Source organism: Silene latifolia, chromosome 2 (genome assembly GCF_048544455.1).
Source record: "Silene latifolia isolate original U9 population chromosome 2, ASM4854445v1, whole genome shotgun sequence".
Lineage (NCBI taxonomy): Eukaryota > Viridiplantae > Streptophyta > Magnoliopsida > Caryophyllales > Caryophyllaceae > Silene > Silene latifolia.
The window spans coordinates 2,013,175-2,085,263 of NC_133527.1; the positions used below are offsets into that span (position 1 = coordinate 2,013,175).

Sequence of the window (72,089 nt, forward strand, 5' to 3'; positions counted from 1 at the left end):
TATGGAGGTGTTACAATATTGCCCAACCGACGAGACGGTCAATGGATTGCTTTCTCATCTAAGATCTTCTCTTTCGCTCTACTACACCATAACTAAATCGTCTTCCAAGAGACGAACCACTTGGCTGCCGCGTCTGAGAGTTTTCCCTTAAAAGGGACATCTTTTATTGAGTTAGCCAGCAAAAAAATGAGCAATTGAATCATTTTGATCAATTGTTAAGTTGGTTTTTTCCATTACTTTTGTTTTGTTTTGAGCAATTGAATCCTTTTGATCAATTGAATCCTTTTGATAGGAATGAAGTTGTTGTAAAGGGGAAAAAACAGAGATAATGTAAGGAAATTGAGATGGCGCCACCCGGTGACACTCAAATTGGGCGCCACCGGGGGTATTAAAGTAATTAGTTAGGTATTTTCACCTCACTCCCCTAAAATTTGAATATCAAACTAATTAGTAGAGAAAGGGTAGATTAGGAATATAAAGTTTCATAACTAACTATAATTAATAGCAAAAAATAATATCAATAAGATTGTCTTCCTAGAACTTTGCCATTTTTTGAGGAGTAACCACGTTACCACTTACAAGTTACAACAAACAAGATTGTTCTTTGTTAATTGTTTGTTTACACAATTCGTTGCCATACTATATTAACATACTATATTTAACTGTTAAATCACTTAAATGATATACTCCGTAGATTGTATATTGATAAGGTGATAAGGACCTTAGTGTAGGCAGCAGCCATACATGGTTAGGCTAATTGCTGATGGCGGACGAAGATGGGTCGATTGGTGGACAAATATTGGTTCTTGGCGCCGGAGATGTGGGTTGATTGGTGGCCAGAAATGCAGCGTACCCGAAGAGGTCATGTCATGGCGCCTTGATTCTACTTTGACTCGTCTCTTTGGGTGACGTAAAACAAAGTCGATAAAAAACATGATACAACGATGAAGAAACATAATTACTGATCAAGATAGTTTAGTGTCAATTAAGTTAATTAAATAAATTGTTTTAATGTAAAATATTGTTGATAAAACTTAGTTTAATTAAGAGTATAATTATATTAAATGAATATTTATTAAATGTAAAATTACATATTTACCCTTAGAATTTGGAGTAAAAATAAAAACTAAAATATTTTTATTGTCTTTTTCTTTTTCTTTAATTATGGTGGCGCCGAGATTCGGTACCACCCGATGGCGCCCTATCACCATCCATAATGTAATGGTGTAAAAATTAGGTCTAAGGTATATGTGTAATCTTTTCTAAATGACGTAATAAGTGATGTAATAGCGTAATAAGTGATGTAATGGATTGTTTAAAACCTAAGTAGGCGCTAAATACAAATTTTGGCCAAATTTTTTCCCACGCTACGCTGCCTTGTTGTTTATGCAAGTGGGTTCCCTTGTTTAAGGGAATCATTAGCTTTATCTTAAAGATAATTGTTGATAGATAAATCATCTCAACAAAAATTCTAAGGCGATGATTGAAGTTTAACCATTATATTTATTCCTATTGTGTCCCTTCACTCGAATAGTAGTTAGTGTATAGGCTCCCCCAAATCATGTGCTGAAATTCCACTTTGTGAGTTATTGGGGTTGCCAGGATTCGAACCCGTGACCTTTGGCGACGCTGGCTCTGAATACCATGACAAATGAACTATCTCAACCAAAAATCCTAAGGCGATAGTTGAAGTCTAACTATTATATTTATTCTTATTATTGTCCTTCTCAAATTTTTTTCATTTCAGCTTATTTTCCATCTTTGCATCTACTTTTACCATCTTTTCTTAAAAACCCTATTTTTTAACATGTTACCTTTGATCTGGTTTGGAGATAGTAGATATCTATGAAAACCAAATATATGGTTACACCGTATTGAATCCGTATTATCAAACTTGTGATTAAAAAAGGCGTATTGGATTGGATATACTCTATATTCAACTTTACTCACCTTACCAAATACTCCCTCTTATCCACACCAAGGCCCTGTTCTTTTGGACTGAAACTTATCTGATCTGAACTGAACTGAACTTATAGGATCTGAATTGAACTGAACTTAACTTATAGGATCTGAACTGAACTTATTGGATCTGAACTGAACTGAACTTATAGGATCTCGAATCGAATCAACTTATAGTATCTCGAATCGAATCGGTTTGAACTTATAGGATCTCGATCAACTTAAATTAAGTGGGGTATAGGATCTCGAATCAACTTATAGGATCTCGAATCGAATCGAATCGAACTTATAGGATCTCGAATCGAACTTATAAGATCTCGAATCGAACTTATAGGATCTCGAATCGAATCAACTTATAGAATCGAATCGAACTTATAGGATCCGAATCGAATCGAATCGAACTTATAGGATCTGAAATGAACTTATATTAAGTGACTTTAAGTCCAAAAGAACAGGACCCAAATGTAACATAAGGAAAAAATGGAGTATTTAAGAAAATGTGAAAAAGTTAAGGGTAAATAGGGAAAAAATAGGTGGGTTATGCAATGGTATGTTTAATTATGGGATGATATGTGGGGTATGTAATGACATTTTGTGTAAATATAAAATGAGTTTAAGGACGGTTTGGTAATGTTGTGGATCAAATAAGGTATGTTACCTTTGATATGGATCATTCATTTTAAATAAGTATTACCTTTAGGCTCCGTTTGGCAAGACATTTCAGGTACCTGATTTGGTCAAATTAGCTTATTTGACCAAAATTTCAGGTACCTTATTTTTTTGTAAGCGTTTGGCAAGTAGCTTATTTAACCAAATAAGCTACTTGAAATGAAATGCTACCTAGAGTAGCATTTGAGATTTAAGGTACCTGATTTGGTTTGATTTTCCGTTTTTACCCTTTAAATCTATACTATTAAATAATTTGATGGGGCATATTCTGCACCGCTGACCAAGTCAACACACTGAGCAAGGTCAAAGATATCCACAGCAAGTCAACGACTTAGATAGCCTAGCCGATGCATCCCATCGGCTCACCACACTGGGTCTCGGCATGACAACCTCGCCACCGGGACACACATCCGCGTACTCATATCCAAGACCCCTCGGCGGCGAGTCAACATTGTCCGCCGGCCTGCCATAGGTCCCTCGGCCGAGGGGTAGATCAGTCTTTCCACCTGCTAAGCCACTTGGCCACTTGGCCACTACGTGACAAAAGGTGAAAGTCTATAAATACTCCTCAACCTTCATTGAGGAAAGGATCTCACAATTATAACCTAAATACACTATTCATCTGGTAATATCTCCCTTATCTCTCTACAATACGCATCTAGCCAAGTAACACAGCTTAATCCTTTAAGTTTACGACTTGAGCGTCGGAGTGAGTACGCTTGGCACACAAACCCAAGCCCTCGCCTTCGTTCATTGTTGCAGGAGAGGCCGAGTGGGACGATAGAAGCAAGAAGGATTCACCTCAAGACATCATACTACAAGCCACGGGTGGTAACTAATCACTGCTCTGGAATTATACCCGAACAATTGGCGCCGTCCGTGGGGAAAGACACTAGAAGCTAGTCACATTCATTCCCAAACAAAAAAAAAAAACAAAAAACCCACCCAAAAAGCTAAGAAAATGTCGAAACAAAGAGGTGTTCGTAATCGACGAGCCCCTCCACCCGGATGATACCTTCAACAATTAGAGTCGAGCGCCCTCCACCGGCGGAGTAATCCAACCGGAGTTCGGGATGCCGATAATACCAGATACGCCGCCGACCAACCCAGTCACCATCATGGGACATGTGGTTGACATAGCAAAAAACCGAAAATGGTCCTGGACCTAATTAGCAATGCGTCTGCTCACACCGTCACACCGACAAGAGCGGCGGAAACCACCCAGAGACCAGGGCCCAAAACGTGACTCCGAGAAATCTGAACGGAGCACTAGGAGAAGTTGACCCGGTCAAGACGCCGGGGGAGCCCAAAGTGGGCGCGGTGGACCTAAGTCCTTCCCGCACTCGCGAGAAGGACAGCGTCCCCCGCCACACGAACGAGGCATACCCCAAAGGAGCTGAGAAGTCCGACTCAGCAGAGTTGGAGAAGGAGTCATAGTCGAAGAAGGAGCCCCTCCCGCTACGAGGGAGAAGCCGGGATAGGGATGCGAGGAGCCGATCGCCACGTGTCATTCAACCCGTGGTCGCAACCCCTCAACGCCTACGTCCTAGAAGTCCTGCCAAACAAGCTAAAACGCCACCCCTATCATACAAGGGGGATAGCGATCCACCACCACGCCGAGGCTTTCGAGTCTTACATGTCGGTATGGGAGCAGCCCGACGAGGTCCGGTGCCGAATTTTCCCAACAACTCGCATGGGATGGCTCGGAGCCGGTACAAAAGGGCTTCCCGATGGCTCGGTGTACTACTACGCCGACCTAAAGGGCGCTTTCCTAACCCAAGACTCTGCAATAAGAGAAGGGCCGTAGAGACCTCCGACCTCCTAACTATCGACAGAGGGGGCGAGTCTCTCCGGCTACGTGAAGAGGTTTGATGGAAAGGTCCAAGCAGATTCGAGAAATTAATCCCGAGCCGGCGGCCTTCGCGGCGATGAAGGGCCTCCCGAGGGGAGCCTTAAAGAACGAGCTCATCAAGAGCGGAGGCCTAGGCCGGGGACGCCGCCAGAAGCCGGCCGACCAGGCCATCAAGGTAGAAGACTATCACAAGACCTGGGTAGATCCCAGCTGCCGAGCACTCGAAAAGAGGAGTCACCGGCAGACGGCCCAGAAAGAACGCCGCGACAACAACGGTTCGCGGTCCGACGGAAAACGCCGTGAGAATAACAGATCACGGTCGGACAGATCCGACCGGAGGCAAGACTCGGTGGGCGCCGGGTGGAATTGGGAACGTACCACCGAGGCGGTATAGTGAAAAAACCCCTCGTCGTATCGGTCGCCGAGGTCTTCGCCCTGAGCAAAAACGAGGGCCAGAAGTGGGAGAGACCCCCAAGCCAAAAAGTGACGGTGACACGAGCCAAGATCTTGTGAGTACCACGGCCACACCGCCATTTAACCAACGATCGCCGCCATCCAAGAATGCCATAGAGGAACCGATCCGGAAGGAAGCCTCGGCAAGTACGTCGCAAAAGGCCGAAGACCGACGCCGGCGCTTCGATAAAAAGTCCGTTTTCGAACGGATAGGAGTGATTCACGTTGTCATCGGGGGCAACGAGAACGGAGGGTTCGCTCATGGGCACAAACGACACCTGAACGAGCTATATCAGGCCATCAACTTTGTGCCCAACTCAGGGATCCCCTCCGCAAGCATCCCCGACATGACTATTGGAAGAAAGGACTACGAAGGGGTCATCGCCCCTCACAAATGACCCGCTCGTAGTCAATTTAGACATATCCAACCACCTGGTCAAGAGGTGCCTGATTGACACAGGCGCATACACGAACATCATGTTTAGAGAATGCTTCCTCGGCCTCGGCCTGAAGATCAAAGACTTAAGCCCCTGCACCAACCCGCTATACAGCTTTTCTGGGGCCGGCCTGTACCATCAAGGGTCAATTAGGCTCCCGGTGAGATTCGGCGAAAAGACGTCAGCCAAGAACGTCCTAGCCGAGTTTGTGGTCATCGACGGCTCGTCCGCGTACAACGTCCTCATAGGCCGGGTCACCCTAAGCGAGGCCGACGCAGTGATGTCCATCCGGGCCCTAACACTGATGTACGTCTCGGACCGGGGGGAAGCGCATAAGCTCGTCTCCAAAGACGAGAAGGATGAGGTGATCAACGTCCGTATAGCTGCCCGAGGGTGCAACATGCGATCCCTCAAAGAGGCGAGAAAGTCCGAAAAGGGAAGAGTCCGTCCTTGCAGCAGAGGACGACCAAATGGATACAACTAGGGGCTGACTGAGGAAGTGCGCCTGTAATGAGCCGGTAGGGCATCGGTAATCTCGTAAGAATTTATGTAGCCGCGGAGGTGTCCAAATATCTGTGGACACCCCAACGCATGTTTTCACCTAATGAGAAACCATCAAGCCTTCGATCAAAGCGAAATTTTCCCATCAGTTATCTATCAAGATACCGACGCCGGCTCACACTGTCATACCGACAAGAGCGGCAAATCGTTGCGAAGACATTAGCGCCGTCGCAGTCACCCCAAGTAGTAGACGCCACGGCAGCCACCCCAAGAGGTAGACTCCGTCGCAGTCACTCCAAGTGGTAGACGCCACGTAACACGCTATCAAGATACCGACGCCGCTCACACTCGTCATACCGACAAGAGCGGCAATGTTGCGAAGACATTAGCGCCGTCGCAGTCACCCCAAGTAGTAGACGCCACGGCAGTCACCCCAAGAGGTAGACTCCGTCGCAGTCACTCCAAGTGGTAGACGCCACGTAACACGCTATCAAGATACCGACGCGCTCACACTCATACCGACAAGAGCGGCAGTCGTTGAAGACATTAGCGCTGTCGCAGTCACCCCAAGTAGTAGACGCCACGGCAGTCACCCCAAGAGGTAGACCCCGTCGCAGCTACTCCAAGTGGTAGACGCCACGTAACACGCTATTAAGAACCAACGCCGCTTCCCGGCCAATCCAACAAGAGCCATCGCACATTACACTCGCAAAAACATTCAAAGTGTCGTGGAAGCGTTGAAACACAGTTGAGATACGTATTAAAACGGCCCGGCAAAGCCGAGGCGAAACAAGAAAGGCGCTCAATTAAGAATACAGGAAGACAACTCTGATAGAGATGAGATGAAGACCACGGCCAGGCCGCAGGCGAAAGAAACGAATTATTTATTAGAAGATAAGTTACAAGATTTACAAGTGAGAAGAATACAGACGACGGTCGTCCCCGCGGGGATAATCCGAGACGCAACCTACTAAAAGTTGTACAAAAAGCAAAGGCTACGATTATACCAAGAGATAGCGGGAAGGAAGAGTGAGTAATTGGCCCACGACAAATGAAATCGATCACCAGTAAACTTGTTCTCATCAAGCAGCACATGTTAGTGAGGAGCTGAAACAGATCTGCTGTGAACTTGCTCTCTTAGGCTCGCTCGCCGCCGCATCGCATCGGCGGCGCATCTTCCCCATGAGGGCAACCCAAAGCCTCTCTAGCTAGCGGCCTCGGCCTTGGCCTCGGCATCCTCACCGCCCTCATCCTTTCGGCCTCCTCCTTAGCCACTCTAGCCCTCTCAGCAAGAGCCCTTTCTCCGCGGCCGCCTCCCTCTCCATCTTCGCCTTCGCCGCCTCTTTGGCCGCCTCCACCGCGGCTTTCTCCTTAGCCGCGACTCGTCATCAAGCGAAGACGTCGAACTGTCCCACGGGAAGGAGCCATCAAGAGGGAAAAGCTCCCGATAACTTCCCCGGCAAAGATCTTGGCCAAGTCCCGGAACTCGGCGCACGATTTGGGGAGCATGACGGTTTGGAGCATATCGACGTCCGCCTCCTTTTGCTTGATGATGGCCTCTTTGCCACGAATCGGCTCGGCTGGGCCTTAAACATGCCCCCGTATTGATCCTTCTGCTGGAGACAGAGGTCGGACGCTTCGAGCAAGGCTACATTCCTCCAAAGACTTCGCGCCTTCGGTTGCCGCAGCCTCGGCCTTAGCTCTCTCAACAAGGACCTCCTTTTCGGCGTCCTCCCGGAGCTTTCGCTCGGCCAAGAGCGCCTTCTCGATCTCCCGAGCTTCGCTCATTATGGAGACTCGCTTCGCCGACGCAGCCCACCGCTTAGTGGCATTACACTCGAAAACAGCTCGAGCAATGACCCTCTCCTGCTCCTTGAGGCGAGCCCCGGTAGCCACGTTCCACCTCGCCAGCTCCCTAATCAGCTTTGTGCCTTCCTCTATAAGCTGGGAGACGGAAGCCTTCTGGGGGGGAGGAACGGCAGTGGTACTTTGGCCACCACTGCAAGGGGCCGGAAGAAGGAAACCTTCGGGATGAAGAAGTGACGGTGGCGCCCGATCGCGAGCCTCGCGAGAGAAGCCCACCGCCCGCCGCCCCCAACGTGAGCGATGGCCGATCGCGCGGCGATCTGCAAAAATTCAATTAAAGCATCAGTATCAACTGACTTATCAGGAACACCTAATGGCACGGCTAAGTTTAAACCACAGGATAGACGGATACCATGTCTGGCCTTCTTGGCCGGAGAAGGCACTTCCTTGCCAGCCAGCAGGTCCGTCCTTTTCCTCCTACGAGATAAGGGGAGATCCCTCTGCATCGAGTCCCCCTCATCGAAATATCAACAATCTCCACCTTCTTAGGGGAGAGGACGGGAGTTGAAACCGGTTTCGACGCCGTCTTCCGCGTCCGACGCACTACGCCGCTAATCACCCGGGCCTGCGCCTCCTCCTTGCTCAAGCCCTTCAGCCGCTGTTCCATGAGGTCATTCGGCGACGTCCTGCGATCATGGGCCAGAGCCTTGGGATGCAAGTTAGCAACGGTTTTGTCTTTATGCAGCCCCATTCTCCGAAGAAGATCCTCAGATAGGTCCGGTCCGAAGTGGTCTGCAAAAGAAACAAAGAATCAAGAAGAGGAAATAAATCGAAGCCCGAGAAAACAGGAGCATTGAGAGCGGTGACGGGCCTCACACCGACCCCACTCACCCCGCGCCGGGGCCGGTATGAGGCCGACGTAGCAAAGTGGCTCATCCCGGAGAATGATCTCGCGTCGGGGGAATCCATCTTTTCGGCACCCCACTCTTGTCCACCTCGAAGAGCCTCATCGCCAACCTCTCATCCTCCTTCAGATGGACCCTGCTGGCATCCATTTTCAGATGTTTCCGGGTGACCCATCTGTCATGCTCCGCCCTAGTCTCACACCGCAAGTTAACCTGGTGCCGGAAGGAGCGGGCGTGGATAGTCGTCCGGTACCTTAACGTACACCCACCGACCCCCGCCAGTCCTTGCTAGAAGAGAGCTTGTCAACAGAGACGTAACCTTGCTCCGTTTGCACGCTGTACCACCCGACACGGCCAGAGATTGATGGTTTCAGATAATGAAGTCGACGGAATAAATTCACCGTCGAGCCTCTCCCTTGAAGAGACAAAGCCGATTTAAACCGATTATGGTTCTCATGGCCAACGGGTGCAATTGGGCAACGGCAACGTTCATAGCCTTAATTATGGCCATAACATACCCATTCGGAGAAACCGGAGACCATACTCCAAATGCCGCATGTACACACCGGTGTGGCCTGGCGGAGGACAACAGACGGATCCGACCCTCCCCAGGGATGACAATTTCGTATCCACTACCGAAGAAAAAATGGCCCTCGAAAAGTTTCTCACCGTAACAAACTCGGCAAGCTTATGGGACCAAACACGGTCAAGGCGAACCTTACAGGGCATCACCGTGATCCATGACGTCTCGCCTCTCATTAGGACGAGGCCTTTCCTCCTCCTCACCAAAATCATCACCAAAATCACCGCAAGAATCTTCATCCTCCCATTCCTCCGAATCCGAGGATCAACCTCCGGAGAAGGAGACCTAGGACCCTCCGACACGCCCACTAGGTCCAAAGATCGGCGAGAAGACATGTTCACAACAAATTACTAGCAAAGAAAAGAAAAATTCGTTTGTTTACCTTCAAAGGAAAAAGTGCTAGCCGGATCAAAAACTCAAGATTGGAAGAAAAAAGAAGCCCTTCGATTTAGCAAGACGAAAATTTTGAAGAAAATTTGAGAAAATGAAATTAGTGACCAAAATCACGGAAAAAGCGCCTATTTATAGGAAAAAGCCCATAATAAAGGGGCCAATCGAGCACACCCCATGAAGCAACGGCCAATCAACGAGCAAACACGTGTCGAGCATGCAACCACGGAATGTCAATCGTCGCAATGCTTAAACGTCAATCAATGCAACAGTGACCAAGCGTCTTCAACACGCCCGTTCACATCCCTTCAACTATTCATCTTCCTCAACAAATTCCTAGGTATCCGGTCTCCGCCGGCCACCGATCAACCAAGCTAGGAAGCACGTGGCCGGGGCAATCAAAATCAACCGCACTCTCGGCCTTGGTCACGGCCACCGTCATATTCTTTTCCACATCGAGTGCCCTTTACGCATCCATGTGGAGGGGGGATATGGTATACGGCACGGCCTAGCAAGAGCCACGCCGATGCACAAGAAGAAGCCGATGCTGAGAAAATTTCTAGAAATTACTTGTGCGAAATACATGCTCAACGTACATCGGAGCCCATACCACGGCATAGACTATCTGGGGGGCAAATTGATGGGGCATATTCTGCACCGCACCGACCAAGTCAACACACCGAGCAAGGTCAAAGATATCCACAAAGAAGTCAACGACTTAGATAGCCTAGCCGATGCATCCCATCGGCCGCACACGGTCTCGGCATGACAACCTGCCCGCAATGACACACATCCGCGTACTCATATCCAAGACCCCTCGGCGGCGAGTCAACATTGTCCGCCGGCCGCCATAGGTCCCTCGGCCGAGGGGTAGATCGCCTCTTTCCACCGCTAAGCCACTTGGCCACTTGGCCACTACGTGACAAAAGGTGAAAGTCTATAAATACTCCTCAACCTTCATTGAGGAAAGGATCTCACAATTATAACCTAAATACACTATTCATCCGTAATATCTCCCTTATCTCTCTACAATACGCATCTAGCCAAGTAACACAAACTTAATCCTTTAAGTTTACCGACTTGAGCGTCGGAGTGAGTACGCTTGGCACACAGCCAAGCCCTCAGTTCGTTCATTGTTGCAGGAGAGGCCGAGTGGGACGATAGAAGCAAGAAGGATTCACCTCAAGACATCATACTACAAGCCACGGGTGGTAACTAATCACTGCTCTGGAATTATACCCGGAACATAATTATCATATCCTTTTACGTCATTTCATCAAAATCAGTTACCTTTTCAGTTAATTTGCCAAACATTTTCTTATATAATCAGCTACCTTATCAGTTTCTAATTTTCAGCTACCTTATCGATTCATTTTCGTGTTTCGATTAGCTTTTCGGTTTTCAAATACCTTTTCAGTGTTTCAAATTACCTTTTTCGTAGTTTTACCAAACAGAGCATTAATGTGAATGGGAGGGAGTATAGTCTTAAACAAAAATGATATGCTTATTTTAGAAAATGTATTTTAAATCACTTACCATAATTAAGATAATGTAACATGCAGTCCTCATGTGTACAATGTTCCTGGGAAAGTTGTGGATCAAGTGATGCTTGCCTGGGGCCGGCGGCTTTCAACTATTTTCTATCACAAATTCTCATTATAGACTGATATTATTCGTCTATAATTATAGATGAATATTGTTCCTCTCACAAATGAAAGTGGATAGTGCATGTGAGTGGGAAATGGACATCCCACTTGCACTACCACTGTAATTTGTGAAAGTGACACTATCCGTCTATAATGAGACGGACTGATTTTCCATAACAGTCTAATTTGTTGATATATACAATAAAGTTTAGGCAATTTGTAAATAAGTTTTTCTTAAAATAGATATTTCCCGGGTTAAATACATACAATTTGCATAGATAAAGACAAGTCTTTTATTATTATGTAGACATGTTTTTGTCTTAATTGTAAAAGTGGTAGTTATTTGGCCCGTTTGAAACTTAAAATAGATAATAACCATCTTAAATAAGAATTTGTGTTTGTTGATATACTCTGCCATATTAAAAAAAAGGTGTAACTGTCATTTGTGTAAAGTTTTCATTCCCCCGTGTATATCCATTTAAAGCAAAAGATGGGTTAAATATGTTTAAAATAGTGACATTTTTGGGTCTCACCATGCAATTTATTGCTTGTCTTATGCTTAAGTGAATGAATATTTGACAAGTCTATAACTATAAACGAATATCTATCATTTATAATGAGAATTTGTGATTGTGGAAATAGTAGAAAGTTATTGTGTCAATTCAATTAGGATCCTCTCCAAGTTATCATTTCATATTTTCATCTCTCTATTTTATCTCATAAACCCATTTAATAATTTTTTCTCTTTTATACTCTATTAACCATTTATTTATATGTATAAATTTCCGACCGTTTGATGTTGACATAATACAATTTGGACTCTTGAAAGAAAATGGACTTCTATGTCTTTTTAGGAAATGGAGATTATATTATAATGTGAGAGGAAATTGACCCTTAAAAGGAAATGGAAAGGATCCAAACTGTTCACAAATTCTCACTTTAGACGGATATTATCCGTCTAAAGCTGTAGACGGATAGTGCCCCTCTTGATGTAAAACTACTCGAATTTTGATTTTTTATTTTTGAATAATAAAATACGCCGCGGAAATAAAGTGTTTTTGGTGTTTTTTTGTATGATAGATGCACGAAAAAAATAAAAGAGATATGAATTAGTTGTGAAAATATCGCAAAACCCCTCAACTAAAACTAGGATATGACGTGAACAACTCTCCTCCCTCGCAAGGAACTCAAAACTGAACACGAATGGTGGCTCTCACCTCGCAAGGATCGAATCACACTAAAATCTCAACCTCGCAAGGAAGAAATAAAGAACTTATAACTCGCAAACAATAAGCATACAACAAGAAACTCTTTTATTAATTCTCAAACTCTCATTAAAATTGACATACGAGTTCTCTATTTATACTACTAATATTACCTTAAATAACTAGGAAATAATATAACAACTACCTTAACTGGGATTAAGAAAGTAACAAACTTTTCTAAATTTATTAGGAAATTCTCCTATACTTATTAGATAAATAATAACAAACTGACTGGAATTAGGAAATTAATTATAAGACTCGATTTAGGGAAGTAAACTTGAGAACAGTTCCAACCAAGTTTCCATCTTAGTTCGCCAAAATAGCACCACCCGTGTACAATCTGGACAACTCTACTTAAAACGATCATATCTCCTTCGTTCCTTAACCAAATAAAGCGCTTGACCACTTGTTGGTAATTTCATTTAGATCAAGAATCATACCATAATTAGCAATATTTTTGGAGATATTTAGTTTCTTAATCAAGTGAACGAATCTGAAATGTAAAGAGTGACTTGAACTTGCGTTTTGAACATATACCCATGTCCCTCTTGTATCACCTCTCACAAAATGAGAGCGAATAGTTGCAAGTGGGTGGGAAATGAATACCCTCTCTTGCCCGCATACTTGTATTTTGGAGAGGACCACTATCCGTATATTATTTTAGACGGATAGTGTCCGTCTACAATAAGATGGATTGCAAACTCTTATTGTGTGAATTCAGGTTAGAAGGAAGTTAAAAAAAGGAATTGAGAAAAACTGATATTTTTCATAAAAGGAAATGATGAAGGTGTCTTAAAGTCTTTTCTCTTGAACGAGAAATCTCATAATGAAATTAAGCTAATCTAAAGTAAACAATAATAATAGATTGAATTGAAATAAATTAAGATCAGATGAAATATAACTAAGTGTAGAGTTTAAATCGATTTAAACTAACCGAAGTGAAAAAAAATGCATGGCTTTACATTCTAGTATGACTTACGAATATCAATAGGTCTTGGTATAGACGGGTGGGGCGAACAGACGGGTAAAGACCTCTAATAAAATGGGTAGGGGGACAAGGTGGGGCACCCCTCATATGCTTTACACTTTATGGCAAATGGGTATTTTGTGAGGGGAAATGGTATCCGTCTATACGTATAGACGGATAGTGTCTGTCTATAATGAGAATTTGTGTACGAATATATACAACATAAACATATAATAAAACATAATAAAACAAGTAACACAATTACACAAATTCTCATTATAGACAAATAGTGTCTCTCTCACAAATGAAGATGAGTAATGTAAGTGGGTGAGAAATGGATATCCCCAATTATCCTCCCACTTTAATTTTGTGAAAGGGTCACTTTTATAGTTATAAATGGATAGTGATCGTTTATAATAAGACGGACTGAACAAGTAAATATAACATTTGTCTCTAGTCCTAATGAATACAATTGACGAGATAGCTACAACAACTAACCTAATGCTGAACTACGAAAAATGAGATAATAGCGCCAAGTTTCTACAAGGTCTCGATTGGGCACACAATAGCACAAGGTTCATCACTGTTGATATAATAAAGCAAAATGTCTAGATAATAACAAACTTAATTTGCGATCGGTTAAGTACTACTCGTATTATTGGAATTTGGATAATCTCCATTACTTTCTCTTCATTACCTCTCTAATACACTTTTATTCTAATATATTTTCTCTTTCCATTCATTTAAATATTATTTTTATGAAATAATTACAACTATTAGATAGTCCCAAGATTTAATCTGGACCGTTTAAAATAATGGAGATGCATTTCTTTTTAGATAATGGAGAGAATCCGGACCGTTATTATTGTGGGTAGATAAGTTTATGACGGGTTAAGTATTACCCATGTGGGTAGACAAGACAAACACAGATTATTACTCCCTAGATACTCTACTTTTATCTTATTTACCCTACATAAATACTCCGTAATATTTAACACATTACAAGTTTATGACGGATATACTCATTACAGAATTTGGGCTCTACAAACAGGGGCGTCTAATACCCCGGGTGACCACGGGCGACGGAACCGGACCTCCAGTTTTGGCCACCAAATTTATAAACTTTACTAATAAAATTCAATACAAACCTTCACATATAGTACACTTATACATTTATATTTAGGGCCTCATTTTTTTGTGGTGCATCGGACCTCCATCTACTTTAAGACGCCCTTGGCTACAAATAACTAATCCTATAAATTGACATTTTTGGTAGGTCAAGGAGGGGTTGGACTTTCACGAAGTGTGGTAGTGACTTGTGAATAGTGAGTTGTTCAAGTGGGACCAATTAATCAACTTGGAACTTCCTTCCAATAATAGGGTTTCCCAGTTACACAGGCCACCCACGTGGAGCTTATAGATTCGCAAACTTAATATTGCTGACGTCTTCATTCTACTTTAGCCTGATGTCACCTTCCTACGTGGCCCATTTTAGCTTATGTTTTGTGACCTCATTTTCTAGTTTGAGTTTAACTGAATTCGGTTCGGTCCAATTCTTGTTAGACCGTTTTTATTTAAAAGGGTTTTTACATCTGATTAAAACAATAAAGGTTGAAATAAAAGGTGTTTATAAAGAATTTTAAGGTAAGACGGTCTCAAGTAAGACTATAAAGTTGATATGATGATTTTTAGGGGAGGGAAGAGGGTGATGTTTCTGAGGATGACGAATCGAATCATGTCAGATTGTTTTGGTGGTTGACGACGGTGGAAATGTAGATAAGGAGTTGAAAGAGGGTGGTTGGACAATAGTACGATGGTATTAGGATTGAGGATGACGGGTAACAGTTATAAAAGGGTAAATAGGTACCCCGAATATACCATTTATAAAAGAGAAATTCATTATCAAACTTTAAAAATCGGTTTGAATGTTTATTGATAAGGGTAGAATTATCATTTACTTATCAATACGGAGTAACATTTGATTACTTAACTTAGATTCTTAAAAACCAAGATTAGACTAAAAAGTTAATTTTGTATTAATTTTGACATAAACACATACACACCAAACTAATTGATCAATATTTCGTAATAATTTGATAACTTGGTTATCTTACCTACTAGCCAAGTGTTTTCGAACAAATAAATTTACACTAATTATAGTACCCATTTAGGTAATAATTAAACTAAATTTCAGTTTGTAACCTACTTTAATTTATTACCGCATACATGTACGTAATAGATCAACCAAGGCCGTGTATATATATATAAACACGTTTCTAATCTATGTCATCCTAGGCCGAAGATAGTTACGAATAATGTAGGAAATTAACCACTCTTTTTATCACCACTTTTCTTATGAAAAGTGATTAATAATTAAGGGTCACCTAAATGATGATGCGAATTCAAATCAAATAAATGTGGCAAACCCTACTTGCATACTTTCCTCCGACAATTACTTAAAAGTTTTGAAACTTTAATTGGATTAAATATAAAGGGTAGCTTAAAATAGTTACTAAAATCAATATATAGACCCACACAATTACACAAATACACAATCAAGTTCAAGTATAGTTAGGACATTAAAGTACGTAGTGAAGAGTATAGTTAATTTCATAACGTGGCTTGTTACCTTGCAATCTTGCATTTAAGTTCGTGGTTTAATCCAGCTAATAAAATGCAGAGTAGTGAAGGACCTTAGCTATGTTAGAAGCGGATCCGACTCCCTTAATCATTTAAATTTATATATACTTTACTGAATAAATGATTACTCTGTCCTCTGGACTTGGTGTTTAAGTGTAAGTATTCACATAATTACATACTCCGTATTAGTTTAATGTTTATATCTTGGATTCTTGGCTTCCTTTAATTTTTATTTCAAGATCCGCCAATTGATTGGAGCTAAGCCATGAACAATCTAAGCCTTCTAGTATCTCTTATTAATCAACCAGACTCTTTTGATATCGGATAAATGAGCTGAGTTCAGTGACGTACTTAAGCACAAAAATACAATGGAGTCAAAAATATGCTTGTACCAAATTTCCAACTTAGGTCATTTCAAAACTAGAGATGTGAGTGGTTCTGTCAGAACGTGCTTTGTGCTGACCCACCATGTTTAGAGGAGAAAATGACACTGGCCCGGACCCCGGAAAATGACACTACTTTGTATAAGGTGGTGTTGGTTTGGACTTAATTAATTTTTTTTTATGAATTCATTTGATTTCAGTTTTTATAAGTAATTTAGTTATCAATTTAATTTAGTTCAATTTCTATAATTTCGGCTTAAATTAGCTCAAATCATTTACACCAGTTCAATTTATCTATTCCATAACCACTAAGTTCATGTCTATTTAGGCCGGAACATGTATTGTTTTTTACGACATCGGGCCCAAAACCAAGAATGACAAAACCAATTATTTTTCCAATCCATTTGATTTTACTGTCATAGGCCATATGGATTCTAAAGCATGTCGGATTTTGAAAAACGTATACAATCAAATAAAACCGACGGGTATAAATAACCCGAAAATGTGAACTTTAGTAACCCAACAAGGTCCTCAACTGCTCAATTGCTCATACTCCCCAAGTTCTCACTCCCTCGTTTCCAATTTTCTGGTAATTTTTTTGTATCTGACTTTATTTGTTATTGTTCCGCATTCTCTGCTTTGATAAACTTGATTATGCTAGTTTACTCTGAGATTAGATGATTTTAATTGTGTTGTTGTTTTTTAATTGTGGTGTTGTAATAAGTTTGATACCAGATAATCATGATAAAAGTGCAGAAATTTATATTTTCTGGGTAATTTTGGAAAATTGTGCTGCTTTTTTTGCATGATTTTAGGTTTATTTGATCATTTCTGTGTTGAAGGGGATGATCTGTTGTGGGTTTTGAGATTATAGGGGGAATATTTATGGGAAAATTTTGAAATCAAAAGTTGTATTCTTGTATTTAGTAACTTAGGGACGTGTTTAGTGCATTGATTCGTCTTTCGGGTTCGCCTTGCTGGGAATGCATTGGTATAGCACTATAGCTAGTGTGATTGATCAGTGTTGTGTTCTAATTAGGTTTTTTTTTTTTTGTTTTAGTTAACTGATATCTTTGCAGTTTCATTTCGCGATTAGTGTAAGAATTTAGGGCTTTAGGATCGATCGAATTTGGTTTTCTAGGGTTTATTGTATTAAACTGTGGTTATGTTGCAAATCCTAGAGTACTTTAAGGCACCGGAGTTTTGAAAAGATGGGGATGATCTCGACTTTTTTCCTAAGAGCTTTTCTATGGACACTAAGGGCGTGTTTGGATAGCAAAAGTGGAGGGAAAGGGAGGGGAGGGGGAAGGAGGGGAGGGGAAGGGAGAGAAGGTAAGGGGAGGGAGAATGAAGTGTGGGTGTTTGGATACAATTTCCCTCCAAATCTTGCTTAATCTTGCCTATTGTGGAGAGATTTTGATTTGCCTTGGAGGAGGGAAATTGGATTCCTCCAAATCTCTCCTCCTCCATTTCCCTCCACCCTCATTTGCTATCCAAACAAGGGGTTTTTAATCCCCTACTCTCCCTCCCTTTCTTTTCCCTCCAAATCCCTCAATCCAAACATACCCTAAGAGAGTAGTGCTTTCACATAGTCTTTTTATTGGAGGGAGGGATTCGGAAGGAGTGAGACGGAGACAAAAACCCTTGTTTGTATAGTAAGTTGGTTCGGAGGAAATGGAGGGATCCATTTTCCCTAGTGCAAGCCAAATTAAGTTCCCTCCCAACCTAGATGGATTTGGGCCCAAAGTACCCCGTGTCTACGGTTATCCAAAACCGTAAATGGTAGTGAGGTTGTGTGCAGAGACAGCTCCACCGCCTGAGTATGTTTAAATGAAACACTCCACTGTTTTTTACATGACATGTGTACATGTTGATACAATGACTTTTGTGTTCAATATCTCTCAATGTTATGGACACCCAACTACTTGAAAAGGTTTCCTGTATGGCTCTCTTTGAGAGTTTTTTAGTAGTTGCGGAAATTGATGGCTTTGTGATATAGTTGAACTCGTCGTACTAACGACAATTTGGGAATACCCTGGTCTTGAATGCAGTTCATTATCATGACCGCAGCCTGCACTTGGACAGTTGTAGGTGTTTAAAGTATTCTAAGATTGCACGGAGTTGTATATTTAAGTTGCTTTTGGTCACCAAAGATTAGTCATCTGCTGTGATACGGGAAATAGAACTACTGGATGGAAGTGTTTAACTTTTAAGTGTCTCTAGAGGTCTTATTCCTGAATTTTGCCCTGTTTTACAGCATGTTATGTAGTACTTCATATAAGCCAATAGGTACTGCCTTGTGGACTTAAAACATAACGGCAGCACAATTAACTCTTTATCTTTTAAAACAAAGAACCAGAGTTTCATATTCCAGTGCAATGGACTGGAAATGTTGTACCTTTGGGCTGTGGGTGAATAATAAGACATTTTATACGAGTCACATAGTTATGTTTGACCTCTTGAGTCTTGACAAAGTTGACACCAGTGTTTTAAAAGCCTATCACGGGAGCCTTGGCATATGGTGCACATTTTGCAACTTGGCACCGATATTGCTTGTTTATGCTTCATGCCACCATTTTTCTTTAACAGGAATGGCATGCTTTACGACTTCTTTTAATCAGGAGTCTAATAAATCAAATTTAATTAGGCGCCAAGTAGCACGCCTCAGCGAGATCCAAGTATCTGTGACTTGCCTCTTTCAGAAATTTTTCCATACTAAGGTTGACACTTTGCTCTTTCCAAATAGCCAATGTGGTAGACATTGTGCATGTCAAGTAACTAACAATTAAGCTTTGTATACTGTGTTTGTCATCTGGATTGCTTCATCATTTCTTAGCTACAGTGGTATATTGGTTTCAGTATTTCGTTACAATTTTTTTTGCCTCCCGCAGTTCTGATTGTGATAATAAGCTGAATCTCAGAGCTTTTTTTCTAATGTAATTCCAGGGCAGTGGCGTAATCTTGAACAATGCCACATAGGACACGGCCGATGACTGCACTTCTTTTGTTCACTGGACTCAATGTTGGTCTGGTTTCTACAATCTCGCCAGTCTATGATTATATCTGCTTTCACCCCTACTGGGAAAGAAGGGTATTTACTTGAATCATAAGCTATTTGTATGACCACATGCGTCATGCGTGATTGAATTATATGAAACACTGCTTGTTAATCTGGATGAAATGCTTAATTTGTTTTCTTCAAGTCATCAAGGGTTGTAGGGGAACAGCCGGGAAGGCAGTGGTGGTTGTGAAATCTGTTTTGTTTTTTTGTTCTTTCTTTTCCACATTGTGGCTGTTCGATTTGTCATCTTCCATAGTCAGCAATGATGGTATCCTTTTGAAAAACTGAAATTGAGTTGCTTCACTTTCTAGGCTGACTTGAAAGCTTGGTTACGATAATTGCTCAACCATGATCCAAGTCGCAAATTGCATATCGGTTCGCGCATTTATTTATTGCAGCATGTGCTCAAATCAGTATACCAGTCACTATACCAAGAGCATATTATATACCAGATGACAGATATTACGTGCTCATATAAGATCTGGCAACCCTAGTTTAAAGATCATTTTTTCAGTTGCGATAAACTAAAATTTTATTGGCTTATAGTTATGGGTTGTGCTTTTGTTCTGGTGTTGGTACTAATTTTTGAATGAACTTGTACTCCTGAGATTATACTGGAGTTGTGTCGTGTGCAGTCTTAAACCAGACAATGAACTTGTTCTCTCTTACATTTTCTCTCTTTACGTATGTGTGAGCACTAGTCCCAAAAAGGCATTACTGCATTAGTAATCTGCTGTAGTCAGAATCAAGAACTGTATTATACATTACCTTCAGAAGATGCAGATAGGAGATTTGGTAACCCAAGTCATGCATCTAATGTCATTAGCTAGAGGTTGAAGGTCAAATAAGAGTTCAGACTTGGGTTCTATACTCCTATACATCAAATTGCTTCCCTTTTTTTAATATTGTCAAAATCGTTTACTCTAAATATCTTCTTTCAAAATGCAGAGAGAAAAACATCATCAGAAAAGGGAAGCTTCCCAGAAAAGAGGGTCTTTTGCAGCGTAGAAGCTTGTACAGATGAACTACCTCCACTCCAATACTCCATTGATATTGTCATCTTTTGACGCTGATAGTTAACTTTGACGTTAATCTCTCTAAATCATGTGAAGGTAGAAACTATTTTTTCATAGGAGTATCTAGAGGTGGCAATCGGGTCAGTCGGGTTGGGTTTGGGTCGGGTCACGTCGGGTCGGGTCATATCGGGTTCGGGTCATATCGGGTCAGCATACCCTTTCGGGTCGAGTCGGGTTGGGTTCGGGTCGTTATCGGGTCGGGTCATTTCGGGTCGAATGATGTATCAGGTCTGGTCGGGTTTGGGTCGGATCATTATCGGATCCGGTAACTTAATCGCATTACTATAATTTTTTACCATTAAATTTATTTTTTAACCTATTATTTGGTTTAATTAATTCATTACTAAGTCAACATATCAATCTAAACACAAAATCACTTTCATTTTGATCAAAATTAAGCTTAATAATTATCGGGTCATCAATTTAATCGGGTCAGTATCGGGTCGGGTCAATATCGGGTCGGGTCTGAATCGGGTTCGGGTCGCTAATAATCGGGTCGTGGCGGGTTACGGATCGGCATCAGGTCGGGTCGGGCCGGTTTCGGGTCACAATATTTTCGGGTTCGGGTCGGGTCGGGTCAGACTCGCCAGCTCTAGGAGTATCATCTTTTTTTTTTTTTTAAAATAAAATAAAATAAATTTATTTGCTGCAGACTGTGAGAAGAAGATAGCCGTCAAAGGTTGACGACCAAAGTTAAAGGTCCAATATAAATGGGATGGAGCCTCACAGAGGGTCGGAGGGAGTACATCATTAGTATTAATCTTCATCTTAATTCAAAGCTTAAAATTGAAGGTATGTTATACCCGTATTAGCTTATAGCTTATTTATTGTCACATTGTTAAGGTAATTCACCTTTTGTAACACAGTCCTGTGTTTAGCATATATTGCCTTCTCCGGATAACTTCAACTCGAATATACAGTATTTGACAGCCTTTCTTTCTGGTGAATTTGGCTTTCTGATCACTCATCCAACTCTTCCAAGTTAATCAATCATGTTACATATAGGAATCTTTTCTACAAAATACATGCTTAAAGCAATGTGCCTACTTTCCCTTTTTTGCAATTGTTTGTTTTGATAATTGGGTTTTAGTGTCGACAATAGTCGGGTATGACATTATAATTGGTATAATGCGAGGGTATTTATTTTTACTAATATAAATAGTGATATTTTCTCTAATGTACACTATTGGATGAGAAATGAATGAACATTCTTTTTTTTGGGGGAAATGACGAGAACCCATTTTAATATGCGGAAGTGTTTTGTCATCCACGGAGAAAGACGGTCTCTCACTAGTTATTAAGTTTTGTGAGACCGCTTTTTCTAAATCCCTTTGTGTTTTTTGTAACCTTTTATTATTATTATTAATCGTGGCTAAAGTTACCAGTTTACACAAGTAATTTGTTTTCTTAACCATGAGACATGAAGACCAATCAACCTGACAATGTGGATTCATACTTTGGATTTATACTCCATAGTATATTCTTCTGACTACTTTCTATTAGTTTAACATTTTCTTACTAAAATATATATAACCCTTTTGAGAGATCCATCCAAAGTGTTGCATAAATAACAAGTTATCCTACTAATAATCGGTCCCTTTTAAGATGAAACGTCTTTTGGATTTGTAAAGTAGACTCTGTTTTCTCCTTACGTGCTCAAACTTATGGTCATGTAAATTTTACAAACCTCTTCGGGTTTTTAAATAGTTAACTTAGCGAATATGTACATAATTAGTCGTAAAACTTAGAATTTAGCCTAATTATGAACCACATTTTGAAGCAATATTAACGTAAAGGCTTAAGAGAAGAAGAATGAGTGCGTGCATTGTCTCTGTGCCTACGCAATCTCAAGAGACACCCCCACTCCATGTGATCTCCTCTTTGCATGTGCATCTGTCCCTTGCAATACTAATCCCCATCCTAACCCTACTTTATCTTTTCAATCTTCATTTTTTTTGCTTTATTTTATCTTTAACCTTTTTTTCCGATAGTTATTGTATGCGACTATTGTATGGTGTGGCATTGCGGCAGACGAAAAGTGTCCGTTTTAAATGACTGCTTTTGAAATGAGGTCACTTTGTCATAATAAAAAGTGGTCATTATTTATCATAAAACGGCCAATTTTTCTGTACCGTCCCATAGTATGTATGTATTTGTGTTTTTCTTGCTGCTCAACTCATTGTTTTTTTAATTTGTTTTTGGAACACACCCTCTTTGTTGTCTGTTTGTTGTTAGGTGGTTGTGTACTTGTGTTTATGTTTTTCCTCGATGTTGCCCATTTCCATTAGCCAAGTGCCTTGTTTCTTGCAATTGCAATGTTATGATTTATGTGAGGTCCACTTTTTTTTTTTGTTTAGTTATTATGAACTTGGAATGGAGGTCAATATCGAAAAATGGTAGCTCGATGTTAAAGTTGTTACCTGAATTGGGTCGATGTTAACTAGCATAGATAGTAAAGTCATGAGAGATGATACTCATGACTTGAGAGGGTTCAAATCTCATCCGCATTAAAATTGCTCTTGTAGCTCCCTTGACACCAAAAATGACTTACTGGACTTCCAAAAAAATTAAATCAACCAATCTCCAACCAATTGAATTCTCTCATAAATCATTTATTATTAGGAACGCTATATTTATCAATATAATATAACTTGGATTATTTTAAGAAAACAAAAAATTTTGATATTAAGTGAGCTCTATATTGTTAGGTACGTACTTTATCTTAACCATAAGTTAGTTTTAAAAATATATTCATTACGTTGTGATCATTTCTTTACGTTTGCTTTTGACACTAAAACCTAAAAAATGTATTACATATGCTATAAACTTGAAGAAAAAACTAGTTTTACAAACTTGAAACAGAAAGGTAGAAAATCGACTAGGACACTCGAATAAGAAAAACGTAAAAGGAAAAAATGACGGAAATGGAGAGAGTATATATGCACTAGAGATGTGAGAGCATCTTAATCCTGAAAATCTGTATTGACAAAGACGCTGGGAACACGGAGGCAGTATGTTGATGATATGAAGAAGACGTATGCAAATGCCGTACTAAAAGCAGGCAAAAAAATGGGGCATGCAATTCCATTCCCTTTACTGTTTAGTCTGTTTTTGAAGTCTTAACCAGCGACATAAAGTTATTGCCATTAAACTCACTCCAAGTTACTTAAGTGAAGATTTTTATAGATTAGTTAATGGACCACTTTTGTGATTCTTGGCCCCTTATATTACATTTAGATTAGTTGGGGATGTTGGTTAATTGCACCAACTCAAATGTCCGACATTTCTATTGCTTTCGTGAAACCAACAAACTTTGCTGACTTTAGGGTTTCTATTGGACAATTTATGTCCAACTCTTTCGAGCTGGTTTGAAAGCCGGTGACTTCAACTTACTTCACTCATTCGAAAGGATGAAATAAGTTGGTCCTACCCTGGAGAATCAATCTAGTTTTTTTACCTAAAAAACTCAAATATCCCACATAAAAATGGTCTATACATTATGCTATCGAGTCATGTCTTTGCGCACATGTGTATATATTCGTAATGGATATATACGAGTTTATGTATGGTAATCGACGTTTGTACTATATTATCACAATTTTTTGTCATAATGTCTAAGGAATGACAAATTTTTGTCTCATTCGGCTATATAAGGTAATGTTTGACCTGTTTTACACTCAAGACTAGATATAGTCGTCTTAAACAAAGACAAATTGATTATGGGTAGAAAGAATTAAGAGATGGGGAAAGTGTGAAGTGTGATTGACCAAGAAAGAAGAAGAGGAAAGGAAATGAATGTGAGAAACAGATAGATTAAGCGGAGAATAAGATCGGAAAGTGCGAGGCTCAACTCAATCAAAGTGGTCAAGAGATGATGAGTTGGTAAGACAATACACGATCACATGACTCCCTCTAACCGAATCCCTCCTCTCTTTTTTCTCTCTCTTTTAATTTATCTCAACTCTCCAATTCCCTTATTATTGTACTCTATATTTGTATGTACAACGTACAAGTACATCCGATCTACTCCAACCAACCCTATTATTCTTCTCCTTCATAGGGTAGTACACCACAACCGTACACTACTTAATACGGAGTTCACTAATTCTCATTTAAGACGGACTATATTTCGTTTGAAGATTTCAGTATATGACCATTTAACGATAAAATATTATAACTAGTGTTGTTCAGATACATTTGGTTCTAAATGAGTCACATATGGCTCGTTTGAAGCCTTCAGACGAAAATGAGTTGCCTGACGGGAGACTAGCTGAATAATACGGTACATCAGACAGTTTTACCCCTTTTGTATTTTTTTGTTGTTGATCAGGAGTATCCCCGATCTACAGGGGCGACATGAGATAGTTGGGGGCCTAGGGAATATATTTCGGAGTACCGAAGACAACATAATGGGTAGATTGCTACCCAAATTTGGATTTTCATTCATTAGAAACTGCATCCCTAACTATTTGTTTAAAAAATGAGTATCCTTATCGTCTACCCAACCAACTTTGATATTAAGTGTGTTACGGGTTACTACCAATCCAACCAAATTTGGATTCGGTCGATAACTATGATCGTCCATTCTTGATGAGATGATTAAGTAATTAATAATAATTGTAGTAAATTGGAAAAAGAAAACATCCATCACGTGTCAGAGAAGAGTAGCATGATACCAATCTCCCCTTTCCTTCATTCCCTAAACGTGGACACCAACTATTACTTCCCCATCATTCATTCCCATTCATTCTCACTAACTAATCACTCTTCCTCCGATCTATTTAACTAATTCAACCAGTTAGGCCCTGTTTTTTCTCGTTTAATTTCAGTTTATTTCGTTTAATTCACTTCTATTTGGTTCATTTCAACTTTATTCAGTTTTGTTCAAATAGGTCAATTCTCTTAAGAAATTAACTCTTACTCAAACTCCATTCAATTCAGTTCAGCCAAAAAACAGGGCCTTAGTCAAATTTCGTAAAAACGGATCCAATCATAATCATATTATATTATTAAATAAAAATATTAACTAAAATACTCCGTTTATAATAAACTTATAAAAACTAGTTAAGATCACATATCCCACTTTTATGTTCCATCTTGTGTCCCACTACCAGACATAACATAACAAACTGGTCTACCAGGTCGGGTTCAAGCTGACTCATTTCGAGTTTGAAAGAATTCGAGTCAGATTAGGTTGGGGTTGAATCATTACGGATTCTGGTCATTTTTGGGTATGTAAAATAATACACATTCGGGACGGGTCATATTGGTTATGATCAACTCAGGTCAACGTCAAGATCAGATCCTCAGTTCAAATAACGGACGAATATATATCAGATTGTATAGGTCGAGTTTGGATTGGTCAATTTTGTCAGATCGACACCTAACACAAGTATTTATGGTTAACCCATGAATACCGTTAAGCACCCCCTAAATTCCTCTTTAAATATTAAAATCCCCGCCTAAAATCAAAATTAAAATAATTAAAAATCGTAATCAACCCAAACAAAAAGGCAAAAATAATTAAACATTCCATACTTTTTAAAAAACTTTATTAAAACTCTCACTTTTCCCTCTTTCTCACTCTCTCTCTAATCTTACTCAATTCCCCCAATTTCCCCAATTAATCATCCCCAAATCGATTAAAACCAAACCCTAATCCCCAATTTCCACTCAATTTAACGATCTCGCTGGAGAATTTCGGAAATGTCGAGGAGTGATTACACTAACGGCGATCATACGCCGGCGCCGACGAGATTAACGTCATCATCGTCGTTAAAAGGTCGTCGGAAAAACAGTATGAGTGGACATTCAAGGGTAAATTCGGAAATTGAGGATTTTACGCATATGTTACATGGATCCGATCCTGTTCGGGTCGAACTTACCCGTCTTGAAAATGAAGTCCGAGGTTGTTGTTCTTTTTTCTCTCTCTCCTATTTAATTTCTTTTTATTTTTTGTTTGAAATTGTGATTCATGTTTTTTGGTTGTTTCATGTGATTGTAGTAATTAGTTGAATTGTTGTTCTTGTGATAAAAAGTTGTAATTTTTGTGTATTTTTAATTGATCATATTTACAAAGTTTTAATTTTTTTTAATTAATTGATTGATTATAATATGGTAGTTGTATGTTAAGATGAATAATATTGAGAAAATATTTGATTTTTTTTTTGTAATAATGGTAAAAAAATGTGATTTTTTTTTAATCTTTTCAAATAAAGCCGGTTTTATTTTACGCATTTTAGTTCACTCCAATTCCGTTAAGTTCAATTCAGTTCGGTTCAGGTCATCTAGTTACATTTTGTTCCGTTTAGTTTTGTTCAGGTCAGGTCATTTGCTTGAAGTTGAGTTGGATAGTTTATTAAGTAAATGGAGAATTTTGACTGAGGTATTTAAAATTGGTGATATAATCGAAAATTTTGTCAACCTATGATTTATTTATATAAGTTTATGGATAGAAAGTTCAAAATTTTATGGAAATAGCGAATTATTTATCGATAAATAGAGAAAACAATTGTGGCTTTAGCTTGGCTCGTATTGAATTCTCAATTATATTAGTTTACATTTTGGTATATTCTCTCGTGTACCCCTCAGCTTTTTCATTTTCTATGATATACCCCTCTTTTCATGCAAAAAAACTTTGATCAATAACTACAAATTTCTGAGTTGAATACGATAAACTTTTTTTTCCAAATTGACCGTATTTAAGAGGTCTTCCGTTTGAAAAAAAATTCACCGACGTCTCAACTCGTAGACGGGAATTATGGTCGGTCAAAGTTTATTCGTTAAAAAATGTTTGACCAACCATAACTACCGGCTACGAGTTCAAAAAGCGGCGAATTTTTTTTTCAAATTGAAGGCCTTGACGAGATAATTGATTTGGAAAAAAAATAACCGTTTTCTGAACTCGTAACAGAGAATTATTGTCGGTCAAAGTTTTTTTGCGAAAAAAGAGGGGTATATCATAGAAAACGAAAAAGTTTGGGGGTACACGAGAGAATATCCCTTTCATTTTAGATCAGTTTAAGAAAAAAAAAAAGGATTTTTCTTTACGCCGTTTGTCTTTGATTTGAATTTTTTTTGTTTTTTAGCAATTTTTGTTTTTTTTTGTCAATTTTCTTTGTACTCTGTTAGTTAGAAATTGAAGTTTTTGTCCTTTATTTTTTCTTGGAAGAAGTGTTTGTCTCTTATAGTGGAAAATGAGTTTTTCTTATTTGTCTTAGTTCATTGCAATTATTTATTGTTGCTGTAGTTGTATAGTGTATCTTGTTGCAGTAACTTGCTAGCTGAAACAACCTTAAATGTAATATTTTTAGAAATGTCAACATTATTAACTCTTTGTATAGTATAATGGTTTAGCAGCTGTTAATGTATTCAATAACTTTTTATCCGCTTACATCTTATAATAGGATTGTATCCTTGAGGTCCCGGCCTTGTGGTTGAGAGTTGTGATTAAATGTTTTTGACAAACACGTCGTAAATTTGAATCCTTTGTCCTGTTTGTTATACTGATCTCGTACCTCCTTCCGTACGAAAAAAATAAATAAGTAATTATAGGGTGATTGTGATTCTACCGAGAAATTAATTTAGTAGAACTTTCTACTATATGCTTAGTCTTGCATTACATGCCCCCCAACCATGTAGCTTTAGGCTTGTCATTTACAGAGTACTTATTCTAAAATGTGGGATGATTTGAAGGAGACTTGGGATATGTTGAATCTGAAAGACATGTTATGCATGCCTTGTGCAAGTTGTCAGCTCACTCAGTTGTCGTCGGATCATAGAAGAATGTATGAATAATAGATAGATTACCCTCCAACAATAAATTCGATGGCTGTGAGCTGTGACTCTCTTAGTGATAAACATAGGGGATTCCCGGTACTGATCAGTGTGCATACGTGCTTGAAGTATATCATGATGACTAGGCCTCATATGGAATGGAGAGTTAGGGAGAAACAAACAAGTTCGTCAAAGTAGAAACAGCTTGATGCTAATTTAGGCAGGCATATCATTGCGAATTGGAAATTAGAATCATGAGCATTGGCTCGTCTTCTAAATATAATTATGAAATAATTTTATGCATACTTTGAACTTAATCTTGATATAAATTATGCCTCGAGTAAAAACTCTAAACTTTTTAATGACAATGTTAACTTGATCACATCAGAGTATCAGACTATGCTCTCTTCGCCTTTTTTGATCATGCCAGTCATTGTAAATGGCACCAATTCGTTACCATTCATAGTAATGCTTGATTCATGACAAGTAAAAAAAATGCCCATCTATTTTACAGTTTCTAACTTTTTGACATTATTATTGATGTGGGAAGGTTTTTGGGTTTCCATTCTGAAAATCTTAGCTAATGGCCAAAATACTCTCCCGTGTATTCACAGAGAAGGATAGGGAATTGGGAGAAGCTCATGCTGAAATAAAGGGATTGAGGCAATCAGACCGTCTGAAAGAAAAGGCAGTTGAAGAGGTATGCCTACAATCAAAGCTGTTTCCCTCCTCCAATCCCTCACATGCATCCCCTAGGGGTTCTTTTAAAACAGATCTATTTATTTATTTATTTATTTATTTTCATTTTTGCAAAAAGCTGGTATTTTGTGTATATGTGTAGTAGGAAATGGAGCAACTGTGGTTATTGATGCACAGCTATTGTGTTTTGGATTTTAGCTTAATGAAGAACTACATAAAGTGGATGGGAAGCTTAAAGCAACTCAAGCTGCTCTTGATAGCAAGGTATAATGGTTAAATAATACGAGTACATTTGAGTTTTGAGCAAGTTGAAATCGAGTTGGTTGCATCACCTTTTGGATTGTGCATGTTGATATTTGCATCTTATTGTTCAATGGAATGATTATAATTTTTCAGAACCTTGAAATTAAAAAAATCAATGAAGAGAAGAAAGCGGCTCTTGCCGCTCAATTTGCTGCTGAAGCTACACTTAGACGAGTTCATGCTGCACAAAAGGATGACGACATGCCTCCCATTGAGGCCATTATCGCTCCACTTGAAGCAGAGTTAAAGTTGGCCAGACAGGAGGTATGCCTTCAGTTTTCTCTATTTCCTATTTTCCTTTAATTTTCATCATTCTACGTCTCGTTAATGGTATTAGATGACGCCATGACGGTTCATGTTAGCTGACCTCAAATCATTTTAATTAGGCTCTATAGCTGTGTGTTTTATATATTTTAGCATTAATGATTTACTTGTGAATTTCTCTGTTTCCAGATTGCAAAATTGCAGGATGACAACAAAGCTCTGGATCGTCTTACAAAATCCAAGGAAGCTGCATTATTGGAGGCAGAGAAAACTGTTCAGATGGCTATGGCAAAGGCATCGCTGGTTGATGATCTGCAGAACAAGAACCAGGAATTGATGAAGCAAATTGAGATTTGCCAGGTTTTTACCCCAACTTACAAGTTTACTACTTCATTTGTCTATGGTCATTTAATTTTCGTTTGCTAAAGTTTGCGTCCTCGATCAGGAAGAAAACAAAATTCTGGACAAGATGCATCGTCAAAAGGTTGCAGAGGTTGAAAAGCTTACCCAAACTGTTAGGGAGCTTGAGGAAGCAGTTTTGGCAGGTGGAGCTGCTGCTAATGCGGTTCGAGATTACCAGCGTAAAATGCAGGAGATCAATGTAATTCTAAACTCTTAACATACTCCCTCTATATACATTGTCCCATATTCTTTATGGCACATTCCAAAAGAGTTGATCCCTTGCTACATTTAGTTAAGCAAGTGTCGGTCATTTAGGGGTTATATGCTTTCACTAGCTAAGCAAGTGTCGGTCAGTTGGTCCTTGTCGATGTGCTTGCCTTTTGCTGATGTCAGACTCTCTTATGTTATTTGTATAGGATGAGAAGAAAATTCTAGACCGGGAGCTAGCTCGTGCAAAAGTCACTGCAAATAGGGTAGCTACGGTAGTTGCTAATGAGTGGAAAGATGGCAATGATAAAGTAATGCCTGTTAAGCAATGGCTGGAAGAAAGAAAATGTTATCAGGTTTGTCATTATATGGTTGAACAGTAGCCTTTTCTTTTGTTGCATTTCTATCAGTAGTTTATTCTTAAACTAATACGGAGTATTTATTTGACCAAAAACTTGCTGAGATTTATATTTATCCACACTATTTGAATGGTCATTTTGACCTAGCAACAAGTCTCTCATATCTATGCAAATGGGTCATTATTTGACCCGTCTTAAGCTTATGATGGATACTTCTGTCTTAAATGAGAATTTGTGTTGACATAGGGACATGTCTGGTATCTATGTGAATATAAACTGACTTGGGATTAGTTTTGTTGTCGTTAAATGTAAAGACTACATCAGGATAATCTTTGTAAAGAATACGAACCAGACAGATTATTGGAAGTTTATTTTTCTTTGGGAATGTGTAGCATTAAACTGGACCCTTAAATGTGTTTTGCTATATGCTTTGTGATGATGCAAGTCATGCAACACGTGCACTGCATGATGATCTTGGTCATTGAGAAATAAATTTAACCGAAACATAACATTACTCCTATTTTTTCAAGCTTATATTATTAATTTTTTTTTTTGGGAGAGGGGGATTTTGTGCTACCGCGGAGTTAGCAGGCTGCAAAACTTCAATTTAGTTGTCTTAAATTCTTGCTCCGTTTGCTAATTTATTGCAGAGAGAAATGCAGCAACTTCGTGATAAGCTTGCCACTGTAGAGCGCACAGCAAAGGCGGAAGCACAATTAAAAGTGGGTGTGCCATCTTTTCTATTTTAGTGTAATCTTTTCTTCAGTTACTCTCCTATCTTCTTATAGGAGAGTACTAGTATTAAGAGAACCTATATTTTGACATCATATGCTATAATGATGATAAGACATATTTATCACGTCATCAAAGTAAACGTACATCTGTTATGTACACAATGCATTTGAGCATTTGTTAATGTGTCGGTTCTGTCAACAAGACTGACCTGTACAATTTGTGTCTGTCCATTACTCCTGTCTAATGTTTATATCACTTATTTGTAGGAGAAATACCATCTACGATTCAAGGTGTTAGAAGAAAAGCTAAGAGTATCTCCAAGTGCTAACCCCTCTCGTGGTCCTTCAGATGTAAGAAGTGTGAGCAATGGTCGGTCCCAGTTGAGAAGCACAAGCAATGGCAAAGCTCGTCGTCAATCGTTGGGAGGAGCTGAGAACTTCTCTAGGTTGTCTTCTAATGGATACTTGACTAAAAAAACCCCTATTTCGCCTTGTGGGACCCTGCGATCTAATGGTGGCATCAAAGCAAAAGATGGGGACATACCAGAGCCAATTGCAGGGGGAACTACCAATGCAATTTCAAATGGCATTGACAAGGATCATACTGGGTGTCCAAGAGAAGCGGAAAATAGTAATTCAGCCAGAAAGACCAATACAGACAGCGATGATACTGTGTCTGGCGCATTGTATGATATGTTACAAAAGGAAGTTGTAATTCTGAGGAAAGCTTGTCACGAGAAATCTCAAAGTCTCAAGGACAAGGATGATGCTATTGAGGTTAGAGACTGCTCCACCCTTCTTACTTGGACTCGGATACGAGTGTTAGACACACATACATCATCCAGAGTAAAACTAGATGCAACTCAAGTTTTCTGTCACAGGGACCCTATCGGCCTATCCTAAATGGAGACGTCTTCATAGCATAAATATTTTCACAAAGTTGAAAATTTGAGATGTAGGGCTTCATATCATTAAATATCGTACAAAAGTCTACTACTTTAGTCTTGTCATGTGTAGCTCCCTTTTGGTTCTGTCTGTTAAGAGAAGTGTCGGATTGGTAAGGTTCAGTTTTGGTTCCATAAACCTATTAATGTAGAGTCGAACTAACATGACCTCCCACTTTCCATATGGCTTCAATGTTTATTCTTCTGAATTCCACAGATGTTGTCAAAGAAGGTAGAGACCCTAAACAAAGCCATGGAAGTCGAAGCCAAAAAAATGAGAAGAGAAGTAGCGGCCATGGAGAAAGAAGTTGCTTCTATTCGCAACAAGGAGAACGATCAACGAGCTCGGAGAATGAGTCTTGCTGGTAGAGGACCTGTTAATGGTTCGCAAACACATTCTCCAAGGTAACATATTGGTGAATCACAAATACATACTTATATGAGGTGGTTTTACATAAGCATTATCTTGTAGAACTATTAGACCCAAATACAGCTAAAAAACGGTTGCTAAAATGGTAAAAATGAGAATATATTTCTATTTCTCATGATTGAATCTTAAATATATTTCCTTAAATGGCTTCTTACCGTGTGCCCTTAGGGCACACGTTAGAAAAACCGTAAAAAGAATATTTAGTTGGTATAATTTGTGGTATGAGACCGGAGTTATATACTGATATGTGTCGTTTATAGAGATGATTACAGTATCTTAGTGTAAAACCGTTTTGCAAGATACTTCTATAATTTAATGTTCGTTTTCTTGCTAGAAATTGTGGCTTATAACTGCTGTCATTTCTTTTCAGGAACATTCGGAATTTATAAGGATGATTCTTGCCCCCAGTATGCTTGCACAGAAAGGCGTATGTCCTTGAAATCTACAATGATAAGCTTAATACGTTTTGTTTCTTCATTTTTTAAAGAGCTGACTAGCTTATTAGTCGAGGGAGACTTCTTGTAAATCTTGATTAACATGATTGTGAATTTATGAGAATATAGTGTTTTGTGGGTTTTGTGTTGGTTCTCCTCCTGGTGATTGTTTTTTAGACCGTCACTATTGAAGGACGCCTACTTGATTTAGAACGGTAAAATCACCTTTTATTATATTTTTGGGGTAGGGCTTCATTTTTTGTGTGGTGAGATCGACATTATGCTGATATCCTACTCGAGAGGATTTGTTGGTAGCATCCTTCCCGGTATGTCTATTTCCATGCATTTGTGGGAAGAAATGATCGAGCGTATGAACTTGAATATCATTGCATTATACGACATTGAGATCATAACAGCTCCAAATATGACCAATCTGAAATAGGTAAAATAACAAATTTTACCTTACATAACAAAAACCTTACACTAGTCGCACCCGGAAAATGATCGAGCTCAAACCTAACCAACCACATTACCATTTCTGAGGTGCAAAATTGCAAATGCGCAATCCATGTTAGCAGTCTCCATAAGTATGGTGGCCGGAGGCATGGTGTTGAATGAATAATCAGGTTTCCGACTCCATTTCAAAACAGTCCAACCAAACACCAGAATGGACATAATCCATTCCCAACACACGATCGAATTTAATTTAAATACAATCCCTTAGTACTCTTTAAACAATACGTAGTTTAAATACAGCTACCCTATGTTATTCGATTTAAAGGAACGAAACCTCTTCAGCTGGCAAGATTATGGTTTCCTGATCATCATAGGAACTCTTCAATCGAGTAAATCCGACACACTTGTTTTTCTAAGCACGTCTACGAGAGCCAATCTTGCTTCCCATGAATCGTTTATCTTCAAATCATCGGCTTTCATTCTTTCCCTCATCCCATATGCCGGAACGTTGGCATTTATATAAGTTTGGAGAAGAGAGCTGAACGCCCTACTCCCAGCAAAATAGCCAGCCTGCTTCATCATCTGGAAAACTTTCTCAACATTATGAACATTACCCCTTTCGGAATAATGATCTAAAACGGTTATGTAGGATTTAAGCATTGGTCTCACTCTTTGCTTCTTTTCTGTTGCTTTATGCAGCACAGAGATTGCTTGCTCCGCTTCCCCGACACCCACATACATCATGACAAGTGCATCCCACGCCATCGGTCCCATTTTACTAGTATTAGCGTCTGGCATTTGCTTCAGTAGCTCCATCCCTTTGCTGAACATCTTGTTTTCTGTATAAACTCTAAGCATTACACTATAATGCTTGGTGGACGGGGTTTTGTACGTTTTGATCATTTTGTCAAAGATGGCTTCTGACTTTTCAATGTTCTTAAGCTTTCCCCAGGCGGTAATTGCAGCAAAGAAATCTGCTTGCCTAGTTATCGGCTCAACCTGTTTCCAAATTCTTTCTACTTCCTCAGGCTTCCCAAGAGAAGCATATATAAGGAGGAGAGTAGGGCATATAAAACGGTTAGTCATCAAGTCTTTCCCTTCCATATCTTTTAGAACTTCCTCGGCCTTTTCTCGCAGTCCAGCAGCCGCATAATGCCGAGCTAAAACGGCTTGGATCTTGAGGTCGGGTTCTAAACCTTCAGCCTTCATCGTCTCGACAATTAGCTCCATACCTTTGATGTCCTTTGAGTGGCCTTTTGTGTCTATCAACAATTGGTAAGTAAAAGCAGAAGGCTTAATATTCTCTTTCTCCATCATTAGAAGTAAGTCACCAATTTTTCGCTTATCGGTAAGCTTGTAGAGAAGCAGCATCTGGTTGTAAGTGGAAACTGTAATTGGAAACCCTAGATTTTTCATTTTATTGAACAACTGTTCAGATTTATCCACAAGTTTCACAGAGATAAAGTTCTTTAACAATGTTCTGTAGACCACCTCTTCTCTGAAGGATTCAGGAATAGTGTCGACATAGCTCTCTGCTTCCTTAAGCCCGTGTAGCTTTGCAATCGCACCAATCCTAGATGCATAATCCCCTTCCAAAAAATCAAAATCATCTCTTCTCTCCAGCCATTCTGACAGCTGAGAAACAAAAGATTCAGCCATGTTATAGGGTTAAATAGCACATAATTATCGAATTTATCTAAAAAATCACGCAGGAAATGAAAATCAGATCTCCGGAATACTACAGACCCTCCTGCCATCTTCCTACTTTCATGAGAAAATCGCATACAGTAACAACAACAATGGATTTCAAGCAGTAATTAAGGTTAAATTCAAGGATTGAAGGATTATAATTTCATAATAAGGGACCGTACTGGACACAAGAGTCTCCTGCCCAGATTAAAGCAAGCAAACACACCTGCAAGGCCTGCACAAACAACCTGCGCTTATGAAGGTATGACAAAACTTGATATACTTCCAAGCGACTTAACTCCTTGTCCTCAAAATATTTGTCAAGAGCACCAAAAATAGACCCGGACTCCTCCATAATCAACTTCTGTAGAGCTGAAGGTGCATATTTCGTTTTTGATGCTGCGCTACCCGCATTCTCCACTGTGTCTCCGGGAAGCTCAGTTTCAAATGCGTCCTCCAAACTTGCATCAAGACTATCCAAGTCAGATTCAGAATCCGATGTAGAATCAGAATCAGATGAAGAATCAGAATCACTATCAGATGAAGAGCTACTTGAACCATCTACAATACCCGTCTCAGCGGTTTCAAATGCTGCAAATGTTACTAGCTCAGAAAACCCATCTTCCGATTTTTCAATTTCATCTTCACCATTCTTACCGCCTGCCTGTGAAGAAATACTCCTACATCCAGTTGAAAAGAGTTTAGAAACAGCTACTGTGGAAATGCATGTCTTAGATGTTATCCATCTATTAAACAAGTGCGGCTTGGAAGCGCTTAAATTGTCTTTTGTATGGCTGCTGATTGGTCCAAGAGCAGAACAGGCTCGAAGAGCTGTTATCTTCAAGCCAGAAGCTCTGAAATACAAAGAATAAAAACATGAGCATGGTCTTAACCAACCAAATCCACCTGCACTTATAAACCGCATTCAAGATATCCCTCCCTCGACTTCTGTGCCACCTTACCCATGAACACTAACCAACTCTTCAGAGTTTTTTTACCGTTTAGACGCTAAAGTTCTATCAAACAATGTTCCTACACCAATTTTTCTGGTGACATTCATGCATTTTCCTTTTACTATACCCAAAATCCGGTAACTTGAACTAATAATTTTCAAAGTACTAATTTCATACTCCCTCAGTCAAATTACATTACATTCTTTACTGTGACAGCACCATTACCAACCCCATGAACAATTATCAACACGATTTTCAGTAAAACAGACAAACAGCATGATTATCAGTCCCCTAACGATTAATCATTTCCCGATAAATAAACATTTTTGATCGATTTGACACAGGACAGATGAAAAAACAAATAGAACAATAATTCACATAATCAAACAGAAACCTTAACTCCAAGAACCATAATTTATCAAATTTATTAAACTTATCCTCACATCAATATATTTTCCTACTTATATAAATCGCTATTAATCGATTACATCCGACCCTCCTTACTAATCAAAATACAAAATTATAAATACCCAAAAATGAAAACAGTAATCAAAATACAAAATTATAAATACCCAGAAATGAAAACAGTAATCAAAATACAAAATTATAAATACCCAAAAATGAAAACAGTAATTGGGTTTCATGCATTTCCTAAAATTACAACAACAAATCAAATAAATAAAGCTCTAGCATTTTTATTTTTCTTCTATTATAATGTAAAATTTAGAGAGAAAAAAAAAACAGAAATGAAAGAATAGAGAGAAGAGTATACTTGAGAGAATTGGTAGAAGCTTGACGAATTGCCCACATTTTTGAAGTTGATTAATTGATTACAATTGTTTGGAGAAAAGGGTTTTGGGTCTGAAGTGATCAAGTGAAGGTGTTACTGATAAACCCTATGAAAATTCATACTCAGAAAGTCACAAGTCCACCTGGTAAACGGGTTATTCGGATTGAAGTCGGGTCACTTTAAATTGGGTTATTTTTGGGTCAATAATTATCGGATCAAAACATTTTTGGGTCGGGCCGTTTGGATTATTTCGGGTAAACATTTTACTTAAAATAAGTCATTTCGGATCAATTGGGTCATTTCGAGTCACTTTAAATTGGGTCATTTTGAGTCAGGTGACTTTCGGGTCAGCCCTATCGAATAAAATTCGAGTCACACTTTTCGAGTCAAATTCGGATTTCTGGTTAGCCTTATCGAATCGAGTCATTCGAGGGATAAGTTTTGTCAAGTCTACTAACAAGTCACAAACCTTATAAAGTTGCATACTTTCCTTCATAGTTCACCTACATGCCCGTGGGCTAAAAAAACCGCTTAAAACCCGTGAATCCGCATGTCCGGGACTCCGTGAGCCTAAAAATCATGCTAGCCCAGCTCGCGCCCGGCCCAAAACCGCATTTGACCATCTCTAATAAATAAAATACGGAAATGGTTTAGGTGATTTTTTTTTTTATGAGGTGGGCTATTTGATCTACGCTGCGAAACGAATTTTCTCTCCTTTTGAATTTTTGACGGACGCAAGTTAAGCCTAAACATGTACGAAGTATCTAAGAAACCTAGATAATAATCCGTATTTTTGTTTATGTTGGTTAATTAACCAATTTCTTAAATGCTAAGACTATTTTAAATGTTTAACAAATCTAATGATCGTATTTTGTTTTGATATCGATTTTATTTTATAATTTGTGTTAGTTTGTTCTTATAAATTCCAAGGAGCAAATGTTTTATAAAGTATAAATGGTGCAGGGAAAACAAATATTCAGAGTTAGTTACCCATAGAAGTTGTTTGACCATTTGTTATTGACAATTATAATTAAGATGGTCCTAATCAGCCGTATAGCATGCCTCAACCCGAGTATGGGAGATCAGGAGCCGAGCCATCTGAGCTAGGGGTAGGTTGATGAACACGTCAAATAGTGTCCATGTGACACCCCCATATACCAAGGAGCCTTAACAAGACCTTCCTTAGCATATAAGGGCATCACCATCTCGGTTGCCCGAGGTAAGTAATCATCAAAAGTCGATAAAAGAACATTTATAGTTATTTTACAAGTGATACAACCAAACTACTAAAATGAAAGATACATCTCATCCAAACTACATAAGCTACTCCTGTCATTACTCGTGAAGACTCATCCCTGCCCGGACTCCAGCTACCATCCAAGACAACACCTGCTAAAACTGACTGCTCGCCATAAGGGATCACGGTAGACACAACAAAACAAACCAAAGACAAACCACACGAGGTCAGTAACTGAGGCAAGACACAACATCAACTATCAGTATACTACAAACACAACCAAGCACACACACTAGATACAACCACTCCAACCAATCACTGTCACCGACTGTCCACTGGACCAGCCCTGCCAGTGGGGGACCGCAGCCGTTCCCACCTAAGCCCCGCTCATCATACTGAGCGATAACCCTGTCCCATTAATGTGCACATCCCCTCCCGTGGCGGGTTCCACGGAGGGCGAAACTAGGGCGTGAAGCCACTCTCGCAAATGACTACACTCAGCCGAGGACGCACCTCGAGAACCACAGACAGTCAATCACAAACAGCTGCACCACAACAACAACCAATGGAACAACACACACCAACCAATTACTATACACAATCAGCCACACGGTCACAACAACGATACAACAACCGAGACCCTAGACAACCAACAGAAACTGAGTAGGCGAACCTACCTTTAGCCAACCACAACAATTCCTCGATCAACCACTAGACATCAACCAAGCAAGCAACCCCTATACAAACAGCATACAAGTCTATTACTACCACTACAACCCTACAAGGAACGACAAAGACAAAGACGATGATGATGACATACCTACGCATCTCACAACGGCGTTAAGACCGTTACCCGACTCAAGCAACTCATCCTCAAGGCACTAGCATCCTCAAAGGTTCTCATGGAAGGTATTTGGTGAAGGGAAAGGAGGGAGGCGACATCTAGGTCTGAAGGAAGGAGGCGGAAATGATTTGCGGTTTTAACAAAACACGATTATAAACCCTCGCTGGAAAGACGCTACTCGATCGAGTACCCAAGCTACCCGATCGAGTAGCCTCTACTCTATCGAGTACTACACGATCCTAAAGACAAACATGGCACAAGGCAACTTTGGCACGTATTCCTAAAGGCTATCACATGCCCCCAAGGTCGGTCAACGTTGGTCAACGGGTCCCTAAAAGGGCGGGTATTACAGTCTTCCCCCTTAAAAGAACTTCGTCCTCGAAGTTCGACTCATCCTCCCCCAAACGACACGACAAGAAACCCAAGGTCGACACCCGCTTTCTCCCGACACAGGTCCACTACTCACACCCCATACACAAGCTTCTGCAAACCACTACTTGAATTACCAAACTCACAACATGCACCAACACGACCAACTTGGCTAACGATTATACTACTACGCCGAACTCCTCAGACACGCATTAACAACGCAACTACGAGACTATACTTCACTGGCCAACAACTACCAACACAAAACATGTCACACAACGATCCTATTACAGATTCACACAATGCATGATTCATAGTCGCACAACTCCGCTACTGTTCTTGACATCCTTATCACTTTATGACTATCTTCTCATAGTAAATTACTCATCTTTTACTTAAACATACCATTTACTCATCAAAATGATTAAACAATTATAAACTCGTACTCGAAATGTAACACCGCCATTATCAAACATTACAAACATACGGTAAAACATTACAAACATACGATAAAAATTATTATAATTGTGGCTTTTTCTTTTGCGACATTACTCTTCCCCTCTAAAAAGGAACTTCATCCCCGAAGTTCACCATTAAACAATTTTCCTGCCACTTAACCTTACACATATTGTACCTTGTCGACATTACTCACTAATCACGACTATCATTAACTTATATACACCCGCTACTTTATGAGAATGATTATCAACAACCATGAAAGACAGGCATGTACAATTTGTATATAATGGAGTTATGGAAATTCCGTGAAATAAGTGACGAGTCTTTTCGATAATAAATAAGTTAGGCTTATTTGTAGACGTTGAGAAGTAAAATGAATGCAATAAAAGAAACCTTTGTGTCGCATCTATTCCCACAAAATGTCATTTATAAGTCAAGTACGGACCCAAGCATAACTAATAAGTCGACCCAAACATGTTGCTAATCTTCAATAACCATGATAATGATCGAAATACGCAAAAATAGGAACATTCGAACAATTTAATCCTCGAAAAGTACCTGTAACAGTGCTACTCGATCGAGTGGGTTGGGCACTCGATCGAGCTGGCCCTACTCGATCGAGTATCTTAGCTAATCGATCGAGTAGCCCGAGATCAGAATACCCCTCTAACTGCCCCACCTGCAGCTACTCGATCGAGTGAGGGGAACTCGGTCGAGTGGCCACATGTCAAAATACCTCCATATCAACGAAACACAAAATAGATGATCACATAACTGCGAGTCGGGATGAATATCCGACCCCAAATCCTGTAGAACAAGTTCTAGTTAAAGCAAATACGGCCTTATGGCCACCAATACAAAACAAATATGATAAGTACGAATCTAAATAACTAATATCCAACACAACCGATAAACATAACAAGAGAAAAAGGAGTATCACTCCTCCGCCACCTGATGTGCCTGCTCCAGATATGCCAACACCCGCATCACCACCGGCTCCAGAATACGGCCTCACATACCAAGGGGTCAAGCCGCCGTAAGGGTAGGACTGAGGTACTCCCCAAGTGGACTCATCCACCCCGTAGCAGTGGAAAACCCCGCAGTAATCCCCAACTCCCCTCCACCAAACTGGATGCGGTCCCGCGGTCCCAATTCCCTGAGTATACGCCATCTCATGCATGTTCCGGAGCATCAAGGTAGAGGACACTCTCTCTACCAGGTAGCTCTCACGTGTCGCCGGGGTATCAAGGTAAGGTTAACAAGGAAACGGGTGCTGTGGTGGTGTTGTCGGATGTGGCTGTGTCTCAGCCACCATCTCTCTCAAACCGCGCAGCCCTCTCCCTAGCCTGGGTCGGTCCTCCTCGGCTCTCACGTTCTCCACCTTCCTTGGCTCAGGCATGGTTCGGAGGATCTTCGGGACGATGAAGTACGTCTGCCTCGCAGGACGCGCCTCCTCATCCTCCTCCTCATCATAATCGGCAGCCACCACTGCCTCGGCTAAAGGCTCTGTCGGTGGGAGGTGCTCAGAAGCTGGTATCTTCATCCAACTCATCCCCCACACCCTCCATGCAAAACTACCATCCTCCAAAGTTCTCAACCATTTCAGGTCGAGGAAGTAATCGCTGTCCATGGTAGGCACCGGGGTGGCTAGAGGAGTGTACTCCGAGAAAGCCTCAAAAGAAGTTAGCCTCTCAGCTAAATGAGTGGCAATAGCACCACAACTCAGAAACCTAGTGCTAGAGGAGGCCATCAAAGCAAGACTGGCACATACACTTCAATTTCAGCCGTTCGGAAGGTCGTACCGGACCCTGTTTATTTTTCTCCCTGTTTTTCAATCACGCGCCCGAGCTCAATTCAGGAATCAACCTGTTCGATTTCAGCCTCAAATAACGAGCTTTAACACATTATTCACGATAATCCGAGTTTCGGCGAATGCTGTTTGTGGCACACCCGCACCCCCAAATGTCTTCCATTGGTGCTCAAACTTTGCGTAGCCGCTTTATCTGACCCGATGAACTTTCTATGTGATTTCCGGAGAATTTTGTTCCGGGACGCCGGAATCCCGAAAAACCGTGTATTATACACTTCAATTTCAGCCGTTCGGAAGGTCGTACCGGACCCTGTTTCTTTTTCTCCCTGTTTTTCAATCGCGCGTCCGATCTCATTTTAGGAATCAACCTGTTCGATTTCAGCCTCAAATAACAAGCTTTAACACATTTTTCACGTTAATCCGAGTTTCGGCGAATGCCGGTTTATGGTACACCGACACCCCCAAATGTCTTCCGTTGGTGCTCAAACTTTGCGTGGCCGCTTTATCTGTCCCGAGGCACATTTTATGTTATTTCCGGAGAATTTTGTTCCGGGACCCCGGAATCCCGAAAAACCGTGTATTTACACTTCAATTTCAGCCGTTCGGAAGGTCGTATCGGACTCTGTTTCTTTTTCTCCCTGTTTTTCAATCACGCGTCTGAGCTCTTCAGGAATCAACCTGTTCGATTTCAGCCTCAAATAACGAGCTTTAACATATTTTTCACGATAATCCGAGTTTCGGCGAATGCTGGTTTGTGGCACACCGGCACCCCCCAAATGTCTTCCGTTGGTGCTCAAACTTTGTGTGGCCGCTTTAACTGACCCGAAGAACTTTCAATGTGATTTGCGGAGAATTTTGTTCCGGGACCCCGGAATCCCGAAAAACCGTGTATTACACTTCAATTTCAGCCGTTCGGAAGGAAGGTCGCGGACCTGTTTCTTTTTCTACCTGTTTTTTCAATCACGCGTCCGAGCTCATTTCAGGAATCAACCTGTTCGATTTCAACCTCAAATAACGAACTTTAACACATTTTTCACGATAATCCGAGTTTCGGCGAATCTTTGGTTTGGGCACACCGCACCCCCAAATGTCTTCCGTTGGTGCTCAAACTTTGCGTGGCCGCTTTATCTTACCCGAGGAACTTTCTATGTGATTTCCGGAGAATTTTGTTCCGGGACCCCGGAATCCCGAAAAACCGTGTATTATACACTTCAATTTCAGCCGTTCGGAAGGTCATACTGGACCCCGTTTCTTTTTCTCCCTGTTTTTCAATCACGCGTCCGAGCTCATTTCAGGAATCAACCTGTTCGATTTCAGCCTCAAATAACGAGCTTTAACACATTTTTCACGATAATCGGAGTTTCGGCGAATGCTGGTTTGTGGCACACCGGCACCCCCAAATGTCTTCCGTTGGTGCTCAAAATTTGCGTGGCCGCTCTATCTGACCCGAGGAACTTTCTATGTGATTTCCGTAGAATTTTGTTCCGGGACGCCGTAATCCCGAAAAACCGTGTATTATACACTTCAATTTCAGCCGTTCGGAAGGTCGTACCGGACCCTGTTTTTTTTCTCCCTGTTTTTCAATCACACGTCCGAGCTCATTTCAGGAATCAACGTGTTCGATTTCAGCCTCAAATAACGAGCTTTAACACATTTTTCACGATAATCGGAGTTTCGGCGAATGTTGGTTTGTGGCACACCGGCACCCCCAAATGTCTTCCGTTGGTGCTCACACTTTGCGTGGCCGCTCTATCTGACCCGAGGAACTTTCTATGTGATTTCCGTAGAATTTTTTTCCGGGACGCCGGAATCCCGAAAAACCGTGTATTATACACTTCAATTTCAGCCGTTCGGAATGTCGTACCGGACCCTGTTTCTTTTTCTCCCTGTTTTTCAATAACGCGTCCGAGCTCATTTCAGGCATCAACCTGTTCGATTTCAGCCTCAAATAACGAGTTTTAACACATTTTTCACTATAATCCGAGTTTCGGTGAATGCTGGTTTGTGGCACACCGGCACCCCCCAAATGTCTTCCGTTGGTGCTCTAACTTTCTGTGGCCGCTTTATCTGACCCGAGGAACTTTCTATGTGATTTCCGGAGAATTTTGTTCCGGGGCCCCGGAATCCCGAAAAACCGTGTATTATACACTTCAATTTCAGCCGTTCGGAAGGTCGTACCGGACCCTGTTTATTTTTCTCCCTGTTTTTCATTCACGCGTTCGGCGAATGCTGCTTTGTGGCACACCGACACTCCCCAAATGTCTTCCGTTGGTGCTCAAACTTTGCGTGGCCGCTTTATCTGACCCGAGGAACTTTCTATGTGATTTCCGGAGAATTTTGTTCCGGGGCCCCGGAATCCCGAAAAACCGTGTATTATACACTTCAATTTCAGCCGTTCGGAAGGTCGTATCGGACCCTGTTTATTTTTCTCCTGTTTTTCATTCACGCGTTCGGCGAATCTTTGGTTTGTGGCACACCGGCACTCCCCAAATGTCTTCCGTTGGTGCTCAAACTTTGCGTGGCCGCTTTATCTGACCCGAGAAACTTTCTATGTGATTTCCGGAGAATTTTGTTCCGGGGCCCCGGAATCCCGAAAAACCGTGTATTATACACTTCAATTTCAGCCGTTCGGAAGGTCGTCTGACCACATTTATTTTTCTCCTGTTTTTTTCATTCACGCGTTCGGCGAATCTTTGGTTTGTACACCTAAAGCACTCCCCAAATGTCTTCCGTTGGTGCTCAAACTTTGCGTGACCGCTTTATCGACCCGAGGAACTTTCTATGTGATTTCCGGAGAATTTTGTTTCGGGACCCTGGAATCCCGAAAACCGTGTATTATACACTTCAATTTCGGCCGTTCGAAAGGTCGTCTGGACCTGTTTCTTTTTCTCCTGTTTTTCAATCACGCGTCCAACCTCATTTCGGAATCAACCTTGTTCGATTTCACCTCAAATAACGAGCTTTAACACATTTTTCACGATAATCCGAGTTTCGGCGAATGCTGGTTTGTGGCACACCGGCACCCCCCAAATGTCTTCCGTTGGTGCTCAAACTTTGCGTGGCCGCTTTATCTGACCCGAGGAACTTTCTATGTGATTTCCGGAGAATTTTGTTTCGGGACCCCGGAATCCCGAAAAACCGTGTATTATACACTTCACTTTCAGCCGTACGGAAGGTCGTACCGGACCCTGTTTCTTTTTCTCCCTGTTTTCCAATCACGCGTCCGATCTCATTTTAGGAATCAACCTGTTCGATTTCGGCCTCAAATAACGAGCTTTAACACATTTTTCACGATAATCCGAGTTTCGGCGAATGCTGGTTTGTGGCACACCGGCACCCACCAAATGTCTTCCGTTGGTGCTCAAACTTAGCGTGGCCGCTTTATCTAACCCGAGGAACTTTCTATGTGATTTCCGGAGAATTTTGTTCCGGGACCCTGGAATCCCGAAAAACCGTGTATTATACACTTCAATTTCAGCCGTTCGGAAGGTCATACTGGACCCTGTTTCTTTTTCTCCATGTTTTAAATCACGCGTCCGAGCTCATTTCAGGAATCAACCTGTTCGATTTCAGCCTCAAATAACGAGCTTTAACACATTTTTCACGATAATCGGAGTTTCGGCGAATGTTGGTTTGTGGCACACCGGCACCCCCAAATGTCTTCCGTTGGTGCTCACACTTTGCGTGGCCGCTCTATCTGACCAGAGGAACTTTCTATGTGATTTCCGTAGAATTTTGTTCCGGGACGCCGGAATCCCGAAAAACCGTGTATTATACACTTCAATTTCAAATTGTTCGAATGTCGTGCGGACCACTGTTTCTTTTTCTCCTGTTTTTCAATAACGCGTCCGAGCTCATTTCAAGGCATCAACCTGTTCGATTTCACCTCAAATAACGAGCTTTAACACATTTTTCACGATAATCCGAGTTTCGAGAATGCTTTGGTTTGTGGCACACCGGCACCCCCAAATGTCTTCCGTTGGTGCTCAAACTTTGCGTGGCCGCTTTATCTGACCCGAGGAACTTTTTATGTGATTTCCGGAGAATTTTGTTCCGGGACCCCGGAATCCCGAAAAACCGTGTATTATACACTTCAATTTCAGCCGTTCGGAAGGTCGTGCTGGACCTGTTTCTTTTTCTCCTGTTTTTCAATCACGCGTCCGAGCTCATTTCTGGAATCAACCTGTTCGATTTCACCTCAAATAACGAGCTTTAACACATTTTTCACGATAATCCGAGTTTCGCGAATCTTCGCTTTGTGGCACACCGGCACCCCCCAAATGTCTTCCGTTGGTGCTCAAACTTTGCGTGGCCGCTTTATCTGACCAGAGGAACTTTCTATCTGATTTCCGTAGAATTTTGTTCCGGGAAGCCGGAATCCCGAAAAACCGTGTTTTATACACTTCAATTTCAGCCGTTCGGAATGTCGTACCGAACCCCGTTTCTTTTTCTCCCTGTTTTTCAATCACGCGTCCGAGCTCATTTCAGGAATCAACCTGTTCGATTTCAGCCTCAAATAACGAGCTTTAACACATTTTTCACGATAATCCGAGTTTAGGCGAATGCTGGTTTGTGGCACACCGGCACCCCCCAAATGTCTTCCATTGGTGCTAATACTTTGAGTGACCGCTTTATCTGACCCGAGGAACTTTCTATGTGATTTTCGGAGAATTTTGTTCCGGGACCCCGGAATCCCGAAAAACCGTGTATTACACTTCAATTCCAGCCGTTCGAAGGTCGTGCTGGACCTGTTTTTTTTCTCCTGTTTTTCAATCACGCGTCCGAGCTCATTTCAGGAATCAACCTGTTCGATTTCAGCCTCAAATAACGAGCTTTAACACATTTTTCACGATAATCCGAGTTTCGGCGAATGATGGTTTGTGGCACACCGGCACCCCCCAAATGTCTTCCGCTGGTGCTCAAACTTTGCGTGACCGCTTTATCTGACCCGAGGAACTTTTTATGTGATTTCCGGAGAATTTTGTTCCGGGACCCCGGAATCCCGAAAAACCGTGTATTATACACTTCAATTTTAGCCGTTCGGAAGGTCGTACCGGACCCAATTTCTTTTCCTCCTGTTTTTCAATCACGCGTCCGAGCTCATTTCGAATCAACTTTGTTCAATTTCACCTCAAATAACGAGCTTTAACACATTTTTCACGATAATCCGACTTTCGGCGAATCTTTGGTTTGTGGCACACCAGCACTCCCAAATGTCTTCCGTTGGTGCTCAAACTTTGTGTGGCCGCTTTATCTGACCCGAGAAACTTTCTATGTGATTTCCGGAAAATTTTGTTCCGGGCCGGAATCCCGAAAAACCGTGTATTATACACTTCAATTTCACTGTTCGGAAGGTCGTCCGGACCCTGTTTATTTTTCTCCCTGTTTTTCATTCACGCGTTCGGCGAATGCTGGTTTGTGGCACACCGGCACTCCCCAAATGTCTTCCGTTGGTGCTCAAACTTTGCGTGACCGCTTTATCTGACCCGAGGAACTTTCTATGTGATTTCCGGAGAATTTTGTTTCGGGACCCCGGAATCCCGAAAAACCGTGTATTATACACTTCAATTTCAGCCGTTCGAAAGGTCGTGCACGGACCTGTTTCTTTTTCTCCTGTTTTTCAATCACGCGTCCAACCTCATTTCAGAATCAACCTTTGTTCGATTTGACCTCAAATAACGAGCTTTAACACATTTTTCACGATAATCCGAGTTTCGGCGAATGCTGGTTTGTGGCACACCGACACCCCCAAATGTCTTCCGTTGGTGCTCAAACTTTGCGTGGCCGCTTTATCTGACCCGAGGAACTTTTTATGTGATTTCCGGAGAATTTTGTTCCGGGACCCCGGAATCCCGAAAAACCGTGTATTATACACTTCAATTTTAGCCGTTCGGAAGGTCGTACCGGACCTAATTTCTTTTCCTCCCTGTTTTTCAATCACGCGTCCGAGCTCATTTCAGGAATCAACCTGTTCAATTTCAGCCTCAAATAACGAGCTTTAACACATTTTTCACGATAATCCGAGTTTCGGCGAATGCTGGTTTGTGGCACACCGGCACTCCCCAAATGTCTTCCGTTGGTGGTCAAACTTTGCGTGGCCGCTTTATCTGACCCGAGGAACTTTCTATGTGATTTCCGGAGAATTTTGTTCCGGGGCTACGGAATCCCGAAAAACCGTGTATTATACACTTCAATTTCAGCCGTTCGGAATGTCGTACCGGACCCTGTTTCTTTTTCTCCCTGTTTTTCATTCACGCGTTCGGCGAATACTGGTTTGTGGCACACCGGCACCCACCAAATGTCTTCCGTTGGTGCTCAAACTTTGCGTGGCCGCTTTATCTGACCCGAGGAACTTTCTATGTGATTTCCGGAGAATTTTGTTCCGAGACCCCGGAATCCCGAAAAACCGTGTATTATACACTTCAATTTCAGCCGTTCGGAAGGGCATACTGGACCCTGTTTCTTTTTCTCCCTGTTTTTCAATCACGCGTCCGAGCTCATTTCAGGAATCAACCTGTTCGATTTCAGCCTCAAATAACGAGCTTTAACACATTTTTCACGATAATCGGAGTTTCGGCGAATGCTGGTTTGTGGCACACCGGCACCCCCAAATGTCTTCCGTTGGTGGTCAAACTTTGCGTGGCCGCTCTATCTGACCCGAGGAACTTTCTATGTGATTTCCGTAGAATTTTGTTCCGGGACGCCGGAATCCCGAAAAACCGTGTATTATACACTTCAATTTCAGCCGTTCGGAATGTCGTACCGGACCCTGTTTCTTTTTCTCCCTGTTTTTCAATAACGCGTCCGAGCTCATTTCACGCATCAACTTTGTTCGATTTCACCTCAAATAATGAGCTTTAACACATTTTTCACGATAATCCGAGTTTCGGAGAATGTTTGGTTTGTGGCACACCGGCACCCCCAAATGTCTTCCGTTGGTGCTCAAACTTTGCGTGGCCGCTTTATCTGACCCGAGGAACTTTCTATGTGATTTCCGGAGAATTTTGTTCCGGGACCCGGAATCCCGAAAAACCGTGTATTATACACTTCAATTTCACCGTTCGGAAGGTCGTAAATGCGGACCACTGTTTTTTTTTTCTCCTGTTTTTCAATCACGCGTCCGAGCTCATTTCAGGAATCAACGTGTTCGATTTCAGCCTCAAATAACGAGCTTTAACACATTTTTCACGATAATCCGAGTTTCGGCGAATGCTGCTTTGTGGCACACCGGCACCCCCCAAATGTCTTCCGTTGGTGCTCAAACTTTGCGTGGCCGCTTTATCTGACCAGAGGAACTTTCTATCTGATTTCCGTAGAATTTTGTTCCGGGAAGCCGGAATCCCGAAAAACCGTGTTTTATACACTTCAATTTCAGCCGTTCGGAATGTCGTACCGAACCCCGTTTCTTTTTCTCCCTGTTTTTCAATCACGCGTCCGAGCTCATTTCAGAATCAACTTTGTTCGATTTCGACCTCAAATAACGAGCTTTAACACATTTTTCACGATAATCCGAGTTTAGGCGAATGCTGGTTTGTGGCACACCGGCACCCCCCAAATGTCTTCCATTGGTGCTAATACTTTGAGTGACCGCTTTATCTGACCCGAGGAACTTTCTATGTGATTTTCGGAGAATTTTGTTCCGGGACCCCGGAATCCCGAAAAACCGTGTATTACACTTCAATTCCAGCCGTTCGAAGGTCGTACCGGACCCTGTTTCTTTTTCTCCCTGTTTTTCAATCACGCGTCCGAGCTCATTTCAGGAATCAACCTGTTCGATTTCAGCCTCAAATAACGAGCTTTAACACATTTTTCACGATAATCCGAGTTTCGGCGAATGATGGTTTGTGGCACACCGACACCCCCCAAATGTCTTCCGCTGGTGCTCAAACTTTGCGTGACCGCTTTATCTGACCCGAGGAACTTTTTATGTGATTTCCGAAGAATTTTGTTCCGGGACCCCGGAATCCCGAAAAACCGTGTATTATACACTTCAATTTTAGCCGTTCGGAAGGTCGTACCGGACCCAATTTCTTTTCCTCCCTGTTTTTCAATCACGCGTCCGAGCTCATTTCAGGAATCAACCTGTTCAATTTCAGCCTCAAATAACGAGCTTTAACACATTTTTCACGATAATCCGACTTTCGGCGAATGCTGGTTTGTGGCACACCGGCACTCCCCAAATGTCTTCCGTTGGTGCTCAAACTTTGTGTGGCCGCTTTATCTGACCCGAGAAACTTTCTATGTGATTTCCGGAGAATTTTGTTCCGGGGCCCCGGAATCCCGAAAAACCGTGTATTATACACTTCAATTTCAGCCGTTCGGAAGGTCGTACCGGACCCTGTTTATTTTTCTCCCTGTTTTTCATTCACGCGTTCGGCGAATGCTGGTTTGTGGCACACCGGCACTCCCCAAATGTCTTCCGTTGGTGCTCAAACTTTGCGTGACCGCTTTATCTGACCCGAGGAACTTTCTATGTGATTTCCGGAGAATTTTGTTTCGGGACCCCGGAATCCCGAAAAACCGTGTATTATACACTTCAATTTCAGCCGTTCGAAAGGTCGTACCGGACCCTGTTTCTTTTTCTCCCTGTTTTTCAATCACGCGTCCAACCTCATTTCAGGAATCAACCTGTTCGATTTCAGCCTCAAATAACGAGCTTTAACACATTTTTCACGATAATCCGAGTTTCGGCGAATGCTGGTTTGTGGCACACCGGCACCCCCCAAATGTCTTCCGCTGGTGCTCAAACTTTGCGTGACCGCTTTATCTGACCCGAGGAACTTTTTATGTGATTTCCGGAGAATTTTGTTCCGGGACCCCGGAATCCCGAAAAACCGTGTATTATACACTTCAATTTTAGCCGTTCGGAAGGTCGTACCGGACCCAATTTCTTTTCCTCCCTGTTTTTCAATCACGCGTCCGAGCTCATTTCAGGAATCAACCTGTTCGATTTCACCTCAAATAACGAGCTTTAACACATTTTTCACGATAATCCGAGTTTCGGCGAATCTTTGGTTTGTGGCACCTAAGACACTCCCAAATGTCTTCCGTTGGTGGTCAAACTTTGCGTGGCCGCTTTATCTGACCCGAGGAACTTTCTATGTGATTTCCGGAGAATTTTGTTCCGGGGCTACGGAATCCCGAAAAACCGTGTATTATACACTTCAATTTCAGTTGTTCGAATGTCGTCGACCACTGTTTCTTTTTCTCCTGTTTTTCATTCACGCGTTCGGCGAATACTTTTTGTGGCACACCGGCACCCCCAAATGTCTTCCGTTGGTGCTCAAACTTTGCGTGGCCGCTTTATCGACCCGAGGAACTTTCTATGTGATTTCCGAGAATTTTGTTCCGAGACCCCTAATCCCGAAAAACCGTGTATTATACACTTCAATTTCAGCCGTTCGGAAGGGCATACTGGACCCTGTTTCTTTTTCTCCTGTTTTTCAATCACGCGTCCGAGCTCATTTCAGAATCAACTTTGTTCGATTTCACCTCAAATAACGAGCTTTAACACATTTTTCACGATAATCGGAGTTTCGGCGAATGCTGGTTTGTGGCACACCGGCACCCCCAAATGTCTTCCGTTGGTGGTCAAACTTTGCGTGGCCGCTCTATCTGACCCGAGGAACTTTCTATGTGATTTCCGTAGAATTTTGTTCCGGGACGCCGGAATCCCGAAAAACCGTGTATTATACACTTCAATTTCAGCCGTTCGGAATGTCGTACCGGACCCTGTTTCTTTTTCTCCCTGTTTTTCAATAACGCGTCCGAGCTCATTTCACGCATCAACCTGTTCGATTTCAGCCTCAAATAATGAGCTTTAACACATTTTTCACGATAATCCGAGTTTCGGAGAATGCTGGTTTGTGGCACACCGGCACCCCCCAAATGTCTTCCGTTGGTGCTCAAACTTTGCGTGGCCGCTTTATCTGACCCGAGGAACTTTCTATGTGATTTCCGGAGAATTTTGTTCCGGGACCCCGGAATCCCGAAAAACCGTGTATTATACACTTCAATTTCAGCCGTTCGGAAGGTCGTGCACCGGACCACTGTTTTTTTTCTCCTGTTTTTCAATCACGCGTCCGAGCTCATTTCTGGAATCAACCTGTTCGATTTCACCTCAAATAACGAGCTTTAACACATTTTTCACGATAATCCGAGTTTCGAATCTTTGCTTTGTGGCACACCGGCACCCCCCAAATGTCTTCCGTTTGTGCTCAAACTTTGCGTGGCCGCTTTATCTGACCCGAAGAACTTTTTATCTGATTTCCGTAGAATTTTGTTCCGGGAAGCCGGAATCCCGAAAAACCGTGTATTATACACTTCAATTTCGGCCGTTCGAATGTCGTATCAACCCCGTTTCTTTTTCTCCCTGTTTTTCAATCACGCGTCCGAGCTCATTTCAGAATCAACTGTTCGATTTCAGTCTCAAATAACGAGCTTTAACACATTTTTCACGATAATCCGAGTTTAGGCGAATCTTTGGTTTGTAGCACACCGGCACCCCCAAATGTCTTCCGTTGGTGCTCAAACTTTGCGTGGCCGCTTTATCGACCCGAGGAACTTTCTATGTGATTTCCGGAGAATTTTGTTCCGGACCCGGAATCCCGAAAAACCGTGTATTATACACTTCAATTCCAAACGTTCGAAGGTCGTAGGACCACTGTTTCTTTTTCTCCCTGTTTTTCAATCACGCGTCCGAGCTCATTTCACGAATCAACCTATTCGATTTCAGCCTCAAATAACGAGCTTTAACACATTTTTCACGATAATCCGAGTTTCTGCGAATGATGGTTTGTGGCACACCGGCACCCCCAAATGTCTTCCGTTGGTGCTCAAACTTTGCGTGGCCGCTTTATCTGACCCGAGGAACTTTCTATGTGATTTCCGGAGAATTTTGTTCCGGGACCCCGGAATCCCGAAAAACCGTGTATTATAATTTATACACTTCAATTTCACCGTTCGGAATGTCGTCTGGACCACTGTTTCTTTTTCTCCTTGTTTTTCAATCACGCGTCCGAGCTCATTTCAGGAATCAACCTGTTCGATTTCAGCCTCAAATAACGAGCTTTAACACATTTTTCACGATAATCCGAGTTTCGGCGAATGATGGTTTGTGGCACACCGGCACCCCCAAATGTCTTCCGTTGGTGCTCAAACTTTGCGTGGCCGCTTTATCTGACCCGAGGAACTTTCTATGTGATTTCCGGAGAATTTTGTTCCGGGACACCTAATCCCAAAACCGTGTATTATACAATTCAATTTCGGCCGTTCGGAAGGTCGTAGCGGACCTGTTTCTTTTTCTCCCTGTTTTTCAATCACGCGTCCGAGCTCATTTCAGAATCAACGTGTTCGATTTCGGCCTCAAATAACGAGCTTTAACACATTTTTCACGATAATCCGAGTTTCGGCGAATCTTTGCTTTGTGGCACACCGCACCCCCAAATGTCTTCCGTTGGTGCTCAAACTTTGCGTGACCGCTTTATCGACCCGAGGAACTTTCTATCGATTTCCGTAGAATTTTGTTCCGGAAGCGGAATCCCGAAAAACCGTGTTTTATACACTTCAATTTCAGCCGTTCGAATGTCGTATCAACCCCGTTTCTTTTTCTCCCTGTTTTTCAATCACGCGTCCGAGCTCATTTCAGAATCAACCTATTCGATTTCAGCCTCAAATAACGAGCTTTAACACATTTTTCACGATAATCCGAGTTTCGGTGAATGATGGTTTGTGGCACACCGGCACCCCCAAATGTCTTCCGTTGGTGCTCAAACTTTGCGTGGCCGCTTTATCGACCCGAGGAACTTTCTATGTGATTTCCGGAGAATGTTGTTCGGGACCCCTAATCCCGAAAAACCGTGTATTATAATTTATACACTTCAATTTCAGCCGTTCGAATGTCGTGCCGGACCACTGTTTCTTTTTCTCCCCGATTTTCAATCACGCGTCCGAGCTCATTTCAGAATCAACTTTGTTCGATTTCGACCTCAAATAACGAGCTTTAACACATTTTTCACGATAATCCGAGTTTCGGCGAATGATGGTTTGTGGCACACCGGCACCCCCCAAATGTCTTCCGTTGGTGCTCAAACTTTGCGTGGCCGCTTTATCTGACCCGAGGAAATTTCTATGTGATTTCCGGAGAATTTTGTTCCGGGACCCCGGAATCCCGAAAACCGTGTATTATACACTTCAATTTCAACCGTTCGGAAGGTCGTGCATGGACCCTGTTTCTTTTTCTCCCTGTTTTTCAATCACGCGTCCGAGCTCATTTCAGGAATCAACGTGTTCGATTTCAGCCTCAAATAACGAGCTTTAACACATTTTTCACGATAATCCGAGTTTCGGCGAATGCTGCTTTGTGGCACACCGGCACCCCCCAAATGTCTTCCGTTTGTGCTCAAACTTTGCGTGGCCGCTTTATCTGACCCGAAGAACATTCTATCTGATTTCCGTAGAATTTTGTTCCGGGAAGCCGGAATCCCGAAAAACCGTGTATTATACACTTCAATTTCAGCCGTTCGGAATGTCGTACCGAACCCCGTTTGTTTTTCTCCCTGTTTTTCAATCACGCGTCCGAGCTCATTTCAGGAATCAACCTGTTCGATTTCAGTCTCAAATAACGAGCTTTAACACATTTTTCACGATAATCCGAGTTTAGGCGAATGCTGGTTTGTGGCACACCGGCACCCCCAAATGTCTTCCGTTGGTGCTCAAACTTTGAGTGGCCGCTTTATCTGACCCGAGGAACTTTCTATGTGATTTTCGGAGAATTTTGTTCCGGGACCCCGGAATCCCGAAAAACCGTGTATTATACACTTCAATTCCAGCCGTTCGAAGGTCGTACCGGACCCTGTTTCTTTTTCTCCCTGTTTTTCAATCACGCGTCCGAGCTCATTTCAGGAATCAATCTATTCGATTTCAGCCTCAAATAACGAGCTTTAACACATTTTTCACGATAATCCGAGTTTCGGCGAATGATGGTTTGTGGCACACCGGCACCCCCCAAATGTCTTCCGTTGGTGCTCAAACTTTGCGTGGCCGCTTTATCTGACCCGAGGAAATTGCTATGTGATTTCCGGAAAATTTTGTTCCGGGACCCCGGAATCCCGAAAAACCGTGTATTATACACTTCAATTTCAGCCGTTCGGAAGGTCGTACCGGACCCTGTTTCTTTTTCTCCCTGTTTTTCAATCACGCGTCCGACCTCATTTCAGGAATTAACCTGTTCGATTTCAGCCTCAAATAACGAGCTTTAACACATTTTTCACGATAATCCGAGTTTCGGCGATTGCTGCTTTGTGGCACACCGGCACCCCCCAAATGTCTTCCGTTTGTGCTCAAACTTTGCGTGGCCGCTTTATCTGACCCGAAGAACTTTTTATCTGATTTCCGTAGAATTTTGTTCCGGGAAGCCGGAATCCCGAAAAACCGTGTATTATACACTTCAATTTCAGCCGTTCGGAATGTCGTACCGAACCCCGTTTCTTTTTCTCCCTGTTTTTCAATCACGCGTCCGAGCTCATTTCAGGAATCAACCTGTTCGATTTCAGTCTCAAATAACGAGCTTTAACACATTTTTCACGATAATCCGAGTTTAGGCGAATGCTGGTTTGTGGCACACCGGCACCCCCCAAATGTCTTCCGTTGGTGCTCAAACTTTGAGTGGCCGCTTTATCTGACCCGAGGAACTTTCTATGTGATTTTCGGAGAATTTTGTTCCGGGACCCCGGAATCCCGAAAAACCGTGTATTATACACTTCAATTCCAGCCGTTCGAAGGTCGTCTGGACCATTTCTTTTTCTCCCTGTTTTTCAATCACGCGTCCGAGCTCATTTCAGGAATCAACCTATTCGATTTCAGCCTCAAATAACGAGCTTTAACACATTTTTCACGATAATCCGAGTTTCGGCGAATGATGGTTTGTGGCACACCGACACCCCCAAAATGTCTTCCGTTGGTGCTCAAACTTTGCGTGGCCGCTTTATCTGACCCGAGGAACTTTCTATGTGATTTCCGGAGAATGTTGTTCCGGGACCGGAATCCCAAAAACCGTGTATTATAATTTATACACTTCAATTTCAGCCGTTCGGAATGTCGTACCGGACCCTGTTTCTTTTTCTCCCTGTTTTTCAATCACGCGTCCGAGCTCTTTTCAGGAATCAACCTGTTCGATTTCAGCCTCAAATAACGAGCTTTAACACATTTTTCACGATAATTCGAGTTTCGGCGAATGTTGGTTTGTGGCACACCGGCACCCCCCAAATGTCTTCCGTTGGTGGTCAAACTTTGCGTGGCCGCTTTATCTGACCCGAGGAACTTTTTATGTCATTTCCATAGAATTTTGTTCCGGGAAGCCGGAATCCCGAAAAACCGTGTATTATACACTTCAATTTCAGCCGTTCGGAATGTCGTACCGGACCCTTTTTCTTTTTCTCCCTGTTTTTCAATTGAGCGTCCGAGCTCATTTCAGGCATCAACCTGTTCGATTTCAGCTTCAAATAACGAGCTTTAATACATTTTTCACGATAATCCGAGTTTCGGAGAATGCTGGTTTGTGGCACACCGGCACCCCCCAAATGTCTTCCGTTAGTGCTCAAACTTTGAGTGGCCGCTTTATCTGACCCGAGGAACTTTCTATGTGATTTTCGGAGAATTTCGTTCCGGACCCCGAATCCCGAAAAACCGTGTATTATACACTTCAATTCCGTAGTTCAAGGTCGTAAATGGACCTGTTTCTTTTTCTCCCTGTTTTTCAATCACGCGTCCGAGCTCATTTCAGGAATCAACCTGTTCGATTTCAGCCTCAAATAACGAGCTTTAACACATTTTTCACGATAATCCGAGTTTCGGCGAATGCTGGTTTGTGGCACACCGGCACCCCCAAATGTCTTCCGTTGGTGCTCAAACTTTGCGTGGCCGCTTTATCTGACCCGAGGAACTTTCTATGTGATTTCCGGAGAATTTTGTTCCGGGACCCCGGAATCCCGAAAAACCGTGTATTATACACTTCAATTTCAGCCGTTCGGAAGGTCGTACGGGACCCTGTTTCTTTTTCTCCCTGTTTTTCAATCATGCGTCCGAGCTCATTTCAGGAATCAACGTGTTCGATTTCAGCCTCAAATAACGAGCTTTAACACATTTTTCACGATAATCCGAGTTTCGGCGAATGCTGCTTTGTGGCACACCGGCACCCCCCAAATGTCTTCCGTTTGTGCTCAAACTTTGCGTGGCCGCTTTATCTGACCCGAAGAACATTCTATCTGATTTCCGTAGAATTTTGTTCCGGGAAGCCGGAATCCCGAAAAACCGTGTATTATACACTTCAATTTCAGCCGTTCGAATGTCGTGCACAACCCCGTTTGTTTTTCTCCCTGTTTTTCAATCACGCGTCCGAGCTCATTTCAGAATCAACTGTTCGATTTCGAGTCTCAAATAACGAGCTTTAACACATTTTTCACGATAATCCGAGTTTAGGCGAATCTTTGGTTTGTAGGCACACCGCACCCCCAAATGTCTTCCGTTGGTGCTCAAACTTTGAGTGGCCGCTTTATCTGACCCGAGGAACTTTCTATGTGATTTTCGGAGAATTTTGTTCCGGGACCCCGGAATCCCGAAAAACCGTGTATTATACACTTCAATTCCGGCCGTTCAAGGTCGCACCGACCTGTTTCTTTTTCTCCCTGTTTTTCAATCACGCGTCCGAGCTCATTTCAGAATCAATCTATTCGATTTCACCTCAAATAACGAGCTTTAACACATTTTTCACGATAATCCGAGTTTCGGCGAATGATGGTTTGTGGCACACCGGCACCCCCCAAATGTCTTCCGTTGGTGCTCAAACTTTGCGTGGCCGCTTTATCTGACCCGAGGAAATTTCTATGTGATTTCCGGAAAATTTTGTTCCGGGACCCCGGAATCCCGAAAAACCGTGTATTATACACTTCAATTTCAGCCGTTCGGAAGGTCGTACCGGACCCTGTTTCTTTTTCTCCCTGTTTTTCAATCACGCGTCCGAGCTCATTTCAGAATCAACCTGTTCGATTTCAGCCTCAAATAACGAGCTTTAACACATTTTTCACGATAATCCGAGTTTCGGCGAATGCTGCTTTGTGGCACACCGGCACCCCCCAAATGTCTTCCGTTTGTGCTCAAACTTTGCGTGGCCGCTTTACCTGACCCGAAGAACATTCTATCTGATTTCCGTAGAATTTTGTTCCGGGAAGCCGGAATCCCGAAAAACCGTGTATTATACACTTCAATTTCAGCCGTTCGGAATGTCGTACCGAACCCCGTTTCTTTTTCTCCCTGTTTTTCAATCACGCGTCCGAGCTCATTTCAGGAATCAACCTGTTCGATTTCAGTCTCAAATAACGAGCTTTAACACATTTTTCACGATAATCCGAGTTTAGGCGAATGCTGGTTTGTGGCACACCGGCACCCCCAAATGTCTTCCGTTGGTGCTCAAACTTTGCGTGGCCGCTTTATCGACCCGAGGAACTTTCTATGTGATTTTCGGAGAATTTTGTTCCGGGACCCCTAAATCCCGAAAAACCGTGTATTATACACTTCAATTCCAGCCGTTCAAGGTCGTACTGACCTGTTTCTTTTTCTCTTTGTTTTTCAATCACGCGTCCGAGCTCATTTCAGGAATCAACCTGTTCGATTTCAGCCTCAAATAACGAGCTTTAACACATTTTTCACGATAATCCGAGTTTCGGTGAATGATGGTTTGTGGCACACCGGCACCCCCAAATGTCTTCCGTTGGTGCTCAAACTTTGCGTGGCCGCTTTATCTGACCCGAGGAACTTTCTATGTGATTTCCGGAGAATGTTGTTCCGGGACCCCGGAATCCCGAAAAACCGTGTATTATAATTTATACACTTCAATTTCAAATTGTTCGGAATGTCGTCTGGACCACTGTTTCTTTTTCTCCTGTTTTTCAATCACGCGTCCGAGCTCTTTTCGAGAATCAACTTTGTTCGATTTCAGCCTCAAATAACGAGCTTTAACACATTTTTCGCGATAATTCGAGTTTCGGCGAATGCTGGTTTGTGGCACACCGGCACCCCCCAAATGTCTTCCGTTGGTGGTCAAACTTTGCGTGGCCGCTTTATCTGACCCGAGGAACTTTTTATGTCATTTCCATAGAATTTTGTTCCGGGAAGCCGGAATCCCGAAAAACCGTGTATTATACACTTCAATTTCACCGTTCGAATGTCGTCTGGGACCCTTTTTCTTTTTCTCCCTGTTTTTCAATTGAGCGTCCGAGCTCATTTCAGGCATCAACCTGTTCGATTTCAGCTTCAAATAACGAGCTTTAATACATTTTTCACGATAATCCGAGTTTCGGAGAATGCTGGTTTGTGGCACACCGGCACCCCCCAAATGTCTTCCGTTAGTGCTCAAACTTTAAGTGGCCGCTTTATCTGACCCGAGGAACTTTCTATGTGATTTTCGGAGAATTTCGTTCCGGGACCCCGGAATCCCGAAAAACCGTGTATTATACACTTCAATTTCAGCCGTTCGGAAGGTCGTGCGGACCCTTTTTCTTTTTCTCCCCGTTTTTCATTCACGCGTTCGGCGAATGCTTGGCTTTGTGGCACACCGACACTCCCAAATGTCTTCCGTTGGTGCTCAAACTTTGCGTGGCCGCTTTATCTGACCCGAGGAACTTTCTATGTGATTTTCGGAGAATTTTGTTCCGGGGCCCGGAATCCCGAAAAACCGTGTATTATACACTTCAATTTCAGCCGTTCGGAAGGTCGTATCGGACCCTGTTTATTTTTCTCCCTGTTTTTCATTCACGCGTTCGGCGAATCTTTGGTTTGTGGCACACCGCACTCCCCCCAAATGTCTTCCGTTGGTGCTCAAACTTTGCGTGGCCGCTTTATCGACCCGAGGAACTTTCTATGTGATTTTCGGAGAATTTTGTTCCGGGGCCCGGAATCCCGAAAAACCGTGTATTATACACTTCAATTTCAGCCGTTCGGAAGGTCGTCATTTCGGGACCACTTTTATTTTTCTCCTGTTTTTCATTCACGCGTTCGGCGAATCTTTGGTTTGTAGCACACCACTCCCCAAATGTCTTCCGTTGGTGCTCAAACTTTGCGTGACCGCTTTATCTGACCCGAGGAACTTTCTATGTGATTTCCGAGAATTTTGTTTCGGGACCCCTAATCCCGAAAAACCGTGTATTATACACTTCAATTTCAGGCCGTTCGAAAGGTCGTCTGGGACCTGTTTCTTTTTCTCCCTGTTTTTCAATCACGCGTCCAACCTCATTTCAGGAATCAACCTGTTCGATTTCACCTCAAATAACGAGCTTTAACACATTTTTCACGATAATCCGAGTTTCGCGAATGATTTGGTTTGTGGCACACCTACACCCCCAAATGTCTTCCGTTGGTGCTCAAACTTTGCGTGGCCGCTTTATCTGACCCGAGGAACTTTCTATGTGATTTCCGGAGAATTTTGTTTCGGGACCCCGGAATCCCGAAAAACCGTGTATTATACACTTCACTTTCAGCCGTACGGAAGGTCGTACCGGACCCTGTTTCTTTTTCTCCCTGTTTTCCAATCACGCGTCCGATCTCATTTTAGGAATCAACCTGTTCGATTTCGGCCTCAAATAACGAGCTTTAACACATTTTTCACGATAATCCGAGTTTCGGCGAATGCTGGTTTGTGGCACACCGGCACCCACCAAATGTCTTCCGTTGGTGCTCAAACTTAGCGTGGCCGCTTTATCTAACCCGAGGAACTTTCTATGTGATTTCCGGAGAATTTTGTTCCGGGACCCTGGAATCCCGAAAAACCGTGTATTATACACTTCAATTTCAGGCCGTTCGGAAGGTCATCTTGGACCCTGTTTCTTTTTCTCCATGTTTTAAATCACGCGTCCGAGCTCATTTCAGGAATCAACCTGTTCGATTTCAGCCTCAAATAACGAGCTTTAACACATTTTTCACGATAATCGGAGTTTCGGCGAATGTTGGTTTGTGGCACACCGGCACCCCCAAATGTCTTCCGTTGGTGCTCACACTTTGCGTGGCCGCTCTATCTGACCAGAGGAACTTTCTATGTGATTTCCGTAGAATTTTGTTCCGGGACGCCGGAATCCCGAAAAACCGTGTATTATACACTTCAATTTCAGCCGTTCGGAATGTCGTACCGGACCCTGTTTCTTTTTCTCCCTGTTTTTCAATAACGCGTCCGAGCTCATTTCAGGCATCAACCTGTTCGATTTCAGCCTCAAATAACGAGCTTTAACACATTTTTCACGATAATCCGAGTTTCGAGAATGCTTTGGTTTGTGGCACACCGGCACCCCCAAATGTCTTCCGTTGGTGCTCAAACTTTGCGTGGCCGCTTTATCGACCCGAGGAACTTTTTATGTGATTTCCGGAGAATTTTGTTCCGGGAACCCGAATCCCGAAAACCGTGTATTATACACTTCAATTTCAGCCGTTCGGAAGGTCGTACCGGACCCTGTTTCTTTTTCTCCCTGTTTTTCAATCACGCGTCCGAGCTCATTTCAGGAATCAACCTGTTCGATTTCAGCCTCAAATAACGAGCTTTAACACATTTTTCACGATAATCCGAGTTTCGAAATCTTTGCTTTGTGGCACACCGCACCCCAAATGTCTTCCGTTGGTGCTCAAACTTTGCGTGGCCGCTTTATCGACCGGAGGAACTTTCTATCGATTTCCGTAGAATTTTGTTCCGGAAGCCGAATCCCGAAAAACCGTGTTTTATACACTTCAATTTCAACCGTTCGAATGTCGTCCGAACCCCGTTTCTTTTTCTCCCTGTTTTTCAATCACGCGTCCGAGCTCATTTCAGAATCAACTTTGTTCGATTTCACCTCAAATAACGAGCTTTAACACATTTTTCACGATAATCCGAGTTTAGGCGAATCTTTGGTTTGTGGCACACCGCACCCCCAAATGTCTTCCATTGGTGCTAATACTTTGAGTGACCGCTTTATCGACCCGAGGAACTTTCTATGTGATTTTCGGAGAATTTTGTTCCGGGACCCCGAATCCCGAAAACCGTGTATTACACTTCAATTCCAGGCCGTTCGAAGGTCGTCTGGACCTGTTTCTTTTTCTCCTGTTTTTCAATCACGCGTCCGAGCTCATTTCAGGAATCAACCTGTTCGATTTAAGCCTCAAATAACGAGCTTTAACACATTTTTCACGATAATCCGAGTTTCGGCGAATGATGGTTTGTGGCACACCGGCACCCCCAAATGTCTTCCGTTGGTGCTCAAACTTTGCGTGGCCGCTTTATCTGACCCGAGGAACTTTCTATGTGATTTCCGGAAAATTTTGTTCCGGGACCCGGAATCCCGAAAACCGTGTATTATACACTTCAATTTCAGCCGTTCGGAAGGTCGTACCGGACCCTGTTTCTTTTTCTCCCTGTTTTTCAATCACGCGTCCGAGCTCATTTCAGGAATCAACCTATTCGATTTCAGCCTCAAATAACGAGCTTTAACACATTTTTCACGATAATCCGAGTTTCGGCGAATCTTTGCTTTGTGGCACACCGGCACCCCCAAATGTCTTCCGTTTGTGCTCAAACTTTGCGTGGCCGCTTTACGACCAAGAACATTCTATCGATTTCCGTAGAATTTTGTTCCGGAAGCCGAATCCCGAAAAACCGTGTATTATACACTTCAATTTCACCGTTCGAATGTCGTGAACCCCGTTTCTTTTTCTCCCTGTTTTTCAATCACGCGTCCGAGCTCATTTCGAGAATCAACCTGTTCGATTTCAGCCTCAAATAACGAGCTTTAACACATTTTCACGATAATCCGAGTTTAGGCGAATCTTTGGTTTGTAGCACACCGGCACCCCCAAATGTCTTCCGTTGGTGCTCAAACTTTGAGTGGCCGCTTTATCTGACCCGAGGAACTTTCTATGTGATTTTCGAGAATTTTGTTCCGGGACCCGTAATCCCGAAAAACCGTGTATTATACACTTCAATTCCAGCCGTTCAAGGTCGTCTGGACCACTGTTTCTTTTTCTCCCTGTTTTTCAATCACGCGTCCGAGCTCATTTCAGGAATCAACCTATTCGATTTCAGCCTCAAATAACGAGCTTTAACACATTTTTCACGATAATCCGAGTTTCGGCGAATGATGGTTTGTGGCACACCGACACCCCCAAAATGTCTTCCGTTGGTGCTCAAACTTTGCGTGGCCGCTTTATCTGACCCGAGGAACTTTCTATGTGATTTCCGGAGAATGTTGTTCCGGGACCCCGGAATCCCGAAAAACCGTGTATTATAATTTATACACTTCAATTTCAGCCGTTCGGAATGTCGTACCGGACCCTGTTTCTTTTTCTCCCTGTTTTTCAATCACGCGTCCGAGCTCTTTTCAGGAATCAACCTGTTCGATTTCAGCCTCAAATAACGAGCTTTAACACATTTTTCGCGATAATTCGAGTTTCGGCGAATGCTGGTTTGTGGCACACCGGCACCCCCCAAATGTCTTCCGTTGGTGGTCAAACTTTGCGTGGCCGCTTTATCTGACCCGAGGAACTTTTTATGTCATTTCCATAGAATTTTGTTCCGGGAAGCCGGAATCCCGAAAAACCGTGTATTATACACTTCAATTTCAAATAGTTCGAATGTCGTCGGACCCTTTTTCTTTTTCTCCTGTTTTTCAATTGAGCGTCCGAGCTCATTTCGAGCATCAACTTTGTTCGATTTCGACTTCAAATAACGAGCTTTAATACATTTTTCACGATATCAGTTTCGGAGAATGTTTGGTTTGTGGCACACCGCACCCCCAAATGTCTTCCGTTAGTGCTCAAACTTTAAGTGGCCGCTTTATCTGACCCGAGGAACTTTCTATGTGATTTTCGGAGAATTTCGTTCCGGGACCCCGGAATCCCGAAAAACCGTGTATTATACACTTCAATTTCAGCCGTTCGGAAGGTCGTACCGGACCCTGTTTCTTTTTCTCCCTGTTTTTCATTCACGCGTTCGGCGAATGCTGCTTTGTGGCACACCGACACTCCCCAAATGTCTTCCGTTGGTGCTCAAACTTTGCGTGGCCGCTTTATCTGACCCGAGGAACTTTCTATGTGATTTCCGGAGAATTTTGTTCCGGGGCCCCGGAATCCCGAAAAACCGTGTATTATACACTTCAATTTCAGCCGTTCGGAAGGTCGTATCGGACCCTGTTTATTTTTCTCCCTGTTTTTCATTCACGCGTTCGGCGAATGCTGGTTTGTGGCACACCGGCACTCCCCAAATGTCTTCCGTTGGTGCTCAAACTTTGCGTGGCCGCTTTATCTGACCCGAGAAACTTTCTATGTGATTTCCGGAGAATTTTGTTCCGGGGCCCCGGAATCCCGAAAAACCGTGTATTATACACTTCAATTTCAGCCGTTCGGAAGGTCGTCTGGGACCACTGTTTATTTTTCTCCTGTTTTTCATTCACGCGTTCGGCGAATCTTTGGTTTGTGGCACCCAAGCACTCCCCAAATGTCTTCCGTTGGTGCTCAAACTTTGCGTGACCGCTTTATCTGACCCGAGGAACTTTCTATGTGATTTCCGGAGAATTTTGTTTCGGGACCCCGGAATCCCGAAAAACCGTGTATTATACACTTCAATTTCAAATAGTTCGAAAGGTCGTCTGGACCTGTTTCTTTTTCTCCCTGTTTTTCAATCACGCGTCCAACCTCATTTCAGAATCAACTGTTCGATTTCACCTCAAATAACGAGCTTTAACACATTTTTCACGATAATCCGAGTTTCGGCGAATCTTGGTTTGTGGCACACCGCACCCCAAATGTCTTCCGTTGGTGCTCAAACTTTGCGTGGCCGCTTTATCGACCCGAGGAACTTTCTATGTGATTTCCGGAGAATTTTGTTTCGGGACCCTGAATCCCGAAAAACCGTGTATTATACACTTCACTTTCACCCGTACGGAAGGTCGTCGGGACCACCGTCTTTTTCTCCTGTTTTCCAATCACGCGTCCGATCTCATTTTAGGAATCAACCTGTTCGATTTCGGCCTCAAATAACGAGCTTTAACACATTTTTCACGATAATCCGAGTTTCGGAATCTTTGGTTTGTGGCACACCGGCACCCACCAAATGTCTTCCGTTGGTGCTCAAACTTAGCGTGGCCGCTTTATCTAACCCGAGGAACTTTCTATGTGATTTCCGGAGAATTTTGTTCCGGGACCCCGGAATCCCGAAAAACCGTGTATTATACACTTCAATTTCACCCGTTCGGAAGGTCATCTTGGACCACTGTTTCTTTTTCTCCATGTTTTAAATCACGCGTCCGAGCTCATTTCGGAATCAACTTTGTTCGATTTCAAACCTCAAATAACGAGCTTTAACACATTTTTCACGATAATCGGAGTTTCGGCGAATGTTGGTTTGTGGCACACGGCACCCCCAAATGTCTTCCGTTGGTGCTCACACTTTGCGTGGCCGCTCTATCTCGACCGGAGGAACTTTCTATGTGATTTCCGTAGAATTTTGTTCCGGACGCCGAATCCCGAAAAACCGTGTATTATACACTTCAATTTCGGTAGTTCGGAATGTCGTCTGGGACCACTGTTTCTTTTCTCCCTGTTTTTCAATAACGCGTCCGAGCTCATTTCAGGCATCAACTTTGTTCGATTTCACCTCAAATAACGAGCTTTAACACATTTTTCACGATAATCCGAGTTTCGAGAATGCTTTGGTTTGTGGCACACCGGCACCCCAAATGTCTTCCGTTGGTGCTCAAACTTTGCGTGGCCGCTTTATCTGACCCGAGGAACTTTTTATGTGATTTCCGGAGAATTTTGTTCCGGGACCCCGGAATCCCGAAAAACCGTGTATTATACACTTCAATTTCAGCCGTTCGGAAGGTCGTACCGGACCCTGTTTCTTTTTCTCCCTGTTTTTCAATCACGCGTCCGAGCTCATTTCTGGAATCAACCTGTTCGATTTCAGCCTCAAATAACGAGCTTTAACACATTTTTCACGATAATCCGAGTTTCGGCGAATGCTGCTTTGTGGCACACCGGCACCCCCCAAATGTCTTCCGTTGGTGCTCAAACTTTGCGTGGCCGCTTTATCTGACCAGAGGAACTTTCTATCTGATTTCCGTAGAATTTTGTTCCGGGAAGCCGGAATCCCGAAAAACCGTGTTTTATACACTTCAATTTCAGCCGTTCGGAATGTCGTCATCAACCCCGTTTCTTTTTCTTCCTGTTTTTCAATCACGCGTCCGAGCTCATTTCGAGAATCAACCTGTTCGATTCAACCTCAAATAACGAGCTTTAACACATTTTTCACGATAATCCGAGTTTAGGCGAATCTTTGGTTTGTGGCACACCTAAGCACCCCAAATGTCTTCCATTGGTGCTAATACTTTGAGTGACCGCTTTATCTGACCCGAGGAACTTTCTATGTGATTTTCGAGAATTTTGTTCCGGGACCCCTAATCCCAAAACCGTGTATTACACTTCAATTCCACCGTTCGAAGGTCGTGCACCGACCACTGTTTCTTTTTCTCCTGTTTTTCAATCACGCGTCCGAGCTCATTTCAGGAATCAACCTGTTCGATTTCAGCCTCAAATAACGAGCTTTAACACATTTTTCACGATAATCCGAGTTTCGGCGAATGATGGTTTGTGGCACACCGACACCCCCCAAATGTCTTCCGCTGGTGCTCAAACTTTGCGTGACCGCTTTATCTGACCCGAGGAACTTTCTATGTGATTTCCGAAGAATTTTGTTCCGGGACCCTGTAATCCCGAAAAACCGTGTATTATACACTTCAATTTTAGCCGTTCGGAAGGTCGTCTGGACCCAATTTCTTTTCCTCCCTCGTTTTTCAATCACGCGTCCGAGCTCATTTCAGGAATCAACCTGTTCAATTTCGGCCTCAAATAACGAGCTTTAACACATTTTTCACGATAATCCGACTTTCGGCGAATCTTTGGTTTGTGCACACCAAGCACTCCCAAATGTCTTCCGTTGGTGCTCAAACTTTGTGTGGCCGCTTTATCTGACCCGAGAAACTTTCTATGTGATTTCCGGAGAATTTTGTTCCGGGGCCCCGGAATCCCGAAAAACCGTGTATTATACACTTCAATTTCAGCCGTTCGGAAGGTCGTACCGGACCCTGTTTATTTTTCTCCCTGTTTTTCATTCACGCGTTCGGCGAATGCTGGTTTGTGGCACACCGGCACTCCCCAAATGTCTTCCGTTGGTGCTCAAACTTTGCGTGACCGCTTTATCTGACCCGAGGAACTTTCTATGTGATTTCCGGAGAATTTTGTTTCGGGACCCCGGAATCCCGAAAAACCGTGTATTATACACTTCAATTTCAGCCGTTCGAAAGGTCGTACCGGACCCTGTTTCTTTTTCTCCCTGTTTTTCAATCACGCGTCCTACCTCATTTCGGAATCAACTTTGTTCGATTTCGACCTCAAATAACGAGCTTTAACACATTTTTCACGATAATCCGAGTTTTTGAATCTTTGGTTTGTGGCACACCGGCACCCCCAAATGTCTTCCGCTGGTGCTCAAACTTTGCGTGGCCGCTTTATCGACCCGAGGAACTTTTTATGTGATTTCCGGAGAATTTTGTTCGGGACCCGAATCCCGAAAAACCGTGTATTATACACTTCAATTTTAGCCGTTCGGAAGGTCGTACCGGACCCAATTTCTTTTCCTCCCTGTTTTTCAATCACGCGTCCGAGCTCATTTCAGAATCAACTTTGTTCAATTTCGACCTCAAATAACGAGCTTTAACACATTTTTCACGATAATCCGAGTTTCGGCGAATGCTGGTTTGTGGCACACCGGCACCCCCAAATGTCTTCCGTTGGTGCTCAAACTTTGCGTGGCCGCTTTATCTGACCCGAGGAACTTTCTATGTGATTTCCGGAGAATTTTGTTCCGGGACTACGGAATCCCGAAAAACGTGTATTATACACTTCAATTTCAGCCGTTCGGAATGTCGTACCGGACCCTGTTTCTTTTTCTCCCTGTTTTTCATTCACGCGTTCGGCGAATACTGGTTTGTGGCACACCGGCACCCACCAAATGTCTTCCGTTGGTGCTCAAACTTTGCGTGGCCGCTTTATCTGACCCGAGGAACTTTCTATGTGATTTCCGGAGAATTTTGTTCCGAGACCCCTAATCCCGAAAAACCGTGTATTATACACTTCAATTTCAGCCGTTCGGAAGGGCATCTTTTGGACCCTGTTTCTTTTTCTCCCTGTTTTTCAATCACGCGTCCGAGCTCATTTCAGAATCAACCTGTTCGATTTCAGCCTCAAATAACGAGCTTTAACACATTTTTCACGATAATCGGAGTTTCGGCGAATCTTGGTTTGTGCACACCGGCACCCCCAAATGTCTTCCGTTGGTGGTCAAACTTTGCGTGGCCGCTCTATCGACCCCGAGGAACTTTCTATGTGATTTCCGTAGAATTTTGTTCCGGACGCCGAATCCCGAAAAACCGTGTATTATACACTTCAATTTCACCGTTCGAATGTCGTCATCGGACCACTGTTTCTTTTTCTCCCTGTTTTTCAATAACGCGTCCGAGCTCATTTCACGCATCAACCTGTTCGATTTCTACCTCAAATAATGAGCTTTAACACATTTTTCACGATAATCCGAGGAGTTTCGAGAATGCTTTGGTTTGTGGCACACCGCACCCCCAAATGTCTTCCGTTGGTGCTCAAACTTTGCGTGGCCGCTTTATCGACCCGAGGAACTTTCTATGTGATTTTCGGAGAATTTTGTTCCGGGACCCGGAATCCCAAAAACCGTGTATTATACACTTCAATTTCAGCCGTTCGGAAGGTCGTACTGACCTTTTTTTTCTCCTGTTTTTCAATCACGCGTCCGAGCTCATTTCTGGAATCAACCTGTTCGATTTCACCTCAAATAACGAGCTTTAACACATTTTTCACGATAATCCGAGTTTCGGCGAATCTTTGCTTTGTGGCACACCGGCACCCCCAAATGTATTCCGTTTGTGCTCAAACTTTGCGTGGCCGCTTTATCGACCAAGAACTTTTATCGATTTCGTAGAATTTTGTTCCTGGAAGCGGAATCCCAAAACCGTGTATTATACACTTCAATTTCACCGTTCGGAATGTCGTGCCAACCCCGTTTCTTTTTCTCCCTGTTTTTCAATCACGCGTCCGAGCTCATTTCAGAATCAACTTTGTTCGATTTCAGTCTCAAATAACGAGCTTTAACACATTTTTCACGATAATCCGAGTTTAGGCGAATGCTGGTTTGTGGCACACCGGCACCCCCCAAATGTCTTCCGTTGGTGCTCAAACTTTGAGTGGCCGCTTTATCTGACCCGAGGAACTTTCTATGTGATTTTCGGAGAATTTTGTTCCGGGACCCCGGAATCCCGAAAAACCGTGTATTATACACTTCAATTCCAGCCGTTCGAAGGTCGTACCGGACCCTGTTTCTTTTTCTCCCTGTTTTTCAATCACGCGTCCGAGCTCATTTCAGGAATCAACCTATTCGATTTCAGCCTCAAATAACGAGCTTTAACACATTTTTCACGATAATCCGAGTTTCGGCGAATGATGGTTTGTGGCACACCGACACCCTCAAAATGTCTTCCGTTGGTGCTCAAACTTTGCGTGGCCGCTTTATCTGACCCGAGGAACTTTCTATGTGATTTCCGGAGAATGTTGTTCCGGGACCCCAGAATCCCGAAAAACCGTGTATTATAATTTATACACTTCAATTTCAGCCGTTCGAATGTCGTCTAGGACCACTGTTTCTTTTTCTCCCTGTTTTTCAATCACGCGTCCGAGCTCATTTCAGGAATCAACCTGTTCGATTTCAGCCTCAAATAACGAGCTTTAACACATTTTTCACGATAATCCGAGTTTCGGCGAATGATGGTTTGTGGCACACCGGCACCCCCAAATGTCTTCCGTTGGTGCTCAAACTTTGCGTGGCGCTTTATCGACCCGAGGAACTTTCTATGTGATTTCCGGAGAATTTTGTTCCGGGACACCTAATCCCGAAAAAAACCGTGTATTATACATTCAATTTCAGCCGTTCGGAAGGTCGTACCGGACCCTGTTTCTTTTTCTCCCTGTTTTTCAATCACGCGTCCGAGCTCATTTCAGGAATCAACCTGTTCGATTTCAGCCTCAAATAACGAGCTTTAACACATTTTTCACGATAATCCGAGTTTCGGCGAATCTTTGCTTTGGCACACCGGCACCCCCAAATGTCTTCCGTTGGTGCTCAAACTTTGCGTGACCGCTTTATCGACCCGAGGAACTTTCTATCGATTTCCGTAGAAATTTGTTCCGGGAGCCGGAATCCGAAAAACCGTGTTTTATACACTTCAATTTCGGCCGTTCGAATGTCGTGCGAACCCCGTTTCTTTTTCTCCCTGTTTTTCAATCACGCGTCCGAGCTCATTTCAGAATCAACCTATTCGATTTCAGCCTCAAATAACGAGCTTTAACACATTTTTCACGATAATCCGAGTTTCGGCGAATGATGGTTTGTGGCACACCGACACCCCCAAAATGTCTTCCGTTGGTGCTCAAACTTTGCGTGGCCGCTTTATCTGACCCGAGGAACTTTCTATGTGATTTCCGGAGAATGTTGTTCCGGGACCCGGAATCCGAAAAACCGTGTATTATAATTTATACACTTCAATTTCAGCCGTTCGAATGTCGTCAGGACCACTGTTTCTTTTTCTCCCTGATTTTCAATCACGCGTCCGAGCTCATTTCAGGAATCAACCTGTTCGATTTCAGCCTCAAATAACGAGCTTTAACACATTTTTCACGATAATCCGAGTTTCGGCGAATGATGGTTTGTGGCACACCGGCACCCCCCAAATGTCTTCCGTTGGTGCTCAAACTTTGCGTGGCCGCTTTATCTGACCCGAGGAACTTTCTATGTGATTTCCGGAGAATTTTGTTCCGGGACCCCGAATCCCGAAAAACCGTGTATTATAATTTATACACTTCAATTTCAGCCGTTCGGAATGTCGTACCGGACCCTGTTTCTTTTTCTCCCTGTTTTTCAATCACGCGTCCGAGCTCATTTCAGGAATCAACGTGTTCGATTTCAGCCTCAAATAACGAGCTTTAACACATTTTTCACGATAATCCGAGTTTAGGCGAATGCTGGTTTGTGGCACACCGGCACCCCCCAAATGTCTTCCGTTGGTGCTCAAACTTTGAGTGACCGCTTTATCGACCGAGGAACTTTCTATGTGATTTTCAGAGAATTTTGTTCCGGACCCCGGAATCCCGAAAAACCGTGTATTATACACTTCAATTCCGGCCGTTCGAAGGTTACGGACCACTTTTTTTTTTTCTCCCTGTTTTTCAATCACGCGTCCGAGCTCATTTCAGAATCAACTGTTTCGATTTCGACCTCAAATAACGAGCTTTAACACATTTTACACGATAATCCGAGTTTCGGCGAATGATGGTTTGTGGCACACCGGCACCCCCCAAATGTCTTCCGCTGGTGCTCAAACTTTGCGTGACCGCTTTATCTGACCCGAGGAACTTTCTATGTGATTTCCGGAGAATTTTTTTCCGGGACCCCGGAATCCCGAAAAACCGTGTATTATACACTTCAATTTCAGCCGTTCGGAAGGTCGTACCGGACCCTATTTCTTTTCCTCCCTGTTTTTCAATCACGCGTCCGAGCTCATTTCATGAATCAACCTGTTCAATTTCAGCCTCAAATAACGAGCTTTAACACATTTTTCACGATAATCCGAGTTTCGGCGAATCTTTGGTTTGTGTACACCAAGCACTCCCAAATGTCTTCCGTTGGTGGTCAAACTTTGCGTGGCCGCTTTATCTGACCCGAGAAACTTTCTATGTGATTTCCGGAGAATTTTGTTCCGGGGCCCCGGAATCCCGAAAAACCGTGTATTATACACTTCAATTTCAAAGTTCGGAATGTCGTCGGACCTGTTTCTTTTTCTCCCTGTTTTTCATTCACGCGTTCAGCGAATGCTGGTTTGTGGCACACCGGCACTCCCCAAATGTCTTCCGTTGGTGCTCAAACTTTGCGTGGCCGCTTTATCTGACCCGAGGAACTTTCTCTGTGATTTCCGGAGAATTTTGTTCCGGGACGCCGGAATCCCGAAAAACCGTGTATTATACACTTCAATTTCAGCCGTTCGGAAGGTGGTACCGGACCCTGTTTCTTTTTCTCCCTGTTTTTCAATCACGCGTCCAACCTCATTTCAGGAATCAACCCGTTCGATTTCAGCCTCAAATAACGAGCTTTAACACATTTTTCACGATAATCCGAGTTTCGGCGAATACTATT

General features: G+C 42.5%; 2 protein-coding genes and 1 long non-coding RNA gene across 3 annotated transcripts; 2 read left to right on the forward strand and 1 right to left on the reverse strand.

Moving 5' to 3' along the window:
- The first annotated feature begins 16,636 nt into the window (after positions 1 to 16,636).
- LOC141642003 (uncharacterized) lies at positions 16,637 to 21,558 on the forward strand. The gene is made up of 4 exons (XR_012543151.1): positions 16,637 to 17,045; positions 19,403 to 19,547; positions 20,466 to 20,629; positions 21,246 to 21,558. It is a non-coding gene; the product is annotated as an uncharacterized LOC141642003 (long non-coding RNA).
- Positions 21,559 to 25,953: 4,395 nt separating this feature from the next.
- On the forward strand, positions 25,954 to 33,288 carry LOC141642005 (microtubule-associated protein 70-1-like). Its single transcript, XM_074450660.1, has 11 exons — positions 25,954 to 26,501; positions 28,984 to 29,069; positions 29,267 to 29,332; positions 29,465 to 29,635; positions 29,825 to 29,995; positions 30,081 to 30,236; positions 30,454 to 30,600; positions 31,254 to 31,325; positions 31,605 to 32,114; positions 32,499 to 32,686; positions 33,082 to 33,288. The coding sequence occupies exons 1-11, from the start codon at positions 26,300 to 26,302 to the stop codon at positions 33,098 to 33,100; spliced, it is 1,788 nt and encodes a 595-aa protein (XP_074306761.1). The 5' UTR covers positions 25,954 to 26,299; the 3' UTR covers positions 33,101 to 33,288.
- Positions 33,289 to 33,755: 467 nt separating this feature from the next.
- LOC141642004 (pentatricopeptide repeat-containing protein At1g80270, mitochondrial-like) lies at positions 33,756 to 37,184 on the reverse strand. The gene is made up of 3 exons (XM_074450659.1): positions 37,016 to 37,184; positions 35,517 to 36,144; positions 33,756 to 35,236 (listed from the first exon to the last, which is right to left on the reverse strand). Exons 1-3 carry the CDS (start codon positions 37,051 to 37,053, stop codon positions 33,983 to 33,985), a joined length of 1,920 nt encoding a protein of 639 aa, XP_074306760.1. The 5' UTR covers positions 37,054 to 37,184; the 3' UTR covers positions 33,756 to 33,982.
- Between the last annotated feature and the right edge of the window lie 34,905 nt (positions 37,185 to 72,089).

Bases quoted from the DNA above. Each gene is read 5' to 3' on its own strand.
- LOC141642004 (XM_074450659.1), bottom strand. From the start codon at position 37,053: ATGTGGGCAATTCGTCAAGCTTCTACCAATTCTCTCAA. The intron at 36,145-37,015 runs GTATACTCTTCT...TTTGTATTTCAG, and splicing joins GCTTCTACCAATTCTCTCAA to AGCTTCTGGCTTGAAGATAA. The intron at 35,237-35,516 runs GTGTGTTTGCTT...TTTGTTTCTCAG, and splicing joins TGTTTGTGCAGGCCTTGCAG to CTGTCAGAATGGCTGGAGAG.
- LOC141642005 (XM_074450660.1), top strand. From the start codon at position 26,300: ATGTCGAGGAGTGATTACACTAACGGCGATCATACGCCGGCGCCGACG. The intron at 26,502-28,983 runs GTTGTTGTTCTT...GTGTATTCACAG, and splicing joins TCTTGAAAATGAAGTCCGAG to AGAAGGATAGGGAATTGGGA. The intron at 30,237-30,453 runs GTAATTCTAAAC...TTATTTGTATAG, and splicing joins GTAAAATGCAGGAGATCAAT to GATGAGAAGAAAATTCTAGA.